Source organism: Sycon ciliatum, chromosome 11 (genome assembly GCF_964019385.1).
Source record: "Sycon ciliatum chromosome 11, ocSycCili1.1, whole genome shotgun sequence".
Lineage (NCBI taxonomy): Eukaryota > Metazoa > Porifera > Calcarea > Leucosolenida > Sycettidae > Sycon > Sycon ciliatum.
This window is the reverse complement of record NC_088653.1, coordinates 13650346-13722434: the sequence shown is the minus strand read 5'-3', so window position 1 is coordinate 13722434 and position 72089 is coordinate 13650346. Positions and strand designations below refer to the sequence as shown.

General features: G+C 44.6%; 2 protein-coding genes across 2 annotated transcripts; both read right to left on the bottom strand.

Moving 5' to 3' along the window:
- Positions 1 to 27434: 27434 nt before the first annotated feature.
- LOC135827110 (uncharacterized) lies at positions 27435 to 28892 on the bottom strand. Its single transcript, XM_065339634.1, has one exon. The coding sequence runs from the start codon at positions 28890 to 28892 to the stop codon at positions 27435 to 27437; it is 1458 nt and encodes a 485-aa protein (XP_065195706.1).
- Positions 28893 to 47684: 18792 nt separating this feature from the next.
- On the bottom strand, positions 47685 to 48284 carry LOC135827109 (uncharacterized). Its single transcript, XM_065339633.1, has one exon. The coding sequence runs from the start codon at positions 48282 to 48284 to the stop codon at positions 47685 to 47687; it is 600 nt and encodes a 199-aa protein (XP_065195705.1).
- Between the last annotated feature and the right edge of the window lie 23805 nt (positions 48285 to 72089).

Genomic DNA, 72089 nt, shown 5'->3' with positions numbered 1-72089 from the left:
CAGCAAAAATGAAGAAAGTCAAGTTCCATAACGTTTTCTTGTTTTTTTGGAAAGGATTGGGAGGATTTCAAATTCAAAGGATCAGTTTGGGAAGTGAACTGCATGAAAAGAGAATAAATCGCCAGACCCACCAGGACTCGAACCCGGGAGCTTGCTTGTCATGAGCAATGCTCTAACCACTGAGCTATGGGACCGGGCTGAACCTAGAAGGTGCTGACAAGTTTTTCACTCCAAAGGCACCTCACAACACGTGCCACACATGCTGATGGCACTTGGGTCTTTCTCCCTCCTCCAGGGGACCAGCTACGGTCAGTTTCTTGACCCTACCAGAAGTGAAAGATAGTGATAATTTTTTGAAAGGATTGGGAGAACTTCCAATTCAAAGGATCAGTTGGGGAAGTTACCTGCCTGAAAAGAGAAAACATCGCCAGACCCACCAGGAATCGAACCCGGAACCTTCCTTGTCATGAGCAATGCTCTAACCACTGAGTTATGGGACCGGGCTGAACCTAGAAAGCGCTGACAATTTTTTCACTCCAATGGCTCACAACCCGTGCCACACATTTAGAAAAGCGATCCTGTCAGCTTTTCTATTATTGTGTTCACATGGCAAGAAAAACGACATCGCTATGCTACGTAAGTTTCTACGTAAGGTGTTCGTATTTCACTTAGGCTACGTAAGTCTCTACGTAAGGTGCTCGGGATTAGATCTACCAACGGGTGGTAGCCGCGTGCTGTGCACGTGCACGGCAGACATTGTGATGCAGTGCAGTCCGTGTTCGGATGTGCATGCGCGAGGAACTTCCTCCTTTGGAACTGCTTCTCGTATGAGCTGTTTCGGATATTTTGTCTCCTGGCCTGGCTTGTTTCGTTTCGGCGCCGCTGAGACCTCCTTTCGCGGAATATTATTCAATGACAGGTGAGTTGACCAGTTCCCTTTGATTCTTTTGCTTGTGTTGACTCTTTCATTTACGAAAAGTGTGCTCATTTTGGGCGGAATGCAATATATAATGGAAAAGCTGACAAGATCTCTTTCTAAATTTAGCTTTTCCGCTGCCGAGGCCCCCTTTTACGGAATACTCGATGACAGGTGATCTCTGAGTTGACCGGTTTCCTTCGATTCATTTGCTTATGCTCACACTTTCACTTACGGAAACGTGTGCTGATTTTATTTGGATTTAGATCCATTTTTAACTCTTTGCCCTTGTCTACGGTGTGCGAAGAACGCGAGTTCACCTTCTTGACGGTAAGGCTTATGTTAGATGTGTTGTCGAAATACTCATATTCATTGTACATTGGTATGTTACAAGTAAGGCACTGGTCAGTGGCATACTATCGGTGGCAGTTCCCAATCTGGAGGGAAAGGTTCAAGGACCCATTGACCAAGTTTGCGAAATAAATTCGAATATCAGGGAAAATCTCCATTGTAGAGAGGTTCAGTAAACTTGTTTGCTTCATACGAAACAAGTCAAAGGGTGCAGTCTCGTCTCGTGAAGATCTCGTACTTGTATGATTGGATTTGTTTACTCGAGTCTGGGCTGTTTGATATATTGTGAGTTCCGCCGAGATTGCACTGCCCCAAATGCAGTTTCTTGCCGCCAAAGCAAGAATTACGATCTGCAATCTGTTTGTAGTACCTGCAAGAATGTGCTGTACATGTATCGTACTTTCTCTGTTGCTATTTCAGTTGCCGTCATGTTGCTAAAGAAACGTTCAGTAGAGAGGCTCTGCAAAACGAAAATTCGAACGAAGTTTTGCGACAGTCCTTGCGAAAGTGTGTACGAATTTTTGCACGAACTTTGTGTTCTGCACATTTTCGTAGTTTGCGCGGGCCAGTTGCACGTACGCCATGACCCGATCTCACGAAAATGTGTACGACTGTTCATTTCGCGTTCCCTGCAAGTTTCGCGTCCAAAGTGGCGAAAGTAACATTAGTTCGTGCGAAGTTTCGCGCTTCATGACGTGGAACGAAAGTTTGTACCCATTTTCGTTTTGCAGAACCTCTCTAGTGTTTCATACGAGACGAGTCAATGAGTAGGTGTGGCTTAGAATCTTTCACTGTAGAAGAAATCTATTCGTATGTCTATTGGAGAAACAATTGTATTCACTGATTGTAAAATAGGTTAAGACAGACTCACAGAATAAATACCATCGGTCTCTTGGTGTTCGTCCTAAAGAGGTTCGACTGGATATCATTCATACTCACCAAAAAGGTGTGTGAAGATTTTGTTATTATGGAGTGCCTTGTTTATCTCTCAGTACCGCCAACCATAGCCTTGCCCCTTTTATCCTCAGGATCAGTGTAGTTGTTGGAACGAGGTGTCGGACTCAGCAATGTATTTGTTTACATATTAATACATGTTTATTGTTCCTCCTTTGCTGTGTTGTTTTAGAAAATCGTGGACTCGCGGTCCACCACTACTTACATGTTTCCCTGCAGAAGAACATGTTAGTGCCATTTTCTGCAAGAAAAGGCTTGCACATCAATGCGTATAATACGGTATTGATATGATGTGAAGGCCATCATTTATTATTGTATTGATATACATGTAGGGCATTCCATTGATTGGTGACAGAAAAAAACTAAAGAAATTATAGCAATAAAAACTGCTTTATGGCAGTTTTCTAAAAAAAGTTCTTGTGTTCTAGTCCATGGACCCCGTCTAAAAAGTAAGAAATTAACGAAATGTGATAGCTGAAAATTAAAATTTCGCACAAAACCTCACAATAATCACACCCAGAATGAAAAGCTACATGTACTTGGTCCGCCCGGTTAAAATTGGCGCTTATCTCCTCACTTGGTGTTTTGGTGTTCTGCCTGTGCCACACGGCATGGAACCACCGATTCACCATCCGAACATAACCACTGACCATTGCATCCGACGACATGGCAGCACAAACCATCACAGAAGTTGCGATCGGTTCGTTTGAGTCTTTTTGACGGAGCTGCCGCCGACGAACACTTCCGTCAGCGCAAGAAAACACTGCGACCTCCGCTCGAGTCCGTAAAATAGGACAAGATGTGGCATTTTTTGAGCGATGGAGAATACAGTTTCTGTCTACTTCCAGCTGTCTGATGGCAAGGATTGTTTATCCCGGGGAGGTATAGAAAAGCTGAAAAAGCGCTTCGCCGGCTTGAATTTCAGTGCTTGCACAGTACAGCGCCTAGTGAAGGGCTATCACCAGCAAATCGCTGACGAAGAAACTGCAGCTCATGTCGATATCTCTAGTAAGTGAGACCAATCTGGCGGACACACTTTGAAGCTCACAGAGGACAGGGCAAAGGAGCTAATCAAAGAAAACTCCAAGTGCTGAGAGAAACACTCGTGCAAAGGACTTTCAGGAAAATAGCCGAAAAGCCTGGTGCACGGCGTTGTAGGTGCAGTACGCACAGGTGCTACATCAAGCGAAAGTATCACTGCGCTGCATGTAGATCTTCGCGAATGACTGTTGGGACATTCTTCCAAAACATGACGTCACAGAATTCGTAAAAAAGACAACTTTTGTCGCAAGCGGCTAGCCTGCCGCAAGCGCGAGACTCATCATGGGCGCGCTCGAGCTGCGAAGCGCGACACACGAGCGCGACCCAAACTGTGTCACGTGTGTATCGAATCTGACCGTCGACGCGTCATTATGATCTATGATCGCCTTTAGTCCGTGAGCCAAATCTTAGTATATTAGTATAAGAAGTTCATGAGAATAATTTTTCCACTGCATAAGAGTAAAAGCAAATCAATCACCTTAGATGAAAGCTCGGTTTTATTGTTCCAAAAATCTGTGATCATGGTTTGGGGGAAAGACATGTTGTACCATAGTTGGCAATCAGAGATTCTCGAAATTCTTCATCTGATGTCAAATACCACGTAAGAGAACAAACTACATCAATCAATAATCCGCATTCATTCGCATGGGAATGGCTCCAATTGCACAAAAGGTTAATCCTGTAGAACATGAAGTGTGGCATAAAGGATTGAAAGTCAGCTACTTCCTTCGTATACAAAAACTTCGTGACTTTTTTTTGAAGGCTGCGCACAGCTCTGGAATTGTTCCCTTTGACTTGGAATAACCCTCGTGGCATTGTCTAACCTGTTTACAAGCTATATACAAAGAAAAAAGCAACTCAGACGAATGAGATTGAGTGTATTCAGAGTCTTCGTCGCTCTTTTCATTGTCACCTGACGACGCTGACCCCGCCACCCCAACAGTCGCTGCATCCGCTCGCATTTCGTTCAGATTCTTTTCAGCTGCAGGGATGATCCGACGCGGGACTTTGGTTACGTCCTCTTCATCGCCAGAGCTGTGCACGAATCGGTGTCGACTATATTCAGTCGTTCCAACCCGCGACCTCCATTATGCAGTGAAACGAGTCGCTCAAACACATCCACACGTTTCGCATTTTCTCGGCAGGATAATCCTCCCAGCATTCTACAACGGCTTCGAGGAGGTCTCTGCGATTCCCCTAGACGACGACGAAGACGTCTGACTGGAGAGAGGCGAAGAAAGTCAGGTCGTCGACATTCCGACCGGAGTCAGCGCTGGTTGCACGACGACTGAAATGTTTCATCTTGCCGTGCGAGCGGAACTGATTTCTGTTCTCACGTTGCATATGGGGCCGCGCACCGCAAGTACGAGCCTGGCCAGTTTCATGGCAGCGAGTGCTGCGTGACTCCGTGTTCCAGCCTAGCCGCGAGCTCCACTTCGTCACGGTGTCAGTTTAGTGCAAGTAACTGTTAGTTTTTCTTCATCTGACTCGTGAGTTCCTGTCGGCAACGTCCTCACACGCATGGCTTCCGCGGAGAATCTGTTCGGGATCAACCAAACCTACCTCAACATGAATGTGGGTTGTCGATGAGAGCCTTTGGCGCGGTTCGTTGAGCAGGTTCTTGCTCAAAAACACCGTTGAAAAAAAGTCACGAAGTTTTTGTATACGGAGGAAGTATAATATTAAGGCAAAATACGCGTGCAGAAACCACTAATCTTGGGCATAGCTCACATCCAGCAATATATATCGTAAACTCTTTACACCAACCATTTCGCTTTTCCATAAGAAAGGCTATGACATAAACGACAAACTTTCTGACATTTTCAAATGGGAATCTCGAACTCGAGCCTGACAGTACGCAATCGTGTATGCACTTTATATTGAAACATGAAATAATGCTTGGGTAGCAGACTTCACTACTGAAGTATAATTCCTCACTGCACCACATAGAACCAACCCAGCTATAAGTGCACCTCCTAGCTTGATTTTCGGGGTATATTCTGTGAATACAATTCAGTAATGACTCCTGGTACAGATGACTGGGTGTGAGCGTCTCCAATGATGATCTGCTTTCTACTTCTACATGGACAATTTTCCTAGATCCTTTGACGTCATCTGGTGTTCGCCAGAAACAAAGCTTCTCGAAAACTTTAGCCGCCCAATGGCTAGGACAATCGATAACTTTTATACACAGATCTTCACGACAAGCCAAATGAAGAATACCCAGTGCACGCACGAAGTTCTCTTCAGCCACACCATCAAATGGCTGCGAAGCACTGTTGCAATCTCCAAGATTCATGACTATACACAGGCAACCGCATCGGTCGTGAGTGGTACAGCTCTCCAATAGTAAAGTGGGACCTAATTTCAAATTCAAAACCTGCTGAAACGGAACAGTCTCTTCACAATCATCATAAGAAGCGGGGTTGATGGCGGTAAAATATATTGCTATATTGACCATATTCTAGCTAATTGCTAGGCTAACACCAGCTTCATACAAACTTGTCAGGGGTTGTGATGGACTCAGTTTCTATGAATCCTTCGAACGTGACCGACCAGATTTCAGCTGCTCTGCTCTTTCAAATGAACCTGATGAACACTGCTTGCTACTCTCTAGAAACCAAGTACTTAAAGGTGAAAACAAAGGTGATGGATTATCTACAACTCAGTCTTAGCTCTTGTTTAGATTAGAGGTGATAGCTAAAACTTGTTATACACGAAATCAGGCAAGTGCGAGTAAGAATGAATACTTTCGGTGTGCAGGTTACGTTCGGTGTTCAGGTTGATTAATGCATAATGACTGTTCTGACAAATCTTGTAGGAAAGATTGTCGCAAAGTAACAAACTTGTGAGAAATGTAGCCATACGCTCTACACGTAAGATATCAAATCCAGCCGCACCAGTCGAAACCGTGAAAATTTCACGCCGTCTCTGCGGGGCAAGTGCTGCCGTGTGATTGCTTACAATTGTAGTGGGAAGAGAAACAACTCGTCCTAAGTCGATAAGGAGGTGATTGTGGAGTCGGAACGTGCATCATTTAGTACAATAAAATGGTACTGCTCAGTGGTGCTACGAATTTTCTCCGTAATAACAATTCAGTTGAAGCACGTGTATGCGCCGAAGATCGTGTTAAGGTGCAAACCGACTCCCACGTTGAATCTCTACAACCTCTTTGGCGATACAGCACCTCTAGAGAAAACGGTGTGATGGTCAGCGCTGCAGCCTGTCTCTTGCAGTGTGTTGAGTAACACCTTAAGGCTTTAGGGAGGGGACATGGGCGAGGGTTCGCGACAAACTCCAATTTAACCCTCATCCCATGTGGACTTTTCCTCCATTCCCAGTATAGTGGGATCCTTTTGCATTCCAGGAACGTTTTGGGTGGTAATCCTGCAAGCCCTCCGTTTTCGGTATTTTTTGCTGTTTTTCCTTCCCATACACCAATAAAAAATGCTGTGACCAAACTGTGACCAAACTGCATTTGTTGACAGCTTTTAAGATTGTCGGGATTATTTGCAAGTTTGGAAGAATACCACCGAAAACATTTCTGGGGTCCAAAAGTACCCAATAACACGGGGAACGTAAGAAAAAAAGTCAACGTGGAATGAGCGATTATGGCTGTAGAAGAACATTTTCTGGTAGGGCCTCATACTTCAGTGGATGTCATCCATGTATTCCGTGATTATTGAAATAAATACCAAAGCTATCGCAATTGTTGCACTTCCCTGTGTTCTATGTTGTTGCGAACCCTCTGGTTCTCTAAAGTATCAGGAACGAACGACCCCACACGGCACGAGGACAACTATTTATTCTCAACAGTATATTTCACTTCCATCGACTAATAACAATGAACAATGACTGAATGACTGAATGAACAACTGAACTAACTGAATGACTAACACTAAAACCACCAGGTAGTTATAGCGTGAAAATGACAGCGTATATGAGAAAAGCATACACATACAACATACAACTACAGCGCACTCAGCAAACCGCACATAGCGCATGTAGCGTATACTACGTCGTAAACATCAACGGTACGGCGGAGTCGGAATACAACTGCATTGGAACGAACACAATGTCACAAGCGAGAAGGCCTTTCACTCTGGAGAACTTGTGGTTTCACAACATTCTCCCCACCAAAGGGCTTCTCACCGCCGTACAACAACTCACAAGTCAAACGATTTGGGGCTTACAACGCGTCATCTTCTGCTGCGGTGGTGGCCATGGTAGAATATCACTAATGCCCACCGATTCAGAAAACTCGACATCGCGAAGCTTGCCGCTGTGGACTGTCGCACACGACACTGTCACCGATCCACTTCGACATGGGGCAGACGCTGGACCAGACAACACGCAACCGATAAAGTCATAAAGCTCGACGATGTGGGCTGTCACACACGACATGGTCACCGGTACACTGCTTCGAACCGGGGCGGGCGCGGAATCCGAGGACACACATCGGATCTCTGTGTTCCACACAGTCTCGCCGCTTACTTCTTCCGTGCTAACCAGTAGCATCGCCCTTCTCATTTTCCCGGCTTCTACGCCTTGCGTTTCTAACTCTTGCGCCTCTAACTCTTGCGCCTCTATCTCTTGCGCCTCTATCTCTTGCGCCTCCAATTCTTGCGCCTCTAACTCTTGCGCCTCTAACTCTTGCGCCTCTAACTCTTGCGCCTCTAACTCTTGCGCCTCTTGCGCCTCTACGTCGTTCGGCCGAGACTCCAGCTGCTTCTGAGCGTCTCCGACCGATGTCACCATGCACTGCACCGACCCAGTGGGCCTTGGATCTGATCCTCCCACTGGCTTCGAATACTCTTCTGACCGCTGCTTGTCTGTAAGCAAAGTCTTACACGCCTTGTCCGGCGTCCTTCCGGGCGAGGCAAGCAAATCTCGCTTTGCTTCCTCATAATATGTACCGACGGCGATGCGCTCGGCCATCTTCTTGAGCTTTTCGTTAAACTCTGTGCGGAGCGCACACTCTTGCCTTCTAGCACTGCGCTCTTCAAACTCCTCGCTCTGTCGGAGCCTCTTCTCCACGTATTCTCTCAACCTATCGCCTTCAAATCCATACCGAATTCCGTTGGCGATAAAACTGGCTTCGATGATCCATAGTTCCTGTGCCATGCTCGCTTCGTATCCTGGCGTGGTCGCCAAATGTTGTGAACCCTCTGGTTCTCTAAAGTATCAGGAACGAAGGACCCCACACGGCACGAGGACAACTATTTATTCTCAACAGTATATTTCACTTCCATCGACTAATAACAATGAACAATGACTGAATGACTGAATGAACAACTGAACTAACTGAATGACTAACACTAAAACCACCAGGTAGTTATAGCGTGAAAATGACAGCGTATATGAGAAAAGCATACACATACAACATACAACTACAGCGCACTCTCCAAAGTCTTCAGCTTCGTCGGATGGTGGCAGCCCTGTCATACTTGTTCAAGCTGCACTACATTCCAGGGCCTCCCCAGGTAAAGGCCATGCTGCCACCAACCAAACCCCCCTGCCGTAGCTAGCATGTGCACACGGCAAACACGTCAGACGCACCATGCCTTTCAGCTGAAGTGGACACCACCTCGCACAGCCCCTGACTACCTCCTGCGATCCTTCCCCTTCTTCGCCATCACACCCTGGAACAACCTGCCTGCGGACCTCCTGCTTCACGAGCCTCATTCAAGACGCCTCCAAACCTTCAAGGTCAACGTATGTAAGGATCTAATCCGAAAGAGATGGCTGTGGTCCACACAGTACCTGTGACGATGATATTGAGATTTGAGACCCATTTAGTATTTACCTCTCTACTACTACTTGCTTGTTATGATTACTGTCCTCTTTCTTCATTTTCCCTTCTGGTTTAGTCATTACACGTATTAATTTACATTATTTGGTGCAATACTAGCGCCCCTTTCTCGCACCAAATTATTATTTTTGCTACCTGACCATGCACCCCCCCTTTTTTCGATGCCAGGTTGCAACGCTAACGAGTTGGTGGACAAGCCGTTGATTATTCACTCTCATTGTAATATCAAAAAGTATTCTTTCTAGACCAAAGAGTGGTATATTTGATAACATTTAATAACGATAGAAATTTTTTTTTTAATGATACTTCTCCAGACGTTTCGTTGTTCTGAACAACATCGTCAGTGGATAAAGAATGGAGGGCTTTGGGTGGTGGCACGGGTTAATAGGGAGTGATGGTGGTGAGATGAGGTGAGGTCACATTCTGCTCCCGATGCTTGAGTCTCTCCACATTTGCCATCCATTCTGTTGCTTGTCCGCGAGTTGATCGGTCCAGTCCAAAGTCAAAGAGTTGGTGGACAAGCCGTTGATTATTCACTCTCATTGTAATATCAAAAAGTATTCTTTCTAGACCAAAGAGTGGTATATTTGATAACATTTAATAACGATAGAAATTTTTTTTTTAATGATACTTCTCCAGACGTTTCGTTGTTCTGAACAACATCGTCAGTGGATAAAGAATGGAGGGCTTTGGGTGGTGGCACGGGTTAATAGGGAGTGATGGTGGTGAGATGAGGTGAGGTCACATTCTGCTCCCGATGCTTGAGTCTCTCCACATTTGCCATCCATTCTGTTGCTTGTCCGCGAGTTGATCGGTCCAGTCCAAAGTCAAAGAGTTGGTGGACAAGCCGTTGATTATTCACTCTCATTGTAATATCAAAAAGTATTCTTTCTAGACCAAAGAGTGGTATATTTGATAACATTTAATAACGATAGAAATTTTTTTTTTAATGATACTTCTCCAGACGTTTCGTTGTTCTGAACAACATCGTCAGTGGATAAAGAATGGAGGGCTTTGGGTGGTGGCACGGGTTAATAGGGAGTGATGGTGGTGAGATGAGGTGAGGTCACATTCTGCTCCCGATGCTTGAGTCTCTCCACATTTGCCATCCATTCTGTTGCTTGTCCGCGAGTTGATCGGTCCAGTCCAAAGTCAAAGAGTTGGTGGACAAGCCGTTGATTATTCACTCTCATTGTATTATCAAAAAGTATTCTTTCTAGACCAAAGAGTGGTATATTTGATAACATTTAATAACGATAGAATTTTTTTTTTTAATGATACTTCTCCAGACGTTTCGTTGTTCTGAACAACATCGTTAGTGGATAAAGAATGGAGGGCTTTGGGTGGTGGCACGGGTTAATAGGGAGTGATGGTGGTGAGATGAGGTGAGGTCACATTCTGCTCCCGATGCTTGAGTCTCTCCACATTTGCCATCCATTCTGTTGCTTGTCCGCGAGTTGATCGGTCCAGTCCAAAGTCAAAGAGTTGGTGGACAAGCCGTTGATTATTCACTCTCATTGTAATATCAAAAAGTATTCTTTCTAGACCAAAGAGTGGTATATTTGATAACATTTAATAACGATAGAAATTTTTTTTTTTTAATGATACTTCTCCAGACGTTTCGTTGTTCTGAACAACATCGTCAGTGGATAAAGAATGGAGGGCTTTGGGTGGTGGCACGGGTTAATAGGGAGTGATGGTGGTGAGATGAGGTGAGGTCACATTCTGCTCCCGATGCTTGAGTCTCTCCACATTTGCCATCCATTCTGTTGCTTGTCCGCGAGTTGATCGGTCCAGTCCAAAGTCAAAGAGTTGGTGGACAAGCCGTTGATTATTCACTCTCATTGTAATATCAAAAAGTATTCTTTCTAGACCAAAGAGTGGTATATTTGATAACATTTAATAACGATAGAAATTTTTTTTTTTAATGATACTTCTCCAGACAATACTTTTTGATATTACAATGAGAGTGAATAATCAACGGCTTGTCCACCAACTCTTTGACTTTGGACTGGACCGATCAACTCGCGGACAAGCAACAGAATGGATGGCAAATGTGGAGAGACTCAAGCATCGGGAGCAGAATGTGACCTCACCTCATCTCACCACCATCACTCCCTATTAACCCGTGCCACCACCCAAAGCCCTCCATTCTTTATCCACTGACGATGTTGTTCAGAACAACGAAACGTCTGGAGAAGTATCATTAAAAAAAAAAAATTTCTATCGTTATTAAATGTTATCAAATATACCACTCTTTGGTCTAGAAAGAATACTTTTTGATATTACAATGAGAGTGAATAATCAACGGCTTGTCCACCAACTCTTTGACTTTGGACTGGACCGATCAACTCGCGGACAAGCAACAGAATGGATGGCAAATGTGGAGAGACTCAAGCATCGGGAGCAGAATGTGACCTCACCTCATCTCACCACCATCACTCCCTATTAACCCGTGCCACCACCCAAAGCCCTCCATTCTTTATCCACTGACGATGTTGTTCAGAACAACGAAACGTCTGGAGAAGTATCATTAAAAAAAAAAAATTTCTATCGTTATTAAATGTTATCAAATATACCACTCTTTGGTCTAGAAAGAATACTTTTTGATATTACAATGAGAGTGAATAATCAACGGCTTGTCCACCAACTCTTTGACTTTGGACTGGACCGATCAACTCGCGGACAAGCAACAGAATGGATGGCAAATGTGGAGAGACTCAAGCATCGGGAGCAGAATGTGACCTCACCTCATCTCACCACCATCACTCCCTATTAACCCGTGCCACCACCCAAAGCCCTCCATTCTTTATCCACTGACGATGTTGTTCAGAACAACGAAACGTCTGGAGAAGTATCATTAAAAAAAAAAATTTCTATCGTTATTAAATGTTATCAAATATACCACTCTTTGGTCTAGAAAGAATACTTTTTGATATTACAATGAGAGTGAATAATCAACGGCTTGTCCACCAACTCTTTGACTTTGGACTGGACCGATCAACTCGCGGACAAGCAACAGAATGGATGGCAAATGTGGAGAGACTCAAGCATCGGGAGCAGAATGTGACCTCACCTCATCTCACCACCATCACTCCCTATTAACCCGTGCCACCACCCAAAGCCCTCCATTCTTTATCCACTGACGATGTTGTTCAGAACAACGAAACGTCTGGAGAAGTATCATTAAAAAAAAAATTTCTATCGTTATTAAATGTTATCAAATATACCACTCTTTGGTCTAGAAAGAATACTTTTTGATATTGCAACGCTAACGCCGAGACCCCTGGTCGGTCGAGTTGCTCCCTGTACATCGGCACGTCGTCCCTACATCCCCTGTGTCTTGTCTTGTGTTTGTCTCCACATGTCTCTTTGTAGGGCTGTGTTCCCAATAAAAAAAATAAAATAAAAAAATAAAATAAACCGCACATAGCGCATGTAGCGTATACTACGTCGTAAACATCAACGGTACGGCGGAGTCGGAATACAACTGCATTGGAACGAACACAATGTCACAAGCGAGAAGGCCTTTCACTCTCGAGAACTTGTGGTTTCACAACATATGTGTTGGACTCAGTAGAGCGTCCAGCCCCTATATGATGTGCAACCCCTATATAGAGTCCATTGGTCCAAAATCCACTGTACAGAGTCCAAACTTGGAATCAACTGTGAGCTCAAGGTTTAGATGGACATCCCTGTATCGAGTCCAGCCAATTGGCTCCACCCCTATATAGAGTCCATTGGTCCAAAATCAACTGTAAAAGTCCAAACTTTGAAATCAACTATAAGGAGTCTTTATGTGGACAACACTCCCTGTATAAAGTCCAGCCATATAGCCATCCCCTATCCAGAGTTTGAAATTAGACATAGGATCTGCTGTAAGCTGTGAATATTAACCAGAAAACGGCCTCTCCCTTTAATCCTTTACATCATTCACTTCTCAAGATAAAAAATAAGTATTGAGGCGCCACTGCATCCACTTCCTTACATAAAAAACCCTACAAACACAGTCCTCAAATCAAGTGGTCTCTTCGCAGACCCTGCAAATTACAATATCTCAATCATGTAGTGTTGCCAAATTATTTCGCACGCGCACACACACATGCACACACACAAACAACGCCAAGAAAATACCTAGAAAAAAACAAGAATCGAAAGAGAATATAACGGAGAGACGAGGATTAATTATTTGTTTTCAAATTCTTGTGCGTGCGCGCACACACACACACAAACTTTTACAACGCCAAGAAAACACCAAGAAAAGAGTAGAGACACAATACACACGCAACTCCAACAGCCATGCAAACTTCCACCCATTTACACGTAAAGTCAAGACGGATAACAAATAATTATACGAAACGAATGCATAAGTGGGCGGATGCACGCACGTTTACATACATGTAGTAGTGTAAGAGAATAACATAGTGCAGTAGTCAGCATAATACTAGCACATGCTGAGAGTGCAATAGCAAGCTTCACCATTGCTCGTGGCGATGCAAATGTTCAGCAGCACTCAGTTCCGCAAGCTTCTGAAGATCAGCACACCTGCAACAAATAGATAGCACAAGGATACGCTTATTAGGGTGCGTTCAGACTGGCGTAAAAAACAAGCGGAATGTGAAAGTTGTCAAGGTGAATCGCTCACGTGACGTTCCTGCCAGCGTAAACACGGAAAAGGTTTCCCACCACTCTGCAGGCCAGTGGAATGCAGATTCCGGCGGCACGCGGAGCGCTTTTGATATCCTTGCACCACATGTTCCGTCTTTTCGTTTTATTTCAGCCTCTACTCTTGCAGTCTGACTGCATGCTTTTGAGTTTTGAGTTTTGACTTCTAGACTGCAAACTTCTCCCATCATGCTGATGCTCTGCAGGCAAAACGTTACTGCGAACGAGAAGCATACTCTGATCGCGGAGCGGATGAATGCCACCCAAGCACCAAACACTCCGGACATAGTATTCTTTCCGTCGACAAGCACACGCAAAAGCACAATGATCCAGTATCTCAACAGACTGAATTAGTTTATTTTGATATCCAACTGAAACTGAGTCAACTCAAATTTTTCAAATGTCGAAGCTTCACATGTACTGGCCATTCCAGCAGGATACACGTGCAGTGTGATTGCGATTCCCGCTGCAGCTTTCAGGCGGCTATTCACGCGATCACGCCAGTCTGAACGCGCCCTTACCGTTATGATGCATGAGAGCACACAACTACCAAGTTCTCAACGAATGTGATGCTCAATGAGAATCCATCCACACAAAGACCTGTGAACAGGTGACGGTGGGGACAATAATCTATTAGTACTACGAGGAATAAGATTGTTTGTGCACACTCAAGACGCACAGACACACCACCATACATGTAGTGTACACAGTGTTTCACTTCACTGCAACTAAATTGAAATGAGATGATTTAAACAATCTGTACAGCGTTGCAGTCAGTCTGTCCTCCCCAAGATGGAAATGCAATGATTTGTTGTCACGAGGCAGTTTCACTGACACAATGTCATGTTTGTGACATCAAAACGGTTACTTCATGGAATACGAGTACATATATTAGCTTTAAAAGCTTCCTCTTGTCACCGGCATACAAGAAATCCTCCTACTACTACTACTACGGTACACTGGCACTGCTTTTGTGGATCCCATTGTATTTGCCTCATACTAGAGCCTATTAGTCGAGGAAGAGTGTCGTGGAGTTCACATAATTATCACAGGGATAAAAATACTTTTCTCATGAAATAAAATAATAATTGATGATAGCTAGACGATCGTATACGATTGATGCAAAGTCCTTGCAGTCCTTGAGGACTATTACGAAGTGGTTGATTACTTTTATGGCATTCATTCAAGCAACAACAAACAAAAACGCGATACGATCCTTGAAAATGGAAAAAAAATTCAAGAATAGCGACAGAACAGCAGACCAATCGAAACGAGTAAAAGCTTCCTTACCTCAGTCATCGTCCTGCCATGTATTTGGAGAGCCTTTTGACACGGTGGTACAGGCAGCTCTTGTCCAGTCAAACAGGGTATCCTTGTTGCGTCGAACGAAAGAGAGTGTCAGTGTATCTGACTCGTCAGATTGGATCTGTGCTGAACTTTGCTCGTTCTGCGCTTTCCGCTTTCATCCCTCGCTCTGATGAAACCGTTCAAACGCCTTCCTGGCAGCAATGGCCAGCCAAACAGGGGATCCTTGTGGCGTCGAACGAAAGAGAGTGTCAGTGTACCTGACTCGTCAGATTTGAACTGTGCTGAACTTTTCTCGTTCTGCAATTTCTGCTTTCATCCTGCGCACGGATGAAACGTCTTCAGAGAATCACAAGACGCTTTCCAGATTTGATTTTGAACGTCTCCTTATCCTCCTTGGTTACCTCGAGACAGATTACTGTCAGCAACTGCACAGCAGAACTGGCAGCCATGGCTGAAGTGAATAATGGAATACGCTGCCACGAGGCAAGCAAAACTGAGAAGGTGTTTTCGCTTTCGGGCACAAAACACAGAGGACGGCGCGGCGTGACTGGATAAACTGAACTCCTGGACCGTGAATAGGGGACTTGTAGAAAAAGTGTACTCCTTATAGGGGATTGCGGGGCTGGATGAAGCTGATCAAAACTGAGTGGACTCCTGGATTCTGTTTAGTGGATTTTGGACCAATGGACTCTATATAGGGTGCTGGACAACATATAGTGCATGGACTCTATACTGAGTCCTACATAATCATGTCATAGCTTTTTTCGTGGGAAATCAAATTGATTGGTGGAAAGATTTCACGATTGATATTGCTGGCTGTGAGCTGTGCACAAGATTAGTGGTTTCTGCAAGCATTTTTTGCCTTAATTTCTAGCAGATTTTCAATCCTTAATGCCACACTATATGTTCAGTAGGATTAACCTTTTGTGGGATTGGGGCTGTGCCCGTGCGAATGAAAGCCGACTATCTATTGGTTTCGGCTGTAACCCTGCGATGAATTTGAAATCAAAAAAATGTTCGAGAATCTCTGATTGCAAAGGATGTTACAACAATTCTCTCCCCGAAACCATGAACGCAGCTTTTTGGAATAACCAAACCTAGGTTTCATGAAAACGTGCTTGATTTGCGTTTATTCTTTATGTAGTCAAATAATTGTTCTCACGAACTTCTTCCATTTGTAGTTCTCCAGTTGTGTTCCACGGCTTATGCGATTCATTGCAGTTTCTGATATTTGGCAGATACATACGCGTACACAGGACTATCGTAATTAAAATGGAGATTTCCTGAAACAGGACAATTTATCAGGCTGTGACACACGGCTAGCCCTTTCCAAAAGGTCCTCTGTTAATTCGCACTTAGTGCTTTTCGCGCTCCTCGTAATATGCTGAAAAAGTGCTCTTTATCAGTGAAAACAGGCCAAAAGTGCTCTTTTTTCAGTGAGAACAGGCAAAAAGTGCTCTTTTTTAGTGAAAACTGGCAAAAAATGCTCTTTTTTATTGAAAACGGGCAAAAAGTGCTCATTTTTCAGTGAAAACAGGCAAAAAGTGCTTATTTTTCAGTGAAAACAGCCAAAAAGTGCTCTTTTCCCAGTGAAAACAGGCAAAAGGTGCTTTTTTCAGTGAAAATAGCCAAAATGTGCTCTTTTGTCAGTGAAGCATAGCCATGATACATACTCAGATATGAACCCAAGCTGAGAAATGAATACGCGCTCTTCCAGTCATGGGTCATTGAAAGGCAAAACAGGAAGTAAAGTTCAAGAAACCCACTTTTTACAGCATTGTGTACACCGGTAACACAACTTGTTGCCCCCCAGAAAAGCGGCGTGCCAAGGACCATGGAGCACTCGGAAACCGTGATCGCGTGCATGAGCAAACAGATTTTAGCACTTTAACAGCTAAAACAGCTCAGAAAGGGCGATATTCAACAAAAAACGCAATAAAGGGTGAAAAAACGGGCTTTTCCCAAATGGCCCAAAAAAAGCGAAAAAAGGGTGAGCACCTTTGAGAAAGGGCTACACACGACACAAAGCACTTCGCATCGTTCGTCGTAACTTATAGCTTCTTGCCCATAGGCAATCATCAGACAACTGATACTGGTTGAACAGTTGGGCATGAAACTATTACTTGTAGTTACAACGAACGATGCTTGGTGCTCTGTGCAGTGCGTAAGATAGCTCTATTCGAGCCTTTCGGAACGAATATTGAGCACTCCACCGAGCCGGAGGACTCTCAATTGTTGTCATTATGCTGTGACGCAACTGATGTGCATCCACGCTCAAGCTCAGCACACACTGTCGAGTCATATGTAGTTTGGACTCAGTTGGGATTGTTGTTCTTCCCGTGACACAGTAGTCTGTGACTTTTAGGAACACAAGCTTCTTGCCTTGACACTCGATTGACTCACGACTGGCATCCGGAGCAAACGAGGAGTACTTCGCACATTCCAATCGGCAAACCTGCAAGAAAGCACCACTCCCTGCTTAATACTAAGTGTTTCGGGTTATTCATCCTCATGGATTTTGGATTGGATTGGATTTTTATTTATAGTGGTGACTATAACAGACAATTGCCTAATAACAATAGACCCACTCGAGAGAAAGATGCAAAAAAGATATGAATAATTTATATGAATAATTTTAATTATTCATATATTTTTTGCATCTTTCCCTCGAGTGGGTCTATTGTTATTAGGCAATTGTCTGTTATAGTCACCACTATAAATAAAAATCCAATCCAATCCAAAATCCATGAGGATAAAATATAATAGACTACCGGTATTGGATAGGTGATCATGTTCGCATTTTGCATAGCTGAAAGTCATAGTTACTAGCGTAAAAAAGCAAGGCAGTGGGGTAACAGTTTCTTAAACGGGCGGAGTTATCCACACAGCGAGCTAGAGGGTGCAAATCATTCCACAGCCTGGCATATTGGAAGGAAGCGCCATGACGGGCAAAGGCAGTTCTGAGCATGGGCAACTTAAGAGTGCGTGATTTAAGGCTGCGCGTTGCAAGACCATTATTTAAACGCTCGAACATTAGACTTAATGTGACACTACAGTGGCCTTCCAAACAGCGCCACGTCGGATACAGTAATTTCTTGCAATACATGGATGCTAAACGATCTAGACCAAGTCTCGCAAATAAAGGGCTTGATGGGCTACAAAAACCAGTATCGTACACTGAACGCAAAGCTCGCTTTAGCATTTGTTCAAGCCTACCTAACTGGGTTAAGGAAAGGCCAGCAGAAAAACAATTTGATGCATATAGAAAATTTGGCAACACTAGCCACTTTACAAAGGTTCCTCGCCAAGTCAGCGGAATATTGTGTCGATTTCGGAACAGAACACCAATTTTACTGGCTAGTTTGGAGACCATAAAATCAACTTGAGTCCTCCAAGAAAGATCCTGGTCCAAATGTATTCCAAGGTTCTTTGCACATGTCACTTGCTTGAGCTGCACTCCATGGCAGTAGACTGCAAATTGGTGGTCAGTAATATGTGGCGTAGACAGGAAGAGCACTTGTGTCTTCCGGGCATGTAGAATTAAATTGCGGTTTGACAGCCAGGTACTAATGGATGAGACAGCTGCAGACAGGGAGTTGCTAAGCGCACTCTTCTGCGTACCGCAAACATACAATAGAATATCGTCAGCAAATTGAATAACTTTCACACAAAACTCGAAAACAATGGACTGGATCGAACGAACATAGAGTACAAAAATCAGCGGACCAAGAACATATCCCTGGGGAACGCCACACATGCAGGGGAAAGGAGGGCTATAGTTCTCAGCAATGTGCACTATTTGGCGACGATTGGACAAATAGTCGGCAAACCAAACTAATGCTGAACCAGATATGCCAAGCTCAAACAAATCATTAATGAGCACTTGGTGCCTGACCTTTTCAAATGCTTTGGACATATCCACGAGCACAGCACCAGTAATTTGTCCTGCATCTCGAGCGCGAACAAACTTGTCCATGACGAAAACTAGAGCGTTTTCCGTTGAATGTTGACGTCTAAAGCCTAACTGCCAGGGAGGGTACAAATTCTCCTTTTCCAGAAATGAGGATAGCTGTCTATAGACAAGTCATTCTAACAGCTTCGACACAATTGGCAGGAGAGACACAGGGCGATAATTTCCCGGATCCTGAGGATTTTCAGCCTTGAATACAGGCGTGACATGTTCCAACTTCATGCCGTCCGGCACAGAACCAACAGCAAGAGATGCATTAAATATCAATGTTCAGGAGGGAGCTAGGAAATCAGCGCAGGACTTCAGAAGAAATGCGGGTATTCCATCACTGCCTGTCCTCCATCAATTGAACTTAAGTAGGCTGAGGAAGATTGTGCCTGAAAAGCACCACTGATTATACTGCTTTAGAAGCCAAACCATCAACATGGATACAAACTTGCAGAGACGCTTTGTTTCCAGCGGGACAAACACATAATGAAACCCACGAAATGTCTATGGGTTCTTTTCGCTGATTGTGGCTCATATTGTACTAAATGCGGCACGTTTCGCCTCCACAGTCACTGCCTTACAGATAGACTATATGCTGCTTCTTTTCCTGCTATTACTCTACTCGCTTGTCTGGCACGTGTGAGAATTTACTTAGAATTCCTTGGTACAACTGGATTTGATATCTTTCGTGTAGAGCAATGGTCGAAATTTATCATAAACATGTCACATTGACCTACGTGGAGATAATAACTTTAATATAGCTATGAATAGGATGAAGGCCGCAGACATCACGCAACTACGTTACTTGTTTGACATGTATTACTGTGTATTTTATAACAAAAATATTATTGAAAACCCAAAACCCATAATATTTTTGTTATAAAATACACAGTAATTCATGTCAAACAAGTAAAGTAGTTGCGTGATGTCTGCGGCCTTCATCCTATTCATAGCTATTATGTCACATTGAGACAATCTTTAGTCGCACTTGCCTGATTTCGTGTATAACAAGTTTCGGGTATCACCTGTAATCTACGCAAGGGCTATAAAGGATTTGTAGATAGTCATCTTTGTTTTCACTACTACGAACTTGGTTTCTAAAGAGTAGCAGTTAGTGATCATCAGATTCATTTGAAAGAGCAGTGCAGCTGGAATCTGGTCTGTAAGAGTGGATGGGTTCATAGATACTGAGTCCATCACAAATCCTGACAAGTTTGTGGGAAGCTGGTCTTATCCTAGCAATTAGCTAGAATATGGTCAATATAGAAATAGATTTTACTGTCGCAAAACACGCTTCTTATCATGATTATGACGAGAGTGTTCCGATTCTGCAGGTTTTGAATTTGAAATTAGGCGCCACTTTATTATTGGAGAGCTATACCACTCACGACAGATGCCGTTGCCCGAGTTTAGTCATCAATATCGGAGATTGCAGCAGTGCTTCGCAGCCATTTGATGATGTAGCTGAAGAGAACTTCGTGCGTACACTGGATAGTCTTCACTTAGCTTGTCGTAAAGATCTGCGGATAACAGTTATCGATTGTCCTAGCCATTGGGCGGCTTAAGTTGTCCAGAAGCTTTGTTTCTGGCGAACACAAAAGTACGTCAAAGTGTCTAGGGAAATTATCGATGTCAAAGTAGTAAGGGGATTATCATTGCAGACGCTCACACCCAGTCATCTGTACCAGGAGTCATTACTGAATTGTATTCACAGAATATACCCCGAAAATCAAGCTGGGAGGTCCAGGTATAGCTGGCTTGTTTCTGAATGGAACAGTGAGGAATTATACTTCAATAGTGAAGTCTGCTACACAAACATTAGTATTTTCATGTTTCATTATAAAGTGCATACAGGATTGCGTACTGTTAGGCTCAAGTTCGAGATTCCCAATTGAAAATGTCAGAAGGTTTGTCGTTTATGTCATAGCCTTTCTAATGGAAAAGCGAAATGGGTGGTGTAAAGAGTTTACGATAGAAATTGCTGGCTGTGAGCTTTGCACAAGATTAATGGTTTCTGCACGCGTATTTTGCCTTAATATTTTAGCTGACTTTCAATCCTTTATGCCACGCTATTTGTTCTAAAGGATTAACCTTTTGTGGGATTGGAGCCATTCCCATGGGAATGAATGCGGATTATCGATTGATGTAGTTTGTCCTCGTACTTGGTATTTGACATCAGATGAAGAATTTCGAAGATCTCTGATTGCAAACCATGGTACAACATGTCTTTCCCCCAAACATGATCAAAGATTTTTGGATCAATAAAACCGAGCTTTCATCTAAGTTGAGTGATTTGCTTTTACTCTTTATGCAGTAGAATAATTATTCTCATGAACTTCTTCCATTTATAAATATCTCCCGTTTTGTAATACAGCTTATGAGATTCGTTTCAGTTTCTGATATCTGGCATATGCCTAGGCGTACACAGGACTGTCGTATCCAAAAATGTTATTACCCGAAACAGGACAATAATAATCATTATGCTTTGATGCAACTGATGTGCTTCCACGCTCAACCTCCGCACGCAATGTCGAGTCATATGTGCAGTTTTGGACGCTGTTGATATTGTTGTACTTCACGTTACACAGTAGCCTGTGAATTTTTGTTTGGCTTATATTTCCTAATTTTTTCACTTTTCTAGCTCGTGACGACTAGCACCCTTCCTACGCTGCATTGCTCTGAATATCGACCGTCATCGCGTTGACGGTGTATTAGGTGTGAATGCATTTACCTGGGGCCTGAGATGACACTGTAGCCAGGAAAGCAGACAGGTTAAAAGTCGGACAAGACAAACTAAGATTAACAACATAGCACAAACCCAGTATTACCTGATACTAGGGCTGCCAGGAGAAATACAGACATATGTACAGTTTCGCTCCCTCAGATCCGACAGTGGGAGAAATACTTTACACAATGTATAGTTTTGCTGGGATGCAACTGATACGCATCCATGCTGAACTTCAGAATACACTGTAGAGTAATATACTATAATTATGGAGACTGTAGGTATTGTTCTACAGTCATGTACTTCCTTTGACAGTACATCACGTGATTATAAATTTTTGTGTTTGCCTTAGAGCTCACTTCTAGAACTCCTAAATACTAGTGCTAATGTTGCCCTGCATTCCTCTTGAATGCGTGCATTTAACGCATTCACCATTTGCATTATCATTACAGGGCTTGCGTAGTCGTTGTGCAGGGCGTGATAGTATCGACTTCAGGTCGAAGCCGACACGATAGCCAGGCAAGTGTTCAAAATTATGTACAGTTGCGCTCACTGAAATCCGACATGGGAATAAAAACGGGACTCATGGACTACTCTCGACCACGACCCTGTTCTTGTACATGTGCGCGTCCATCAGCACTGGTATCATTTCTAGGGCGTCAGGGTGGGCCACAACTCGAGTACGGACCTCGTAGCGGATTTCACTGAGCATATCTGTGCCTGTATTGGAATCTCCTGAGCCCGAGCAGGAGAATATAAACTTCAATTTTTTTGTGTTCTTCAATGCATTTAGTCCTGTACTTATCCAGATCAGTAAGAAGTCGCCCGCCAACTGTCTTACGTTGGCACTGAGTAATTCTGTCTAGGTTGCTCAAGTCAAACGCACGTCTCTTTCTACTGCCCATGACTGTTTTCTGCTTGCAAAAATCCCTTCGTATAGCAATTCATTTCACCACTGTACCACTGTACGGCTGTTATTTTGGTGGCTGGTTTAGATCGGGGACAGCACTTAAATTTTAGTTTGTTGCCAGCCTTCGCCCACGTCCCCCCTCGATAGGCATGCTGTGATACTGAACATACTGCAAGGGGCAGGCTGAGGCGTTGAGTATCAGACAGTTTCCGTAGAGGTCCTATACCAGCAAAAATGTTTGCAGAGATTCGACGTTAGAGTCGGTTTGCACCTTAGCACCATCGTCGGCCATTATATGCCCTTCAACTGAATTGTGAGTGCTGAGGAATTTCGTGGCACCAAGGGGCAGTAAGAAATATCACCCTGTAAAAGTCTCACAACCACTGACTGGCCCAAGTGCCGATAACGGTATCGTATTTTACCGGTTGTTAGTCGACTCCGGTTATAAGTCGACCCCCTATCTGGAGGTCTCAATTCTGCGTGTTAAAGTTTTCACCCAAAGAAGCACTACTAACCACCTCCTGCTACTAACAAATCAACAAATCATGTAAACATTCCTTATTGGAGGATATAACGTCCCAATCCTTGAAAAATGCCAATAAACTGGCAAAAATGTATAAACATGGTGCACTCGTGCCCGGTTATAAGTCGAATTCCGGTTGTAAGTCGACCCCCACCCTTTCTCCTTCTATTTTAAGTCGTAAAAGGTCGACTTACAACCGGAAAAATACGGTATTAGCCGAATCCATGTACCCCTTGTGCCTGGGCACAATTTCCCAGTTGACTGTGGGTTGCAGCACGGCTGGCAGCACTATAATATAAAACTTCCCCTTGGTGCACATATTGCACTAAATGCTGCCCATTACGACTCCACAGTCACCGATTTACCGACTGACTGCATGTTCCATCTGTTATCACTATTATCAAGAGTAGATAAACAAGAGTGTGCAACTCCGTGTCTCTCCTGCACAATCTCCTGATACCCCCTTCCCCTGCCCACGGCAGAACTTTTGTTGAAGTCACCTTTTTTCCAGACAAAACGGGCTTCTTGCCGCAGAGCAGTGTGAAAGCACGTGCTGGGCACCGACATTGTAATGTAAGCGCGGCCAAGTGCACGAGGCAAAACTTTCCAAAAGACTAGCAGCGCGTGGGTGGTCGAAAAGATTACGTTAACAAAATATTCCGCCATGGGCCAACCCATCCGCGCGGATCCGGGAGTTGCACACTCTTGTTTATCTACTCTTGCTATTATTCTAAGAACTCGCCTGGCAGATCTCCCCCACCAGAAGCCTCGTGTGAGACTATACGTGGAATTCCTAGGTCTCGATTGGCACGGCTTGATTTGATACGTAATATGAAGAGCGCTGGTCTAAATGTCTCACAAATGTGTCACATCGTACAATATTATTATCAACAGTCAATGGATGTTAAGCAACCTGGACAACGAAAGTAACCTAACCACCGACACCTAACACATTCCTACTCACACTTTCCCGATTGTGTGTAGAAACATTATCGACTATCACCTATCATCTATGCAAACGCTAACACAGAGTTGCAGACGATCACCTTTGTTTTCACCTTTAAGTACTTGATTTCTAGAGAGAAGAAGGCAGTGTTCATCAGGTTCATTTGAAAGAGGAGAGCAGCTTTAATCTGGTCAGTCACCGTCGACGGTTTCATAGGGACTGAGTACTTCATAACTCGTCACAAGTTTGTATTAAGCTGGTCTTATCCTAGCAATTAGCTAGAATATGGTCAAGATAGAAGTTGCTTTTCGGCCTTTGGTATATGGTTATCGTGAGCCCCGTCACGATTACGTTGCGATGAATCAGGTTGTGCATTTGGCATTTCGTCCTAATTTACTATTGCTGAGCTACACCACCCTCGACCTATCCCGATGCGAAAAGTTAATCTTACATCTCGGACGTTGCAGTAGTGCGTTGAGGAAATTTGGTCGTATCGCTGAAGAGAACTTCGTGAATGCATTGCGTAGACTTCGATTAGATTCCCGTGCTCATTTGTCGGTGATAGTTATCAATTGCCCTAGCCATTGGACAACTGAAGTTGTCAATACGCTTCTAAACTGGCGATGTACGCTGTCTTGCAAAAGAACTATGGATAGCGTACAAGTGGATATGGTAACTGGATCACCATGGCAGTCACTCACATCCAGTTATCTCTACCAAACATCATTGCTCAACTGTTTGGAACGTTTTTCGCCTAAACACGGCAGAATTGAAGTTCGCTGGTCTGAATTTAGCTTGTATGGCGCGGAGACGAGGACCGAGAGGTTAGGACTCGTAATTGGACCGTCCAGGAACAAACAACGCCTTAACCCTTTGAGTTATTATTTTAACTTCAAGTGCTTACACCATGACATAGAGCCACATTGTGATGTACGTCTTCAGTACTTCAGAAAGGTCTTCGCTTTTGCACTAGCTTTTCTGATTCAGACAAGGCAGTGCTCTAAAAAGTTCCAGACGGTTATCGAAGGCTGTGAGCTATGCACAAGTTTGGTGGTTTCCGCTCGCAAATATTTTCTCAATATTCTTGCTGACTTTCAATCCATTACGCTTCAACATGTTTTACAAAAAGGTGGCCGCTTTTCATTTTTTGGTCCTAGCGAATCAAGTTGGAACAAAGCAGTAATGGGTTTATATTTTCGTGGATTGTTTTCTGAGGCAAAGGAAGAATCTGACGAATCTGTGGTGGCAAACAATGTTCCAACATTATATTATGCTTCATTTTTGAACGCAAACGTGGTTACAACAGTTTTATCACCGAAACCATGAACGCCTGTATATCCGCCAATCGCTTGTATCGCCGCCGATCTTTACATGAGTAAAACACCTTTCTTCCATTCCAATCAGGTTATACCTGAGGTGATTGATCTAATTCTTTTTTTAGCCCGCAGAATGTTTTCTCAAATCAACGCTTACTATTAATTAATTTTGTTTTTCACTATCCTTCGTTGCGTTATAATAATAGCTTTTGAAATTCGTTGCAGTTTCTGATATTTGGCATCCTTTATAGAGGTTATGCGAAAGGATCACGTGCAGGCGGCTTGTAGGCGGCCAAAGCGGCCGCGCTCCGCAGGGGTGGCAAAAGAGATGAAAAGTTCAAAAGAAGTACATGTGCCTGGAATAATTTCACGAAGGAAATTTCCTGTATCGCTGTTACGTTCCTCTTCTGTTCTTTACAAAGGACTATTGTACGAACGCTGAATCAGTGGCCATGACTTCTCCCAAGTTTTCAAAAGTGTATGACGAGTTAGATGACTCCAGCAAATGCCGGTACCGTGAAAAGCTCGAGCGCGTTGCACCAGACTCGAGTGATCCTTACCTGCCCAGAAGTATTTTTTTAGAGGAAGATAAATTTCCACTTGTGGACATCAGCCTCGGAACCACTTGGAGCTACCAGTACAACATCTACTGCGGATCAAGAACGCCCTCCGGAGTTTTGCTACTGCAAGTCTGTGAAGGCTGGCGAGGTACTGCGATGTTCCAACAACGATTGCAGTATTCGTTTGTTCCACATGGCTTGTTTGCAGCTGAAGAGTAAGCCAAAGCGCAAGAACTGGACCTGCCCGGAGTGTCGCAAGATTAAATCTGCCACTAAATAATGATATGCATGTACAATTACAGTGGTAGCGACTTCGGCGACAAGTTTATAGGAATGTTGGTCGCTAAGCACAACGTTCGTCAGCCTACTCAAGCTCAACTGCATGAGGGGTGAATTCCCCGAAACACTGTGTATTGAGCAGGGAGTGGTGCTTTCTTGCAGGTTTGCCGGAAGGAGGGCTCGAGGGACTTCTTCTCTGCTCTAGATGGCAGTTGTGAGTCAGTCAAGTGTCTGGATGGAAGTCGTGAGTTTGTCAAGTTTCTGAATGGCAGTCGTGAGTCAGTCAAATGTCCAGTCAAGGCGGCAGAAAAGCTCGGCCTCTAGTATGGGGTGCAACCAACTTTCCTTGTACATAGTCATTTTTGTCGTAGCATTTGTAAATCCAAGTCTCAAGCATTTGAGAAGTGATTATATTCATGGAGCCTGCTATTCTGGTATTTCTAGAGTTGCATTTTCAACTTGTTCTGCTGTGCCTTCCACGGTACTTGCTGTTGCACTTGCCACGTGTGTGCATACAATCGGTGGCTGGGCTTTCACAACGATTTCCGTTACCTTTCTTGTATTTCTTTGCTTGCATGTATCTCTGAAGGACCATAATGCTGATTCGTATTTGTGGGTCCCAGGACATGCGTGAAGACCACTCACTGCTTATGCATGTGAACAGAGGAACTCCATCATTACACATCAAACACTTCGCTCTTTACGTCTCTTCCGGGTGATGTTGGCATAAGTTGAGTTGTTCTTTGGTGCTGGGCATACTACATCTGATGGTACATCGCGCACTACCCAGCACCCTAAGTTGGGTTTCAGGGCTATTCATAATTATTATATTGTGTTGTCCCTATTTGGACCACGAGTCATTATATTGATGCAACAAGAAACGGAGGCATGTCGTGAGTGATGATAGAAGCCATTATTATTACTATTATTATAAGTCTGTTGGCGTTGCCATGACCAAGCAAGCTTGGCTAGCCAGACAAAAGAAACTAGAAACAAGCGAGGTCAATGAGGTGCACACATGCGCATGCAACTGCAGAATAGGTAAAACAGAAATATAATTGCCGGTATATCCAGACAGTCCAAAAAGCACAAAGGGTTAATAATACATTTGAATAATAATATAATAATAATATAGCAATCATTACAGCTGACAAAGCGGCATGATGTAATTTACTCGAAAGGTACGACGGACTCACAACAGTTGCACAGAGCACAGCAGACGGTGACAACCTTGTCAATGAATGCACATGATGTAGCTTTATCGTCATGCATGAGGAAAGCAATGGGCAAAGTGCCAGAGAGGATCGTGTATTTCTGGCGAAGCATTCCAATCACTCGCTCCACATGGATACGGACGCGTGACACTTGTCGAGCACTGTCCAATTTCAGCCTGGAGAGTTGCTTCTTCCCCTTCGTAAATGGGGGCATCACCAACTCTGCGCAGAACATGCCAACGCTGTCTTCAACAGTGAAACCACGGTCAGCCAGCACCTGGTCACCCGGATTTAGGTGACTAAGCAGACCGCAGTGCTCTGTGATGAACTTGTCTGAGGCTCTCCCGCCCCATGCATGCGAAATAAATGTAATGACACCTTGTGGCGCTACGCCAATCAAAAACTTTGCAGTGTTATGGCTTTTATAGTGAGAGTACGTTTGAGCTCTTGCCATCAGATCAGAAGGTCGTTCACAAAAAACTTCAAAGCAGTCAATAATGACAGCACAGCCCGGGAAATGCTTACGAAATTCAAGTGGCAGAGTTTTGCGTAGTTCGTCCCTTTCCGGCCATTTGACAAGTGGTCCCAGCATCACATGCATCACCCGGATCCAGCGCTGGAAAATCCGGCACACGGTCGACTGGTGAATGCCGAATCTGTACGCCAAGTCTTGGTCCCGACAATTCAGCCGAAGCTTCATGAGAACAATCAAGAACTGCTGGAAGAGAGAGAGCGTGTGGCGGTGGTGCTGTGGAACTCTCTTCCTCACGTGTTCAAATATGCCCATCATGGTCCCAAAAGACTGCAAACCAGTGTAGAAGAGCACCTTCGCGTTGTCTTTCTCAAACGACTCGATTGACAAGGTGTCACCTTGTCCTGGAGCGTGTGGCATCCGTTTGCTTTCCAGGACCAAACAGTTGTTTGTCTCCTCCAGCCGCGTCAAGTGCTCCATATCCATGTCAGTCTGCGATGAGACACTGGAGACTGCTACAGGATCAGACTCTACCTCTGCACCATAGGCACCAGGCAAATCTGCCATTGCCTCTGTGAAGTCATTCCCGGAGGCGTCCACTTTCACTGGTGTCTGCGTCTTGCTCTCCTCGAACGTCAGCTTCCGCTTCGCTCGGCGTTCATATGCCACCAAATCCCTCTCTGCTTTACGCTTTACAGGAGTCCTGACATGTTCAAAAAGTTTCGGAACGTAAGCGGGAGATAGTGGATCGTTGCTCTTCTCTGCGCCTACGAAATGGTCTGAACAGATCCTGCTACTGTCAGTTGGCTTCCAATTCTCTCGTCTCATAGCCGCAACCCATAGTTTGCGCCGCTCGTCCGCTACAGGAAACTTGTAAAACTTCACAGCCGTTCCAGGATCGGCACGATTGCTACATCCGACGGCTGCACAACTCTTCGGCATGTTGAAGGCTAAAAACTTCAGCAAGCGAGACACCAGCGGAAATCAAAATAAAAGTGAGGAACGATATGTCGACAACCAACAACAAATTTTACTTTTCCTCTCAAAGACTAGTAAAAAATAGTTCAAGCAGAAACGACTTCATTTTGCCACCCCTGCCACTCGCAGCCGCCTTGGCGCTCCTCGTGACGTCATTCGCATAACCTCTATTCATGCACTGGTCTATCCTATCCAAAAAAGAGTTTGCAATACCGAGGACGCTGTGAATAAAATGATGCGTATCGTGGCTCTAGATCAACATGCACTGTCTTGTCATTATGTATTTTGGACGCCGTCTGGTTTGTTGCACTTCCAGTGACAGAGCAGTCTGTTTGCCTTAGATCTCAGACCTAGATGGGGTGACGACTAGCATTACTAAATAGTAGTCATTACTCTGAATGTTGTCAGTCAATGCATTCACTAGATGCTAAGTCAATGCAAGGCTTGTATCGACTATGTGCTGTCCATTATGGTATTGATCTTCCGTCCATGATGGCAATACAGCCAGACAAACAGACTGGTTCACCGTCACACAAGTAAAACTAAGAATAGAAACACAACACAATAGCAGAAGCGCCTATTACTAGGGCTGCCAGGAGAGATCCGGCAAGTGATAATATGTTCTGTGGTTGCCGGAAGAAGACAGAATTCGTCATTGCAATATACATGGCAACCACAACAATACGCAGCAGAATCATAATTTCAGATGATAAATTAAGAGTGCTACCACAAAGAGTTTCTTCATGTTTACATGTGTATCAGTAATTGTCAAATACAGTACTGCATTTTGACGACTCCCTGGTGTGCAATTCTCAGGACAATGTTTCTTTGTTTTCAGCTCCAGATAGCTATATTTTTCATTGTAAAACATTCACGAATTGTTGTGTTTGTTGTTCAAGCAAAGGTGAGGGCAGAGTACAGATGAGCCTTGTACGAGTTTTGCGTTGCACAGGAAGACCACACACAGGCAGTGACTTTGCGAGGATCTGAGAACACACGATCATCATCATCATCATCATCTGCGTTGTCGAAAAAATTATAAAAGTAAAATAAATAAATTTTTCAAAGGATTGGGAAAATTTCAAATTCAAAGGATCAGTTTGGGAAGTGAACTTCATGAAAAGAGAAAAAATCCCCAGACTCCAAAGGCAGCTCACAAAACATCCCACACATACTAATGGCACTTGGGTCTTTCTCCCTCCCCCAGGAGACCACCTATGGTCAGTTTCTTGACCCTACCAGAAGTGAAAGAGAGTGATAAAGTTTTGAAAGGATTGGGAGAACTTCAAATTCAAAGAATCAGTTGGGGAAGTGAACTGTCTGAAAAGAGAAAAAAAACATCGAGTGCACCAGTGCACAAAACGATATTGTCAGCAAAGGAAATCTTCGGACGACCACGCTTTCTCTTACCATCCACGAACCCAAACATCATGTCAGGTTCAAGCTCCAAGCCAGACGGGCGGCAGGTTTGCCCGAAATAGGTCCGTTTGGGTATCGAGATCCTGGCTTGCAGCTGTTTCTGTACTCCCAACTTCACCAGGATACTTTCATTCGGGTGCTTCTCCAACTAGAATACTCCGAGCAGACGTTGGTAGCACCTCATTTCTGCTGGCTGTATTCGTCGTTCATCTGTCTTCCGGAGAGTCCAACTCTCAGCTCCATACAGCAGGACAGACCACACAAGAGCATGCATTATCCGGATTCTCAGCTGTCTGGAGGTGTTGTGGTCTTTCCAACTGGAGCATACGCTCTTTCGCCATGGCAATTCTTGATCGAATATCGAGGCTGCAATCACCGTTAGTTGTCTTCCAGGATCCGAGATAATTGAAACTGCTCACCTCTGCAATTCGTTCTCCATCGACCACAAGTGGCGTTGGAGCAGTATCGTTTGCACCAGCAGTTCAGGTTCCGATATGCATGATCTTGGTTTTGGACAGATTCAGTGACAGGCCCTTCTCTCTTCCAGTGTCAATAACAGCATTGGTGAGGGTGAACACTTCTGATGGATATGCACACAATCCTGTGTCATCTGCATATCGTAGGTTCAGCAAAAGCACGATGATGAGTTGAAGTTGTGCTATTCCAAATAATTGTTTGTGATCACAGTACCGCATCGAGCAGAACTGAATCTTTATCCAAAAGCTTATCGAAGGGAACGCTGCAAGACATTACTGAACAAATGATCCCTGTAAGGGCCACATGGCAGACGTCCGAGCCCTTGTCCATTTCCCGGACGTCCATCTCCAAAAGGAATTCCATCTTCGTCTCAATGCTACAGTGCGACTTGGCATAAAGTCGTACATAAAGTCTAGAGAGTCGTCGTACTTACGCGATCACTGAAATAAAATATTTTTTGCGGGCAATGTCGCCGTTTATTGCCCGCGGCGCGAAAGGTGCTGATTCCCTGGAGTATGGCCAACGATCACTGGCCATGTGATAATCCCAAATGCTTCATGATCAGAAACCATTGTAGCCCCTTAACAAACTGCAAATTGATTCTCCTCCGATGTCGTCGATTTCAATCTCAGATGTTCACACAATGACAATGATTGAAAGGGGAATTACCACTTCAACACATCGAAAAAGAGTTTCGTTTATGTTATAGTGTTGCTCTTCCAGAAAATTTCTCAAATACGCCGACCTCAGCATGCAATGTGGAGTCATAGTTATGAAAAGTAATGTTTGTACTTCCAGTGACAGTGTAGATTGTGACTTTGTGTTTGCTTCCGATCTCACTGCTAGAGCTTTACCCATTACTACCACTGCTAGTAAGCTAGTAAGCCCGTTAATGAATGACTGCATGTTGCTTCCCCTCCCATTATTATTGTAAGTACTCGCCCAGCAGAAGCAGCGTGGAATGTCTCGGTCTCCAAGGGTACGGCCGGATTTGATATCTTCTGTGTAGAGCGCTGGTCTAAATTTCTCACAAACGTGTCACATTGCGTACTTTCTTGGAATATTAGTCACAACAGTGCATGGACGTTTTTCAAACTGGACACTGAATGTCATCTGCACACCGAAATTCAGCACATTCTTTCTCACACTTTCCTGATTTCGAAAATAGCGAGGAAGAGTCACACTGTCCCTATGCTGTTGGTGATCACGTGATGTTGCAGCGCCCAGATCGCCATCAGAAGCGCCTTGCACCCTATGAGCGTGGCTGGAAAGTGAAAGCAATCGTAAGTCCAACGACTGTGGTGATTGAAAAGCCAAGTCCGGACAACCGCCGAGTGTCCAAGAAGGTTATCAACATTGCCTTGTTGACGAAGGATCTTCCCGATGCAGCTGCCACAGAGGCTAGCCTGAATAGTGACGAGCAAGATGACAATGGTATTGGTGTCTCCATTGATGTTGCTCCAACTGGCGGATATGCGCTACGACCTCGTGTCAAGCTCCAGGCGCCAGCACGTTACCGTGGGTGAGTATGACTATGGTATCAGGGGGAGAGGTGAAGTAGAATAGTTCGCCTCTCACCCCTCTACACAAGTATTTGATACCATACTGCACGTTTATTTATTGCTTCAAGTTATAGATTTTGAATTTGTACGTCGTGTTCTTCGTTTTGAGACTTTGCTTACCGTTCTGTTCTGTTATCCATACTCTGCATTCTCCGCGCCTGCTCTGTTCATTTCTTCTCTTTCTATTCTCATGTTTCCTTCCTTCGCTGACTCACACTGACTGTCAATTTGTCTAGTTTCAAATTGTTTCATCGTCTGCCAGATCGCAGAGATCGTTTCCTGCATCGTAGCTCACGGTTACTTTTCGAACACATTTTTGCGTAGGCATTTTCACGAGTTATGTTGACGTCATGCGCTTTCAGCTACGCGTCTTTATTGCGAGCATGCGCATTGCTTTTGCCTTCTGCCTTATCTGCATGCTGCGCTTGCTGCAAAGGTTAGCGTCCCCACGCTTGCTGGCCGAAGCCCCATTGACCGCGCCGCGTGCGTACTCGCACACGTCAGCCGGGCTTCTCCAAGTCGCCTTGCCCCGCCCCCGCCGGTTCCGTGGAGTTCCGGTTTTATTTCTCCTGGTTGATTAGCTCTCCCAAGATTGTGTTGTTGTTTTCTATATCCTTACCTAACTAATTCATTTCCAAGTATCAGTCCTTTTATTTACACCACTGTCGGAGTCCGCCGTTGTGAGTGCTCTGTGCATGTGCGGAGTACTAGTAGTGGTGAATAATTGTTGTGCTTGCGTTACACAACACCATAGGTCTATTGGTTTCATAACCCGGTTATATACCGCACAGCTCTAATTGGGGCCTGTCTCCAATCTACCACCCCCCCCCCGCGCGTGCCCAGGCCAACCATGCTGTTTTCTTATATAACAAATAGGCAAGGATAGGTTGGAGCGCTGCTGATCGGACAGAAGCACCAAAAAATGTTGTAAATGTTCAACGTGAGTGTGCTCCTTTCAGACGGTGACTTGGCCATCAATTGAATTTTGATCACATGAAGAGTTCGAACCAAGAATTACAAGGAGATATATTGTTCTAAACTCTGCACTTTCCGGATCCATTTTCAACTCCTTATCGACGACAGGATTTTTCACTTCAAAAGTCTATTTCAAAACTAGACACTTACCCAACAGAAGCCGCGTGTCAGAATTTACTTGTTTTGTTCTCCATTGGCACCGCTAGAATAAACCTCTCATTATCATTATTATTATTCTCAATTCATGGATGGCATGGTGTCAACCAAATTATGAATGAGGGCTTCCAGCCATGGAATAAAAGAACAAGAAGGCACAAATGCACACGCAAAATATGACAAGTTAAATGAAAATGAAAATGAAATAAAAGATTCTGTGTAGAGATTCTATAGTGCTAACATACATGTTACATTGCAACCAGCCTTCCTGCTCTAGTAGTCATCAGAGGCATTGGACATGAATTACCCGGTCATACTTAACCGATTGCGTGTCTATCACGTCTTGACTATCTATCACCTATTATCTACGCAGGAGCTGACACAGAGTAGTAGACAATCATCACCTTTGTTGTTTTCACCTATAAGTACTTGGTTTCTAGAGAGAAGCAGTCAGTGTTCACCAGGTTCACTTGAAAGAGCAGAGCTACTGAAATCTGGTCGGTCACCGTCGACGGTTTCAAAGAGTCCTTCACAATTCCTGGGTAGTTTGCATGAAGCTTGTCTTATCTTAGCAATTCCGGAGAATTATGGTCAATCTAGAACTACAATTTAAAGTCACAAGATCCAGTTTATCCCATAACCTTCACGAGTCTCTGCAGTTTCATCGTATTTGATTTTGAAACAAAACCTGTGGAGGGCGATACAAATCATGTGCTTAGTCTGCTGAGGTCTCACGTAATGCTGGAGAATGGTGGGCACGAATCAGAGTAGCCCTTGACTAGAAGTCTCATTGCTAAATGTCCAATCATCAGACAAAAAATTGAACTGCAGTAGCACAATACGTCCTAATCGGAAGCGTGTTTTGATAGACCCCATAACAATTTTATGGGGTCTAATCCAACCCAATCATAATTTAATTATGATAAAAAGAAAGAAAAGTAATTGCAAAAGATCTACCTACTACTTCCTGATCTGATAAAGGTTTGCTACTGTGCGCGATGTGCAAATTTGCTCATGTGATCATCGGTCCGCGGTTTACGGTCTCTCTCGAACCAGCCACGAACAGAGATTGAAACTTTTGAGGGGGTGCTTTGGCACCGAAAAACATCCCTCCCCCGCCTATGCCCATAGGTAGGAAGTCGGCAGCCGACTGCCTTGCATTGGCACTGATAAATTCCGTCTCAGACGGTCCGGTCAACGAGCGTCTCTGTCTGCTGGCCCTAACTGGTTTCTGTTTCTGGACATCCCTAATATTTTAGCAAGTCACTTTACCACCGTACGCTGTTATTTTGTGGCTGGTTGAGATCGGGCACAGCGCTCAATTTCGAGTTTGTCGCCAACCCTCCCTCACGTCCCCTCGATACAACCATGTGGTGCCACTCACCACACTGCAAGGAACAGGCTGAAGCGCTGACGATCACATTATTTTCTATAGCCGTGCTGTACCACCAAAGAGGTTTGTAGAGATTCAACGCGGGAGTCGGTTTGCACCTTAGCACCATCTTTGGCGAATACACGCGCTTCAACTGAATTGTTATTCCCGAGAAATTTCATGGCACCGAGGGGCAGTGCTACAGGTGGAATCCTGATAATTCGAATATGGTTTAATTCGAACATACCGCTTAAATAGAAGTTTTTCCAGGGCCGATTTCTGTAAATACGATACCCAGATAATTTTTTTCTGATAATTCGAACCTCGAACTGGACATGATCGGTTAATTAGAAGTCCCACAGATTCCACTTACATAGGAAATGTGTGAGATTTGTGTTAGGAAAGTGTAATTCGAAGTTCACTGTACACTGTACTGGCCAGTTCAGTTTACATGAGCAGGCTGTGCCGGTTAGTTCAGTGTCCGTCAAATTTGTGTCTGAGGTCCGTAGCGCAACTCTGCGTGACCATCAGAGCATTTTGACATACATATTGAGTTGTGGGTTCATGTTTGTATAATCATAATGTCTGGATAATTAGAAGTTTTTTGCTGGCATTTTGAGGTTCGAATTATCAGCATTTCACCTGTATTATGTACTAAATGCTGCACATTCCGACTCCACAGTCACCCACTTACCGACTGATTACATGTAGCTTCTATTTCTACTACTATTCTAAGCCCTCGCCTGGCAGTTCTCGCCCACCAGAAGCCGCGTATGAGGTTTTACTTGGAATACCTCTGTCGCGATTAGTACGGCTGGATTTCATATCTACAGTGTACAGCGCAGGTCTAAATTTCTCAGAAAAATGTCACATTGCGACACCCTTCCTGCATTCAGTAGTCAACGCTGTCAACGCACGTTTATTTACCCGCACGCCTAGAGTAACCTGCAAGCCTAGAGTAACCTGCACACCGAATGTGAGGACATTCTTACTCATACTTGCCTGATTGCGTGTACAACAAGTTTTAGCCGTCACCTATCTTCTACGCAAAAGCTAACACAGAATTGTAGATAATCAATCACCTTTGTTTTCACCTATAAGTACTTGGTTTCTAGAGAGTAGAAGTCAGTGTTAATCAGGTTCATTTGAAAGAGCAGAGCAGCTACAATCTGGTCTTTCGACATCGACGGTTTCATACAGACTGTGTCCTTCACAACACCTTGCAAGTTTGTTTGAAGCTGGCTTTATCCTAGCAATTAGGTCGAATATGGTCAATATAGAATTAATGTTTCGGGTCAAAATACACGGTTATTATGAGGACTTTGACGAAGCTATTCCGATGCAAAAGGTTTTGAATTTGAAATTTGTTCCCCTTTACTATTGGAGAGCTAGACCACCCACGACCTATGCAGATGCCCCAGTATAATCTTCAATCTCGGAGGTTGCAGTAATGTGTCGAAGCCATTTGATGATGTAGCTGAAGAGAACTTCGTTCATGCACTGGATAGACTTCACTTGGGTTGTCGTAAAGATCTGCGGATAACAGTTATCGATTGTCCTAGCCATTGGGCTGCAAATGTTGTCAAAAAGCTTTATTTCTGGCGAAATCCAGTGTACTTTCAAGGAGATCAGGAAGATTTAGTTATAAAAGTAGAAAGCGGATCATCATGGGAGACGCTCACGCCCACTAAGCTGTGCCAAGAATCAATACTCAACTGTATCCAATTTATATACCCCGGGTATACAAATTTGTGGTCCAGTTACCGTTTGTTTGGCAGTGAGGCGTGGACCGATGAATTAAACATCTTATATGGAGTCGTACACCCCTCACCTTTCCCCCACATTCGTTTATGTTTCTACATAATATGCATACACGATTGCTTACAGATGGGTTCAATACCCGTATTTCCGCTTGAAAATGTCAGAAAGTTGGTCATTTATGTCATAGCTTTTTTGGTGGGAAATCAAATTGATTGGTGGAAGGATTTGACGATTGATATTGCTGGCTGTGAGCTGTGCACAAGATTAGTGGATTCTGCAAGCATTTTTTCCCTTAATATTCTAGCTGATTTTCAATCCTTTATGCCACACTCTATGTTAAGTAGGATTAAACTTTTGTATGATTGGGGCAGTGCCCGTAAGAATGAAAGCCGACTATCGATTGGTTTCGGCTGTAACACTGCAATGAATTTGAAATCAAAAGAAAATGTTCGAGAATCTCTGATTCCAAAGGATGTTACAACAATACTCTCCCCGAAACCATGAACGCATCTTTTTGGAATAATAAAACCTAGGTTTCATGCAAAAGTGCTTGATTTGCGTTTATTCTTTTAATATGTAGTCAAATAATTGTTCTCACGAACTTCTTCCATAATTTTGTAATTCTCCCGTTGTGTTCTACGGCTTATGCGATTCGTTGCAGTTTCTGATATTTGGCAGATACATACGTGTACACAGGACTATCATAATTAAAATGGAGATTTCCTGAAACAGGACAATTTATCATCAGGCTGTGAGACACGGCTAGCCCTTTCCCAAAGGTCCTCTGTTAATTCGCACTTCGTGCTTTTCGCGCCCCTCGTAATATGCTGAAAAGTGCTCTTTTTCAGTGAAAACAGGCAAAAAGTGCTCTTTTTTCAGTGAAAACAGGCAAAAAGTGCTCTTTTTCAGTGAAAACTGGCAACAGGTGCTCCTTTTTTTACTGAAACCAGGCAAAAATGCTCTTTTTTCAGTTAAAACAGGCAAAAGTGCTCTTTTTTCAGTGAAAACAGGCAAAAAGTGCTATTTTTTCAGCGAAAAAAGGCCAAAGGTGCTCTTTTTCAGTGAAAATAGGCAAAACCTCTTTTTTCAGTGAAGCATAGCAATGATGCATACTCAGATATGAACACAAGCTGAGAAATGAATACGCGCTCTTCCAGTCATGGGTCCTCGAAAGGCAAAACAGAAAGTAAAGTTCAAGAAATCCACTTTTTACAGCATTGTGTACACCGGGTACACTACTTGTTGCCCCCCCCCCCCCCAGAAAAGCGGCGTGCCAAGGACCATGGAGCACTCGGAAACAGTGATCGCATGCATGAGCAAACAGATTTTAGCACTTTTTCAGGTAAAAAAGCACAGAAAGGGCGATATTCACCAAAAAAACGCAATAAAGGGTGAAAGAAACGGGCTTTTCCCAAAAGGGCCAAAAAAGCGCAAAAAATGGCCAGCACCTTTGAGAAAGGGCTACACACGACACAAAGCACTTCGCATCGTTCGTTGTAACTAATAGTTTCTTGCCCATAGGCAATCATCAGACAATTGATACTGGTTTAACAGTTGGGCATGAAACTTTTACTTGTAGTTACAACGAACGATGCTTGGTGCTCTGTGCAGTGCGTAAGATAAATCTATTCGAGCCTTTCGGAACGAATATTGAGCACTATACCGAGCCGGAGGACTCTCATTTGTTGTCATTATGCTGTGACACAACTGATGTGCATCCACTCTCACACTCAGCACACACTGTCGAGTCATATGTAGTTTGGACGCTATTGGGATTGTTGTTCTTCCCGTGACACAGTAGCCTATGACTTTGAGGAACACAAGCTTCTTGCCTTGACACTCGACTGACTCACGACTGGCATCCGGAGCACACGAGGAGTACTTCGCACATTCCAATCGGCAAACCTGCAAGAAAGCACCACTCCCTGCTATTACTCTAATCGCTTGTCTGGCATGTGTGAGAATTTACTTAGAATTCCTTGGTACAACTGGATTTGATATCTTTCGTGTAGAGCAATGGTCGAGATTTATCACAAACATGTCACATTGACCTACGTGGAGATAATAATTTTAATATAGCTATGAATAGGATGAAGGCCGCAGACATCACGCAAATACGTTACTTGTTTGACATGTATTACTGTGTATTTTATAACAAAAATATTATTGAAAACCCAAAACCCATAATATGTTTGTTATAAAATACACAGTAATTCATGTCAAACAAGTAACGTAGTTGCGTGATGTCTGCGGCCTTCATCCTATTCAGAGCTATATGTCACATTGAGACAATATTTAGTCGCACTTGCCTGATTTCGTGTATAACAAGTTTCGAGTATCACCTGTAATCTACGCAAGGGCTATAAAGGATTTGTAGATAGTCATCTTTGTTTTCACTTATACGACCTTGGTTTCTAAAGATTAGCAGTCAGTGATCATCAGATTCATTTGAAAGAGCGGTGCAGCTGGAATCTGGTCTGTTAGAGTGGATGGGTTCATAGATACTGAGTCCATCACAAATCCTGACAAGTTTGTGGGAAGCTGGTCTCATCCTAGCAATTAGCTAGAATATGGTCAATATAGAAATAGATTTTACTGTCGCAAAACACGCTTCTTATCATGATTATGACGAGAGTGTTCCGATTCTGCAGGTTTTGAATTTGAACTTAGGTGCCACTTTATTATTGGAGAGCTATACCACTCACGACCGATGCCGTTGCCCGAGTTTAGTCATCAATATCGGAGATTGCAGCAGTGCTTCGCACCCATTTGATGGTGTAGCTGAAGAGAACTTCGTGCGTGCACTGGATAGTCTTCATTTAGCTTGTCGTGAAGATCTGTGGATAAAAGTTATCGATTGTCCTAGCCATTGGGCGGCTTAAGTTGTCCAGAAGCTTTGTTTCTGGCGAACACAAGAGTACGTCAAAGGATCTAGGGAAATTATCGATGTCAAAGTAGTAAGCGGATCATCATTGGAGACGATCACACCCAGTCATCTGTACCAGGAGTCATTACTGAATTGTATTCACAGAATATACCCCAAAATCAAGCTGGGAGGTGCAGGTATAGCTGGCTTGTTTCTGAATGGAGCAGTGAGGAATTATACTTCAGTAGTGAAGTCTGCTACACAAACATTAGTATTTTCATGTTTCATTATAAAGTGCATACAGGATTGCGTACTGTTAGGCTCAAGTTCGAGATTCCCAATTGAAAATGTCAGAAGGTTTGTCGTTTATGTCATAGCCTTTCTAATGGAAAAGCGAAATGGGTGGTGTAAAGAGTTTACGATAGAAATTGCTGGCTGTGAGCTTTGCACAAGATTAGTGGTTTCTGCACGCGTATTTTGCCTTAATATTTTAGCTGACTTTCAATCCTTTATGCCACGCTATTTGTTCTAAAGGATTAACCTTTTGTGGGATTGGAGCCATTCCCATGCGAATGAATGCGGATTATCGATTGATGTAGTTTGTCCTCGTACTTGGTATTTGACATCAAATGAAGAATTTCGAAAATCTCTGATTGCAAACTATGGTACAACATGTCTTTCCCCCAAACCATGATTACAGATTTTTGGATCAATAAAACCGAGCTTTCATCTAAGTTGAGTGATTTGCTTTTACTCTTTATGCAGTAGAATAATTATTCTCACGAACTTCTTCCATTTATAATTATGTCCTTTTTTGTAATACAGCTTATGAGATTCGTTTCAGTTTCTGATATCTGACATATACCTATGTGTACACAGGACTGTCGTATCCAAAAATGTTATTACCCGAAACAGGACAATAATAAGCATTATGCTTTCATGCAACTGATGTGCTTCCACGCTCAACCTCCGCACGCAATGTCGAGTCATATGTGCAGTTTGGACGCTGTTGCTATTGTTGTACTTCACGTTCCGCAGTAGCCTGTGACTTTTGTTTGGCTTATATTTCCTAATTTTTTCACTCTTCTAGCTCGTGACGACTAGCACCCTTCCTACGCTGCATTGCTCTGAATATCGACCGTCATCGCGTTGACGGTGTATTAGGTGTGAATGCATTGACCTGGGGTCTAAGATGACACTGTAGCCAGGAAAGCAGACAGGTTAAAAGTCGGACAAGACAAACTAAGAGTAACAACATAGCACAATCCCATTATTGCCTGATACTAGGGTTGCCAGGAGAAATACAGACACATGTACAATTTCGCTCCCTCAGATCCGACAGTAGGAGAAATACTTTACACAATGTATAGTTTTGCTGAGATGCAACTGATACGCATCCATGCTGAACTTCAGAATACACTGTAGAGTTATATACTATAATTATGGAGACTGTAGGTATTGTTCTACAGTCATGTACTTTCTTTGACAGTACATCACGTGATTATTAAATTTTTGTGTTTGCCTTAGAGCTCACTTCTAGAACTCCTAAATACTAGTGCTAATGTTGCCCTGCATTCCTCTTGAATGCGTGCATTTAACGCATTCACTATTTGCATTATCATTACAGGGCTTGCGTAGTCGTTGTGCAGGGCGTGATAGTATCGACTTCAGGTCGAAGCCGACACGATAGCCAGGCAAGTGGTCAAAATTATGTACAGTTGCGCTCACTGAAATCCGACATGGGAATAAAGACGGGACTCATGGACTACTCTCGACCACGACCCTGTTCTTGTACATGTGCACGTCCATCAGCACTGGTATCATTTCTAGTGCGTCAGGGTGGGCCACAACTCGAGTGCGGACCTCGTGGCAGATTTCACTGAGCATATCTGTGCCTGTATTGGAATCTCCTGTGCCCGACCAGGAGATTATAAACTTCAATTTTTATGTCATCTTCAGTGCATTCTGTCCTGTACTTATCCAGATCAGTAAGAAGTCGGCCGCCAACTGTCTTGCGTTGGCACTGATAAATTCTGTCTAGGTTGTTCCAGTCAAACGCACGTCTCTTTCTGCTACCCATGACTGTTTTTTGCTTGCAAACATCCCTTAGTATAGCAATTCATTTCACCACTGTACCACTGTACGGCTGTTATTTTGGTGGCTGGTTTAGATCGGGAACAGTGCTTAAATTTTAGTTTGTTGCCAAGCTTCGCCCACGTCCCCCTCGATAGGCATGCTGTCTTACTAAACATACTGAAGGGGACAGGCTGAGGCGTTGAGTATCAGACAGTTTCCGTAGAGGTCCTATACTGCCAATTTTTTTTGCAGAGATTCGACGTTAGAGTCGGTTTGCACCTTAGCACCATCCTCGGCGATTATATGCTCTTCAACTGAATTGTTAGTTCTGAACAATTTCGTAGCACCAAGGGGCAGTACTATAATAAATAATTGCCCCTTGGTGCACATATTTTACTAAATGCTGCACATTCTGTCTCAACAGTCACCGCCTTACCGACCGACTACATGTTAAATCTCTTACCACTATTATTCTAAGCACTCCCCTGGCAGTTCTCGCCCAACCAGAATCCACGTGTGATAATTTATTTGGAAATCCTTGGTCGCGATTCGTACGGCTTGATTTGATATGTATTATTTAGAGCGTTGGTCTATATTTCTCACAAACATGTCACATTGCGACAGGCTTTGGTACAATATTATTCTCAACAGTCAATGGACATTGAGCAACCTGGACAACGAAAGTAACCTAACCACCGACACCACATTCATACTCACACTTGCCCGATTGTGTGTATAACAATTATCGATTATCACCTATCATCTAAGCAAGCGCTAAAACTGAGTTGTAGACAATCACCTTTGTTTTCACCTTTAAGTACTTGATTTCTAGAGAGTAGCAGGCAGTGGTAATCAGGTTCATTTGAAAGAGCAGAGCAGCTTTAATCTGGTCAGTCACCGTTGACGGTTTCATAGAGACTGAATCCTTCATAACTCCTGACAAGTTTGTATTAAGCTGGTCTTATCCTAGCAATTAGCTAGAATATGGTCAATATCGAAGTAACTATTCGGGCCTTTGGACATGGTTATCGTGAGCCTCATAACGAGGTTGTGAATTTGGAATTTCGTCCTAATTTACTATTGCTGAGCTACACTACCCTCGACCTATCCCGATGCGAAAAATTAATCTTACAACTCGGACGTTGCAGTAGTGCATCGCGGAGATTTAATGGTGTCGCTGAAGAGAACTTCGTGAATGCCTTGCGTAGACTTCGATTAGCTTTCCATGATGATTTGTCGATAACAGTTATCGATTGTCCTAGCCATTGGACCACTAAAGTTGTCGATACGCTTATAAACTGGCGATGTTCGCTGTGCTGCAAAGGACGTGAGGATAGCCTAAAAGTGGATATAGTAACTGGATCACCATGGCAGTCAATCACACCCAGTTATCTCTACCAAACATCATTACTGAACTTCATGGAATGTGTGTCGTCTAAATACAGCAACTCTGAAATTCCCTGGTCTCAATTTAGCTTGTATGTGACGGAGACCAGGACCGAGAGGTTATCATTCGTATTTGCACCGTCCTGGCCCCACCAAAGCCTCAACCCGTTGACGCTTCATTTTAGATCCTACTGCTTACACCATGAAATAGGGTCAGATTTTGATATACCACTTCAGTACGTCAGAAAGGTGTTCCCTTTTGTCCTAGCTTTCCTGATTCAAACAACTCAGTACTCTAAAGAGTTCAGGATGGTTATCGAAGGCTGTGGGCTATGCGCAAGTTTGGTGTTTTCCGCTCGCAAATATGTTCTCAATATTCTCGCTGACTTTCAACCCTTTACGCTTCAATTATTTTTCACAAATGAAGGCCGCTTTTCATCTTTTGATCGTAGCCAGCCAAATTTGAACCCGGTAGTGCTAAGGCGTGTGAGCGGAAGACAAGACCCATTGTTTATATTTTGTAGGTCGGATGAAGTATCTGAAGAATCTGTGATGACAAACGTTGTTACAACATTTCTATCACCAAAACCATGAACGCCTGTAGGAGTAAAACACATTCCTTTCATTCCAATTAGCTTATAATTGACGTGATTGATTTTCTTTTCTTTTCTTAGCCAGCAAAATCCTTTCTCAAATCATCGTTTACCATTATTTAATTTTGCCTTTCACTATCCTCCGTTGCGTTATAATCATAGCTATTTGGAATTCGTTGCAGTTTCTGATATTTGCCAATCAATAATCATGCACTGGGCTATCATAACCAACTAAAAGATGGCCAAACCCAGGACGCTGTGAAACAAATGATGCGCATCCTGGCTCAACCTCAACATGCACTGTCTTGTCATTTTACATTTTGGACGGCGTCTGGTTTCCTATACTGCCAGTGACAGAGCAGTCTGTTAACCTAAGATCTCAGACCTAGAGGGGAAGACGACTAACATAACTACATTGAAGTCATTACTCTGAATATTGTCAGTCAATGCATTCACTAGGTGCTAAGTCAATGCAGGGCTTGTGTTTACTATGTTCTGGCCAGTATGGTATTGATCTGCCGTCCATGATGTCAATACAGCCTGACAAACAGACTGGTTCAACGTCACACAAGCATAACTAAGAATAGAAAAACAACACAACCCCAGAGAAGTGCCTGACACTAGGGCTGCCAGTAGAGATCCATCTTCATGTATAGTTGAGCTCACTGAAATCCAACAAAAGGAGCACAACTGGCATCATGAACAATTTCTGCCTCCATAGTTTCGCACCAACCTTTACGTCCTGTTTCAGCACACTAACACGTCCAGCCGCACTAGTACCACTTCCACTGAGGCAAGGGCAATGTACGTTTAGGACGACAAGTATGCACGCCTGGGGCTGGGTTCAACGAGCACAACTTCGGATCTTTCCAAGTTGTACATTGTACTGTTGAGATACCGAATTCAAATAAATCAATACCTACCTACCTACTTCTGTTTGCGCATGTACGTTAATGCTTGTTGGTACCTAGCTAACACGGGTAACGGACACAGACTGATCTAACAGAGACTATCATGAACGGATTGGGCATTGTGTGGAGATTGTCAAGTTCAATTTTCATTTTCTAAAGAACATTTTGTAATACGCAATTGGTTTGCATTTATATTTAGTTGTTGTGTCACGCCAGTGATGTGGGGGAATTTTGCCAGACTGTAGCACTGTCTTTGGGATTCGCGCCGAGCTGAGTTTTCAATTATTTTGTTCCTCGTTTCAAGACCTCTCGAGGAAGCTGAAGATCGGGGAATTTGTCCAAGGGAAGGTAAAGGTATCGATCCTTCAACAGGTAGTACTTTCATGGGAAAAATTCGACTTTCACAAGTGTTGACGTGAGGAGACATCCAGGTAGCATCTTGCTGAAAGGGCTATTGTCCTGTGCCTAAGCAGCATAACCGTGTCTGAAGGAAAAGGGCCATCATTAGTTCATAGGTCAATGCCGGGTCAATGTCATTCCAGTCAAACTCCTGTATGTCTACAGCGTATGAATGGTTTCTGTTCGAGATTATCCTCAGATCTTACTTTCGCAGCAGGTGACGTCAGTGCCGTATCACCAATATATCTATTGTTTTCGTGCTTCGTTTACATCGGGTGCAGCGCTACATTGGCGTTTGTCCCCCCCCCCCCACCCCTCCCGACCAATAATACTGTATTATTATACAACAAAGAAGCGGAGGATATTTTCGACCACTGATGATCAGACAGATTTCTGCAGAGGGCATGTAGCGCCAAAGGGGATACTACGGCATCAACGGCAGTGTAGGTTTTCAGCTTAGCACCATCATAGACTTTCACATAGGTTTCAACCGACATTATATTCGCAACAAGAACGATTGGTCAGTACAAATTGCTAAACCAAATGCTGCTCGTTCCGACTTCATTATAACCTCTTTACGAACTGCAGAATTCTTCTAATCCGATGTCTCGGATTTCAAAATCAGATGCTTATACCATGATATCGATTCAAAAGAGGAATTACCCCTTCAATACCTCAGAGGGTTTCTGATCCAGACACTATATTTTTAAACATTTATCATTTTTTCGAAGGCTGTGAGCTGCACAAGATTGGTGGTTTCTGCCCGAGAATCGAGCCTTAATAATATCGCTGACTTTCAAGCCTGTACGCCAGCATATTTGATCGAAAGGGATGGCCTTTGTTTATCTTCCTGGTGTAGTCATGGAAATGATAAGTTATCATAATATTTTGTGTCTGTATGTTCTCCTGGATTGTCGTCTTAGTGTTGTGAGTGCGATGAAGAATGTGAAGAATCTCTGCTGGCAAACGATTTGCAAACATTTCTTTCACATGGATCTTGAAAGCAGATTCATGAACAAAAACACCACCTTCAAATCCAAATTTCCTTTCATCTAAGGCGATTGATTGGCTGACGAGTATACATTTCTGCCAGTAGAATAGTCCTTCACCTAAATGTTTTTAATTTGTTATTCAATCTGCACGGGGCCATCGTGTCCATCCAAAGGATTGCCAGACACAGGAAAATGTGTGGTTTCGCTCTGATCCAACTGATGTGCATCCACGCTAAACTCAGCATGCACTGTGGAGTCATATGAAATTTTAGAACCTGGAGGGATTGTGGTATTTCCAGTGCCTGTGCAGCCTGTGACTTTGTGTTTGTCTTAGAGCTCACACTTGGAGATCGTAACGACAAGCAGCACCAGTGCTACTCTGAATTTCTTCACTCGATACATTCAGTACATGGTTTGAGTTGACTCTGTGATGGGGATAAGGGCATAGAAGTGTGGTCTGATTTGACAATGAAGATATGCGGTAATAATAATTAGCGCCTGCACCCGAATGCATCAGAGCAGTGTATAGGAAATGGGAGAGCCAAGTGACTACATGCAATAGAAAGTCACAGAGCAAAACTGCATGCATACCCTCGTATTCTCACAACACCGAACAAGGATGATTGGGGTACACCAGTGTGCTGGTTTTGATCAACTGGTGAAGCAATTGGCGGTGCAAACAGCCAAAGTGATCGCTCACGACTGAGCCGCAGCATTACCCGCGACCGGGTGCAAAGTTCCCTGATCGACGTTGCAAACAGTCAACCAGGGTGAAGCAATTGGCGTTGCAAACGGCCAAAGCAATCGCTCATGCTTGAGCGGCGATAGTACCCGCGATCGGGTGCCATGACTACTGATTGGCGTCGCAAACAGCCGACCAATAGTATGCAATTTTAACCAGAGATAGTAGCAGCAAAGCAACCAGTTGAAGGAAGCTGTTTCCACCTAGATAATGTGGGAATGGGAGGGTGGGTGGCAAACAAATTCCGGTTGCTGCTCAGTGACACTGCAAAGGAAAGCGCAAGCCAAAGTCAGCACAGCAAGAGCTACCCAAGGCGATTTGGGCGCGCATGCGCAGCAGTTGACTGCACGTGTTAAGCCAGCTCAGTCGCAGCTAGCACGAGATAGAGAGCAGCGCATCGGTCTTATCGCTAACTAGGGTTAGCCCCAAAGCTAACCCAACATTTAGCGCTTGCACCCAAATGCATCAGAGCAGTGTATAGGAAATGGGAGAGCCAAGTGACTACATGCAATGGAAAGTCACAGAGCAAAGCTGCATGAATACCCTCGTATTCTCACAACGCCGCACAAGGATGATTGGGGTACACCAGTGTGCTGGTTTCGATCAACTGGTGAAGCGATTGGCGTTGCAAACAGCCAAAGTGATCGCTCACGACTGAGCCGAAGCAGTACCCGCGACCGGGTGCAAAGTTCCCTGATCGACGTTGCAAACAGCCAACCAGGGTGAAGCAATTGGCGTTGCAAACGGCCAAAGCAATCGCTCATGCTTGAGCGGCAATAGTACCCGCAACCGGGTGCAATGACTACTGATTGGCGTCGCAAACAGCGACGAATAGTATGCAGTTTTAAGCAGAGATAGTAGCAGCAAAGCAACCAGTTGAAGGAAGCTGTTCCCAGAAAACCAGCACACGGCACCCCAGCAAGCGTTCACCACCAATGCACGAGAGCTAAGAACAAGTGATTAAGGCACGAGATGGATAAAGGTAGGCATGCAGATGGATGAAATCCTCCGCAGGTTCTCAATACGGCAATTTAGCAATGACAATCGGTACCTGTATGTCAAGGCTATATTACTTCGGCTGGAATGGCAGCACTGCTCGGTCTGGTTGTGCTTGAGCAGCTGGGGCGAGACGCCGGAATTCCTCCATGCGGAAACGAGACAGCGAATAGGAAATGCAGTTCGACTGGCCAGCAATGTGAGCAGCAGCGACGGTGAAATTGAAGCGGGCGCACACAAAGAACAGCTCCCTGATCAGGGTCATCACTGGCGGTGACTTGGATGTGCCGGAGCGGATGCAATCTACCACCGCCTTGTTGTCACAGTGCACTGTGATACGAAGCTGGCGCCATTCCTTGTCCCACGTGCAGCACGCTGTGACTAACGTGTATAGCTCCTTCCACTCAATGCTGTGAGCGAGTTTCTCAGGCGACCAGGTCCCTTGAAGCCCGCGGCCGCTGTTGAATGCGCCCCAGCCCAGGGTGCCAATGGCATCAGTGAACAGCTCCCAGTCTGGAGATGGTGTCCAATCTGGGAACAGGAAGAATGATTTTCCGTTCCATTGTTCCAGGATCCGTAGCCACCATTGGATATCTTCCTGGCACTCGGTAGTCAGACTGATGCGGTAGTGAGGCTGCTGGTAGCGACTGCAAATAGACCACAGGCGCCGCATAAATGTCCGGCCGGGTACGATGACTCTTGCAGCGAAGTATAGAGTTTCCCCAGAAGAGATTCGAGTTCGTGTTTAGACATGGTGGGGTTGATGCTCGCTGCAGTCAACAGGCACTTGATGTCAGCCAATTTGTCATCAGGGAGCCGGGCTTCCATCTTCTCACAATCCAGGATAATGCCCAGGAATGTCAGGGTACGAGACGGGCCTTCCACCTTCGCAGGCGCGAGCGGGACTCCGAGGTATGAGAATGCACGGAGAAGAATGGCCAGCTGCCGATTCGCCACTGCCTGGCCCACGCTCACGCACAAGTAGTCGTCCAGGAAATGCAGCAAATTAGGGCAAATGGCAAGACACGGTCGTAGTAGTACTTCCCCTGCCACAGGATGCCGAGAAGATGCCAATCCTGTGGGCTGACGAAAAGCGCTCTTCACATCGAATTTAGAGAGATAGACAGGAGACGGGGAGGACATAATGATGTTAATGGCTTCATCAATGCTGATGTACTGCAAAGAGAAAGGCTCGGCAGGGATCCCGTCGTTAACGCTGGAGCCGGCAGGGCTGGACAGGTGGTGTATCAAGCGTAGCTTGCCATTCTTTTTCGGAACGGCGCCAATGCCAGAGCAGTACATGAATGGGAATGGGGGCGAATCAAATGGGCCAGCCGTGTAGCCGGCGTTGCAGGAAGCGGTGAGCTGTGCAGACACAAATGCAGAGTGCTGGAATGTTGATGAGAGGTTGGACGAGTGCTGGTTAGTTATGCGGTTGCCGGTAAAGCCAATGTCAAAGCCGCAGTGGAGGCCGTTAATAACATACGAAGCCAATGAACTGTCAGGGTGGTTACGGAGCAGTGATTCGAAGCGAGAAACAGAGAGGGGTGTGTGGGCAGCAGGACATGCGCTTGTGAAATCAGTAGAACGTGAAGTGCAGGGAGAAATATGTACAATCGCGGGAGCTGCAGCCAAAGCAGCAGAGTTGTTATTGTTATTCTTTATTTCCACGATGGCCCATGGCCAATAAGGAAGATAATATGATTCAAATCAGTCCAGAATCATATAAAATCAGTCTAGCAAGTAAGGAAACCAACACATTGCAGGGGGATGGGGTCACGATGGGGTACAGTGTGAGCTACTACAGGAGCATATGGATGATAGAATGAGGCTAGACGCCATTGATTTAAACGCATGCTTGCTATTTGTTTCACGCAGGTCGGGGGGTAGTTGGTTGAAATTGTGAAGGGATATGTTGATGGGTTCATGGATGCAGCTAATGGGATTTCGGTCTTTGACCACTTGGTGGTGGGTCTGATCTACTCACCTCCCACCGTTTAGGCGCTGCATCTGCGCCTTTGATCCTAGAGGGTGGTGGCGTTCCCACGGCGGATGCGGAAAACTCGGCTTCAAGCCGAGTCTCACGCGAACCGTGAAATTTATTTTATTTTTTTTATTTTTTATGTTGATGGGTGAGTTGGTGTGTCGGTATGTGTGTGATGTTCTCAATGTGTATGTTCTCATGTGTCGTAGTGCATATGGCTGCTCTGTGATTGGTCGTGCAAGGTGAGGCTGTTGCAGGTGAAGGGGAGCGCGGATGGACTTGATGTTGTGGGCAAGAGTAACCTGTCGTAAGAGTAGCCGGGAGACTAATGTGGGGAGTTGGAGATGATGAAGAAGTGAGCTGTGATGGACTGGTGCAAAAAGGGGGATCCGCAGGCAGATACGGGCTGCTCGTCTCTGAAGGCGTTCTAATTGGTCCTTCTGTGTGCGGGTGGTGTTGGATAACACGAGATTGCCGTACTCTATAACCGGGCGAATGTAGGCGGTGTAGATTGCGAGCAGACTGGGGGTGTTAAGTTGGCCTCGTGTTTTACGAAGTTGGTGAAGGAGTTTTTTGGATTTGTTTATTATGTGCGTGACATGTGAGTTCCATTCGAGGTTGTTTTGTAGTATGATTCCAAGGTGACGGTGTTCTTTGACTTGCTTTAGGGGTGTGCCATTAAGAGTGATGTTGAGTTGGTTGTTTGGTGTGAACGACAAGGTAACGGTATTTGAGGCATTAACGAGGAGGTGCCATCTGCGCAGCCAGGTTGAGGCAGCTGAAACGGCTGACTGCAGGGACAACTCCGATGTCAAACGGCTCTGGTGTGTTGCGATGAGCGCCGTGTCATCTGCAAATTGGCTGCACTTTGTGTTCGAGTTGGTGCAGGCAGAGGGCAGGTCAATGGTGTAGATCAAGAACAGCAGGGGGCCTAGAACGGATCCTTGGGGCACCCATGCTGGTATGGCTTGCCATTCACTGAAGGCGTCGCCGACACGAACACGTTGACGGCGATGGGTGAGGTAGCTGACCATCCATTGCAGGGCGGTATCTTTCAGGCCGAGGTGTTGCAGTTTCTTGAGGAGACCGGCGTGCCAGACTCTGTCGAAAGCCTTCGAGAGATCAAAAAAGCAAGCTGTGACGGAAAGACCTTTATCTCGGCTCTCGGAAACCTCGTGCACGAGTCTGGCGAGCTGGAGTTCGGTGATATCATTGGCACGAAAACCGGATTGATCCACTGGGAGGAAGGGTGTGACGTGCTTGTAGAGTCGCTTGTGGACGATCCTCTCCTGCACTTTACTGATAACGCTGAGAAGTGATATAGGTAGTTTGTTACCAATGACCGTTCGGCTTTCATGTATAGTGGGCTCACAGTGGCATCACGCCAGTCCTGTGGTTGTTCACCTCTCCGAAATGACTCATTGAAAAGTCGGGAGAGTGACGGCGACAGCTCACGCGCCGTGGTCTTGAGGAGTGTTGTTGGGATGTCGTCAAACCCAGGGGCTTTGCAAGGATTATGGGCTCCTAGGAGCTGTTCTACCTCGGCGGGTGTGGTGGTGATTTGGGCAAGCTCTCTCTCGCCGGATGTTGGTAGAAGGATGTCGGGGACTGGCTCGTTGTCAACTGAGACGGACTTCTTGCTTTCTGAAATGAAGAAGCTGTTGAATGCTTCTGCCTGCTCTAAGTTCGATGTGAGCTTCCTGCCATCATGGTTCAAAGCTGGCATTTCCTTTCTTGGTGAAATTCGAAGGGTCTTCATAAGTTTGTAGAGGTTTGGGCGGTTGGTATGGGTTTGGTCACAGTGGTTGTCGGCATTGGCTGATTTATGAACGAATTTGGACTTGGCGCTGCGGAGAAGAGTTGTTGTCTTGTTTCGCTGAGTTGTGAACTGGTCCCAGTCTTCAGCCGTCCGTGTCCGGAGGTATTTCCTGTATAACCTGTGCTTTGTACGGATATTATTTAGCAGATCAGGCGTCATCCATGGGCGTTTTTGAGACACTGCAGATGATCTAGTCAACCGGAGTTGAGTTCAGAACTGGTGTGCGGTGCGAAGCAGAGTGTCACCGCAGAGCGACCACAGTTCGGTCAGCGAATATGACGGCAAGTCAATGTCGGGTGGCAAGAGTTGAGTATACGCTAGCGCTTCTCTCAGGGCGCCAACGTTCTCTGAATTCCAGTTCCAGGTCCAAAGTGGCAGGTTACGTCTGCCACGCTCATCTGCTGGTGGCTGCATGGAGATAGTTCCCTGGATTGCTACGTGATCTGAACACCCAAGCGGTGCTCTGGAAGAAAGTGTGACCTCCTCCGGAGGGAGATTGGAGATGACTAGATCGAGGCACGAATTTAGATAGCCTCGGCAGATGTGGGTGGCAAAGTTTACATGCTGATGGAAACCATATGCATCGATAAGATAGCTAAGTGCGTCACCAGCTCTGTCTGTGACATCAAAATGCAACCAAGAGCTGTTCTTGGAATTTAGGTCGCCGAGGAGGATGAATGGCGCTGTGGTGTTACATTTCCCGAGACACAATTCAAGTTCGCGGCAGAATAAATTCGGATCAGAGTTTGGTGGTCGATACGTGCATCCCACGGTGACTGTACGATCTGAGAGTGTAAGCTCTACCCACAGTGACTGAAAGCTTGGCATGACGACTGTTGTTAGGCGTTTGTGGCAGGTAGGGGCATGTATGTATAAAGCAACACCTCCACCCATCGTTTCTGTTCTGTCCTGTCTGTAGAGTGTGTAATCTGGAATGTCATAGAATGAGTCTGGCTCCATAGCGCTGCACATCACATCCGAACCAGTTCCGTTATTTTTACAACGTTTCGGCACGTGGCCATCGTCAGGTAATAACAATGAATACCGTGGAAGCCACACAAGAGCAGTATATACGCAGAGTGTAGCGCCAAAAAAGATGCGAATTATGTCACCTAGTATGCAGAAGGGGGGACAGAGAGAAAGAAAAGGCGCAACTAGCACATCACGAAGGAGAAGCAGCAGAAGGTAGCGCGCATTGTGCTCTGTGAATGGCGTTACGCAGAGTGTAGCGCCAAAAAAAAATGATGCGAGCTATGTCACCTCTATACAGAGAGGGGGGGGGGAGAGAGAAGGTGCAACTGTGCACATCACGGAGAAGAAGAGCGCGCCGTTGTGCTCTACGAAGTGAGGGCACATGCCAAATAATTATGGTGTTAATTCTAGCACAGCAGGGGAGCACGGAGCCCCATGAGTCAATGCACTATGAGGTTAAACTTCCATGCCAAACTGTTACCACCAGGGACGCGACGAGGCATCATGAACAGAATGGATTTGAGTGACCCGCCTCATATTATAATTATTCAGTGATATTGAAGTAGCAGCAGGGGAAGCTGAGAGAATTCACAACAAATCCCATCCGGTGCTTATATTCACATGGGGCTTGGCATCACGAATCTCAATCGCCTCGCGCAATTTGCGACGGGCTCGATCAGGCTCTCTTCCTATTACTTCAACTGCAGAGAATGTACTTTGCCCATAGTTAAGTTTACATCCAGGGTGAGTGGTACGAAAATGTTGGCCCCATGGCTTGCCGAGTTCCTGGCGTCTTTCCTCACCATTATGTTCTTCCAGGCGAGTTTCCAGAAAGCGGCCAGTCTCACCAACATATTGTTCCGGACATTCTTTGCACTTCAGCTGATATACAACATTCTTCTGCATCCTGTGCCCCGGATATACACGAGATACACGGCCCCTTTGGGCGACCTCTCTTTTTCGGTTGTAGCGGATTTGCAGCCTTGACACATAGAGTAGGAACGAGGGCGGAGCGACACAATGTGCGCCTCAGGCTACCAGTGTGCTCATATACGACTCTAACCGGGATTTTATACTTTCTGATTGCTTTATTCACTGCTTGATGTACTTTATCGATTGAGGCGCGAGGCGAGAGCACAATGCGCTACCTTCTGCTGCTTCTCCTTGGTGATGTGCTAGTTGCGCCTTTTCTCTCTCTCTGTCCCCCCTTCTGCATACTAGGTGACATAATTCGCATCTTTTTTGGCGCTACACTCTGCGAATATACTGCTCTTGTGTGGCTTCCACGGTATTCATTGTTATTACCTGACGATGGCCAAGTGCCGAAACGTTGTAAAAATAACGGAACTGGTTCGGATGTGATGTGCAGCGCTATGGGAATGGGTGTGTCCACCCGAATTCTTTTCACATGGGAAGGGAACAAAGCAAAAAATACCGAAAACGGAGAGCTTGCAGGAATACCACCCAAAACGTTCCTGGAGTGCAAAAGGATCCCACTATACTGGGAATGGAGGAAAAGTCAACATGGAATGAGGGTTAAATTGGAGTTTGTCGCGAACCCTCGCCCATGTTCCCTCGCTAAAACCTTAAGGTGTTACTCACCACACTGCAAAGGACAGGCTGCAGCGCTGACCATCACACCGTTTTCTCTAGAGGTGCTGTATCGCCAAAAAGGTTTGTAGAGATTCAACGTGGGAGTCGGTTTGCACCTTAGCAACATCTTCGGCGAATACACGCGCTTCAACTGAATTGTTATTCCCGAGCAAGTAAAGGGAGCTTTGGCACCCAAAACACTCCCACCCCGCCTATGCTCCTAGGTAGGGAGTCGGCAGCCGACTGCCTTGCATTGGCACTGATAAATTCCGTCTCAGACGTTCCAGTCAACGCGCGTCTCTGTCTGCTGGCCATAACTGGTTTCTGTTTCTGTTTCTGGACATCACTTATATTTTAGCAAGTCACTTTACCACTCTACCACCGTACGCTGTTATTTTGTGGCTGGTTGAGATCGGGCACAGCGCTTAATTTCGAGTTTGTCGCCAACACTCACTCACGTCCCCTCGATACAACCACGTTTTGCCACTCACCACACTGCAAGGAACAGGCTGAAGCGCTGACGATCACATCATTTTCTCTAGACGTGCTCTAGACGTGCTGTACCGCCAAAGAGGTTTGTAGAGATTCAACGTGGGAGTCGGTTTGCACCTTTGCACCATCTTCGGCGAATACACGCGCTTCAACTGAATTTTTATTCCCGAGAAAATTCGTAGCACCACTGAGCAGTACTAGATGATACTAAATGATGCACGTTCCGACTCCACAACCACCTCCTTATCGACTAACGACGAGTTGTTTCTCTTCCCATTACAATTGTAAGCAATCATCCCCCAGCACTCGCCCCGCAGAGACGGCGTGAAATTTTCACGGTTTCGACTGGTGCGGCTGGATTTGATATCTTCGGTGTAGAGCGTATGGCTAAATTTCTCACAAGTTTGTTACTTTGCGACAATCTTTCCTACAAGATTTGTCACAACAGGCATTGAACATTAATCAACCTGAACACCGAACGTAACCTGGACACCGAAAGTAAGCATTTTTACTCGCACTTGCCTGATTTCGCGTATAACAAGTTTTAGCTATCACATTTAATCTAAACAAGAGCTAAGACAGAGTTGTAGATAATCAATCATCTTTGTTTTCACCGATAAGTACTTGGTTTCTAAAGAGTAGCAGTCAGTGTTCATCAGGTTCATTTTAAAGAGCAGAGCAGCTGAAATCTGGTCGGTCACGTTCGAAGGATTCATAGAAACTGAGTCCATCACAACCCCTGACAAGTTTTTATGAAGCTGGTGTTATCCTAGCAATTAGCGAGAATATGATCAATATAGAAATAGATTTTACTGTCGAAAAACACGCTTCTTATCATGATTATGACGAGAATGTTCCGATTCAGCAAGTTTTGAATTTGAAATTAGGTCCCACTTTACTATTGGAGAGCTATACCACTCACGACCGATGCCGTTGCCCGTGTATAGTCATCAATATCGGAGATTGCAGCAGTGCTTCGCAGCCATTTGATGGTGTAGCTGAAGAGAACTTCGTGCGTGCACTGGATAGTCTTCATTTAGCTTGTCATGAAGATCTCTGGATAACAGTTATCGATTGTCCTAGCCATTGGGCGGCTAAAGTTGTCGAGAAGCTTTGTTTCTGGCGAACACCAGATGTCAAAGGATCTAGAGAGATTATTGATGTCAAAGTAGTAAGCGGATCATCATTGGAGACGATCACACCCAGTCATCTGTACCAGGAGTCATTACTGAATTGTATTCACAGAATATACCCCGAAAATCAAGCTAGGAGGTGCACTTATAGCTGGGTTGGTTCTGGATGGAGCAGTGAGGAATTATACTTCAGTAGTGAAGTCTGCTACCCAAGCATTATTTCATGTTTCAATATAAAGTGCATACACGATTGCGTAATGTTAGGCTCGAGTTCGAGATTCCCAATTGAAAATGTCAGAAAGTTTGTCGTTTATGTCATAGCCTTTCTGATAGAAAAGCGAAATGGTTGGTGTAAAGAGTTTACGATAGATATTGCTGGATGTGAGCTATGCACAAGATTAGTGGTTTCTGCACGCGTATTTTGCCTTAATATTATAGCTGACTTTCAATCCTTTATGCCACACTTCATGTTCTACAGGATTAACCTTTTGTGGAATTGGAGCCATTCCCATGCGAATGGAAGCGGATTATCGATTGATGTAGTTTGTCCTCCTACTTGGTATTTGACATCAGATGAAGAATTTCGAGAATCTCTGATTGCCAACTATGGTACAACATGTCTTTCCCCCAAACCATGATCACAGATTTTTGGAACAATAAAACCGAGCTTTCATCTAAGGTGATTGATTTGCTTTTACTCTTATGCAGTAGAAAAATTATTCTCATGAACTTCTTTCATTTTTAAATATCTCCCGTTGTGTTATAAACCTTTTGAGAATCGTTGCAGTTTCTGATATCTAGCAGATAAATATGCGTACACAGGATTATCGCGTCCAAAAAAGAGGTTGCCCGAAACTGGACAATTTATCATTATGGTGTGATGCAACTGATGTGCATGCACGTTCAACCTCAGCACACACTGTCGAGTCATATGCAGTTAGGGCACTGTTGAGGTTGTTGTAAATCCCTTGATACATTAGCCTGTGACTTTTTTGCCTTATCTTTCACTCTTGGAGCTCGTGACGACTAGCATCACTCCTACGCTGCATTGGTCTGAATATCTTCCGTCAATGCATTCACTATATACGTAGTCAATATAGGGTTTGCGTTGACGGTGTGTTAGATGTGAATGCATTAACCTGTAGTGAGTTGGCACTAAAGCCAGGCAGGCAGAGAGGTTAAATGACGGCTTTGAGCAGCAAAGCCAAGTTAGCCCACGCATGCACGTGTTTTGTCACGGGTTCATCACCCGGTACTTGAATAAACAATATTTTTTCCAAAAATGGTGGATGAAAAAATAAATCTTGCGTGGCCGCTTTGCCCTGCCTCGTGTCAGCATAGCAACTTCCTTGTCAACAATTTCTGTCATCGAGTTAGTCAAAGTGACCCAAGGTTGTGTTCCTTCAGTTATAAGCCTTGACATGGCGAGTGGCGTTGACGCCAACTCAGAAATGGCTGTGATTACCTGTCAAAATACCTAGCCAAAGAAGTAGACAAGGAGCAGAGGCATTTACATGGACAACGTACGATGGTGGTTTGTAACATGCTACTACTGGTGGAGCGACGTTGAGTGCGGGGACGATCGTTGATCATCTACGTATCAGGTGTGGTTGTGAAACGCTTGTGGCTTTTGATGTGGATATGAAGATTTTATGCTCACTGTGCGTTCGTTATGCACCACATCTGCTGTGCACGTGGCATTACCCTATCTCAGTGAGAAATCATCAACCCAGTCATTCTGGGTAAAACTATTCCTGATAGCTGTGCAGGCCAGCACAAGAACCAGTATGCTGCACTAAACAAGGTGCTTATGTTCGTGTGCTTGAGAGTCAATGGAATGAGTTCAACTGAAAGCAACGGTTCGGCAGGTCTTCGACAACCTCAGCAAGGTGGTCGGCCCAGCAACAATGGTGACGGTACTTGGCATAAAAGTCGACAGCGTGGAGCAGGTGATGCGGCTACCTGACCAGAAGTTATTTGCCTTTCTAGCGGCTTTGAGGGAGTAGTCCACCCGCACTAGCTACACAACGCGGGAACTGCTGTTGCTGATCGGAACCTTGTCCTTGCCGCAAAGGTGGTTCCTCCTGGCAGGACCTTCATCCGTCAGCTCCTGTATCTTAGCTGGACAACTCTGTCTCTTCATCCAGTAGTCCACATCGACACTTGGACATCGAATGGTCACGCTCCTTTGCCGCAAACTGGAATGGTCAATCCTTCTTCTACGATGTCGAGTGTTCAAAGTCCCCTGACCTTGAGCTATTCACGAATGCCTCTGATGTTGGCTTCTTCGGTTTCTATCAAGGACAATCGTTTTTGGGGCAATGGGCCACTGAGATGCAGCATGAACCTATTGTGATTACTCGCTTCCGAGAACTGGCTTCCACAGCCAACCAATGCCTGGTGCCAACTCCTCCTCTGAACTCCCCGCTCTGATTGCTGCCAGCAATGATCTCATGAGTGACTCCGACCTCTAAGCTTGGTATTTATTATTATTATTATACGCATTCCCGCGTTGAAGCTTCGCTTATGCAGAATGGCTTGGGTGAGAGGAGAGGGGAGAGAAAGCAACAAGGCAACCAACATCTATGAAATTGGTCACAATAACATGAAGAGAACCAACCTACATATGCATGATTGCACAAGAATGGAGCTTGGTATTTGCGCACACATAATTTGATGTACCCAGTTTCGGCTATTGCCGAGTTCCCGTCCCTGACTGCTACTGCCGGCAGCTCACGGCCAGTGTTTGTGTTCTTCGACGGCAGCTACTTCTCCCGAGTTTGCTAGACTAAGATCCTCAACTGCAACCAGGTGAGCTCCCATTCTGTGCGCATTGGCGGGGCCACACTCATGGCTCACCAGAGTACAAGTGTGTATGAAGCAGCCATATGCCGTGCAGGCTGCTGGCGAAGTGCAGCATCCAATCACTATGTCAGGCGTGCAGCCGGCATGCCCTCTGTGCAATGGCTAGCAGCAAAGACTGGAACAGCCCACGCCCATGTGGTGTTGAGAACAGAAGTGAGGTACATTTGTAGTGTTGTACAGTGTCGTGCCATCCGCTTGTTGTTCAGTCCTTGTGCCGGTGTGGCTCTGTGGGTATCACTTAGGGGTTTGCCATGGTTACTTGTAGGAAGTTATGCTAATGAGCGATGCCGTGAGAAATGCTTGGTCGTGAACACTGTTTTTTGGGAGGGTCAAATACATTTGCCTCTCAGTGTTGTGCTGTACTGTCTCAGTGTTGTGACACCTGTATGTTGTTGTGTGGTTGACCCGCCGGTTTGAGACATGGGTGGTCAGCTGTGTATGTTGTATCGGTTTGTTCCCGTTTCAAGTTGCCGGGCCACCATTTGGTTGACCCGCCGGTTTGAGGCATGGGTGGTCAACCTACGCATTTATTTGCCTACTTGTGAAGAGATATCTCTTCTGGTTTATTGCATAATTCTTGGCTCAATATTATCCACAGTGATGCAAAATCTCGAAAATATTTATCAGACAAAATTGAAAGAAAAAAAACTATGGCAAACCCCACTTCCTTTTATTCTATCTGCTTGGTGTACATGTGTCCACGGTTGGTACGTTTGGCACACACATGGGTGTGTGTGTGTGCGTGAGAGCGTGTCTGGATAAATGTGCATATTCATGTTTTGTTTGTTTTAAGTGTTATTGTGTGTATGCATGCAAGCATGTGGGTTTAAAGTCAGATAAGACAAACTAAAAGTACTGAAGTAGGAACATGGCACAATCACAGTATTGTCTGACGCTAGGACTGCCAGGAGAAATACAGGCATATGTACAGTTGCAATCACTGAGATCCGACAATGGGAGAAAAAAACAATGTTTCGTGATGCTGAGGCGCAACTGAGCGGCTTTCATGCTGAAATCCAGCATGTACTTCAGAGTTGTATGCACTATGGAGACTGTATGTATTGTTGTACATGTACCTCCAGTGACAGTTCATCACGTGATTATTTTGTGTTTGCCTTAGAGCTCATAACTTTGGTTTGTCGGGTTGAGCTCCCGGCAGCTCTCGATCTTGCGAGTGACTTTTGTTCCTTGACAATGTTTCCAGACAGATGAGTTGCTACTAGATGAGTTGCTTGAATAAGCCGAAGGCAACTATATTTACGGAGCACAGTAAGAATGACTCGTCCCTCAGAGCAAGAACGTTCAACGCTCGTTCCTTGAAAAGCAACATCAAGAAAATTACAATAATACAAGATTTCGAACAATACTGGCTTGACATCCTTGGACTGACGGAGACCTGGCTGAACGGAGCATTTGTAGACACGTACGACAACGGACATGTTCTGTATCGTTCGGGTGGGTCGTCGTCCAGAGCTTGAGTTGGCCTTCTAATCAACAAGAAACTAATATATAATGTGGAGTCGTACAAATTGATCTCCGAACGGATGATATCAGTTCGTCTCCGAAATGGTCCTCGACCTGACAGCAACTCCCTCACGGTGGTCTGCTGCTACGCTCCGACGCTGCAACGCTCGACATCACATCCTCAGGAAACAGATGACTTCTACTCCGCACTAAGAGGTATTGCCCGGGAGGTCAGTAGAAGAGATGATTTTATGATATTGGGAGACCTGAATGCAAAAGTAGGGAGCGCCCGACCTGCTTCAGGAGGTGCAGTGGGATGTTTCTCCAAGCACGTATCAAGCAACGCGAACGGTGAGAGACTGATTGAGCTGTGTGAGGAGCAAAATCTGATTTTATGCAACACAATGTTCAAACATCGTATGCAGCATCGTTCCACATGGTTCTCGGATGGGCTCGTACACAGGGATGGCCAACCTGTTCGAAACATGATTGATTTTGTGATAATGCGAAGATCAAACACAGTGCGCGTTCTGAATGCCAGATCATACAGTGGATTCACAACAAGCTCCGATCACCATCCGGTTATTGCAGATTTTCGACTAATATTCTGGTGGTGTACAACATCTAAAGCAACCAACGACAGCTGTTTCATCAAGTACAACGAACCCACACAAGACTCTGCTGAAAGTTTCAAAAATGCCATAGCAAGCACGTTGCCAGACATAAACACCCTGCCTGAAGATATTTCCACGCTAGACCAAACCTAAGAGAGATTTGTGTCATCTACCCATGCAGCAGCAGAAAAGGCATTTGGAAGAAAGAAACAACAGAAGAGGATTGCTAGAAGTACGAGCCCTGCTGTTATTGAGCTATCAACTCAACAAAAAGAAATCCACAGCCGGATACATATGGAAAAAGATCCTAACAAGCGGAAAGAACTAACACAAAGTAGAAACAAGATCCTTCATCGTATCCGAGCATTACTCAGAAACGAAGGTGACTTATATTGGCAGCACAAAGCGGAGGCAGTGGACGATTTACGCCCGGATGCAAGATCGTACTTCAATGCCATCAAACAGCTAAAAGCACTTCGAAATCCTGACAAACCTTTCCCAGTACGACTCGCAAATGATAGTGGTACAAATGTCACAAATGTAAATTGGAATTTGGAGGAATTCAGCAAGTATTTCGCATCAGTGTTTTACCGGAGCGACCAGCCAACGCTTTCCCCGGCACAAACTAACAGTAAGGCAGAAGACAAACCATTTACCTCTGAAGAGATTAGGAAGGCCATCATGCACCAGAAAATCGGAGGCGCTGTTGGATGTGATGGGATCCGTGCGGCACTGCTACGTAAGGCTTCGACTGTCATTACTCCATGGCTGACTACCCTATTCAACTCCATTAAGGAACTCCACTATTGCCCACCTGACCTTAGATGTGGCCTTCTGGTGCCAGTATACAAACGAGGAAAACCTATGGCCTAGTATGGGTGCACCGAAAAGTTACAGACCGGTCATGCTGCTATCAGTTGTTCGCAAGGTGCTGACCCGCATCATCACCATGCGTTCACAACAATCTACCACCTCATGTGTACGTGAAAGTCAGGCAGGCTTTACACCTGGACGCTCCACGGCTGACGGAGTTTTCTATACGCGTGTCATGTGCGAACGTGCACTACTCGGTGACTGGAAATACTCTGCCGCACTATTAGACTTCAGCGGAGCATTTGATATCATTGTCCGTGAGAAGGCGTTGGCGCGATTTTCAGACTCTGGAGCTGCCACTGATGTCGTTGCCACTCTGATCTCGGACACGACGGTGAGAGTGAAACTCAGTTCTCATTTAGGCAAAGCGTGTGCTACAAATATCGGAGTAGTGCAGGGGGATCCGCTCTCTCCCATCATTTACAATGTGTATGCTGAGGGAGCCATGCGCCACCTTGATCCTATACTATTGCACTTATATTTACCAGCACCAACCACCCAATATGCAGAGGACACAACAATCCATGACACGGAGAGGCGAGCAGTCGAGGAGATTGTGGAGAAATCAAGTGAAAATTCAAAGAAGATAACCTAATGTTAAATATTCAGAAAACACAATAATGTATTACGGTAACCGACTTAAAAAAAAGCCGACTCCTCTTGGCGATCTGTCAAGCTGCTTGGCTCTTTGTTAGGGTCCGCAGAGGATATTCAGGCAAGAATAGGTGCTGCGAATAGAGCGTTTGGCTCCATTTCGTGGAAGCGTCATAAACTGAGCTCCAGACTTTGTATTTTCTCTGCCCTCATTTTGCCTATCCTGTTGTATAGCTGCGGACTGTGGGCCCTGACACAGCAACACTCAGCGCATTCAGCCATGTACATATCCAGATCAGTAGGAAGTCGGCCGCCAACTGTCTTGCGTTGGCACTGATAAATTCTGTCTAGGTCGTTCCAGTCAAACGCACGTCTCTGCCTGCTGCCCATGACTGTTGTTTGCTTGCAAACATCCCTTAGTATAGCAATTCATTTCACCACTGTGCCACTGTACGGCTGTTATTTTGGTGGCTGGTTTAGATCGGGGACAGCGCTTAAATTTTAGTTTGTTGCCAACCTTCGCCCACGTCCCCCCTCGATAGGCATGCTGTCTTACTAAACATACTGCAGGGTACAGGCTGAGGCGTTGAGTATCAGACAGTTTCCGTAGAGGTCCTATACTGCGAAAAATGTTTGAAGAGATTCGACGTTAGAGTCGGTTTGCACCTTAGCGCCATCCTCGGCGATTGTATGCACTTCAACTGAATTGTCAGTGCTGAGCAATTTCGTGGCACCAAGGGGCAGTAAGAAATTATCGTGTCCGGTCCCGAAGGGAACTCACGACGGCCGCTATCACCCTGAAAAAGTCTCAATACCACAGTCACAAGTGCCGATAACGGTATTAGCCTCATCCATGTACCCCTTGTGCCTGGCCACAATTTCCCAGTTGACTGTGGGTTGCAGCACGGCTGGCAGTACTATAATATAAAAATGCTCCCTGGTGCACATATTGCACTAAATGCTGCACATTCGGAGTTCACAATCACCGCTTTACCGACTGACTGCATGTTCCATCTGTTATCACTATTATCAAGAGTAGATAAATAAGAGTGTGCAACTCCGGGTCTCTCTGGCACAATCTCCTGATACCCCCTTCCCCTGCCCACGGCGGAATTTTTTGTTGACGTCACCTATTTTCAGAAAAAACAGGTTTCTTGCCGCAAAGCAGTGTGAGAGCACGTGCTGGGCACCGACATTGTAATGTAAGCGCGGCCAAGTGCACGAGGCAAAACTTTCCAAAAGACTAGCAGCACGTGGGTGGTCGAAAAGATTACGTTATCAAAAAATTCCGCCATGGGCCAACCCATCTGCGCGGATCCGGGAGTTGCACACTCTTGTTTATCTACTCTTGCTATTATTCTAAGAACTCGCCTGGCAGATCTCCCCCACCAGAAGCCTCGTGTGAGAATTTACGTGGAATTCCTCGGTTTCGATTGGTACGGCTTGATTTGATACGTAATATGAAGAGCGCTGGTCTAAATGTCTCACAAATGTGTCACATCGTACAATATTATTATCAACAGTCAATGGATGTTGAGCAACCTGGACAACAAAAGTAACCTAACCACCGACACTTAACACATTCCTACTCACACTTTCCCGATTGTGTGTAGAAACATTATCGACTATCACCTATCATCTAAGCAAACGCTAACACAGAGTTGCAGACAATCACCTTTGTTTTCACCTTTAAGTACTTGATTTCTAGAGAGTAGCAGGCAGTGTTCATCAGGTTCATTTGAAAGAGGAGAGCAGCTTTAATCTGGTCAGTCACCGTCGACGGTTTCATAGAGACTGAGTCCTTCATAACTCCTCACAAGTTTGTATTAAGCTGGTCTTATCCTAGAAATTAGCCAGAATATGGTCAATATAGAAGTAGATTTTGCGGCCTTAACATAATGGTGATCATGAGCCTCGTAACGATTCCTTTGAGATGAATCAGGTTGTGCATTTGGAATTTCGTCCTAATTTACTATTGCTGAGCTACACCACCCTCGACCTATCCGGATGCGAAAAGTTAATCTTAATTTTCGGACGTCGCAGTAGTGCGTTGGGCAAATTTGGTCGTTTTGCTGAAGAGAACTTCTTGAATGCCTTGCGTAGACTTCGACTAGCTTTCCATGATCATTTGTCGGTGATAGTTATCAATTGCCCTATCCATTGGACAACTGAAGTTGTCATGACGTTTATACGCTGGCGATGGGCTCTGTATTACAAAGGAAGAAGGGATAACGTACAAGTGGATATGGTAACTGGATCACCATGGCAGTCACTCACATCCAGTTATCTATACCAAACATCATTAGTGAGCTGTTTGGAACGTTTTTTGTCTAAATACGACAGAATTGAAGTTCGCTGGCCTGATTTTAGCTTATATGGCGCGGAGACGAGGACCGAGAGGTTAGAATTCGAATTTGGAAAGTCCTGGCCCCAACAACGCCTTAACCCCTTCAGGTATAATTTTAAGTTGAACTGCTTACACCATGCCATAGAGCCACATTGTGATGTACGTCTTCAGTACTTCAGAAATGTGTTCACTTTTGTGCTAGCTTTCCTGATTCGGAAAAGGCAGTACCCTAAACAATTCAGCATATTTATCGAAGGCTGTGAGCTTTGCACAAGTTTGGCGGTTTCCGCTCGCAAATATTTTCTCAATATTCTTGCTGACTTTCGATCCATTACGCTTCAATATGTTTTAAAAGAAGTTGGCGTCTGTTCGCTTTTTGATTCTAGCGATGCAGAATCGCACAGAGAAGTAATGGGTTTATATTTTCCTGGATTGTATTCTGGGGCAGAGGAAGAATCTGACGAATTTGACGAATCTGTGGTGGCAAACAATGTTCCAACATTATATTATGCTTCATCTTTGAAGACAAACGTGGTTACAGCAGTTCTATCACCGAAACCATGAACGCCTGTATATCCGCCAATCGCTTGTATCGCCGCGGATCTTTACACGAGTAAAACACCTTTCTTCCATTCCAATCAGCTTATACCTGAGGTGATTGATCTAATTCTTTTTTTAGCCCGCATAAATTTTATCTCAAATCAACGCCTACCATTAGTTAATTTTGCTTTTCACTATCCTTCGTTGCGTTATAATAATAGATTTTGAAATTCGTTGCAGTTTCTGATATTTGGCATCCTATATTCATGCACTGGTCTATCCTATCCAAAAAAGAGATTGCCATTCCAAGGACGCTGTGTATAAAATGATGCGCATCTTGCCTCTAGATCAACATGCACTGTCTTAGCATTATGTATTTTGGACGCCGTCTGGTTTGTTGCACTTACAGTGACTGAGCAGTCTGTTTGCCTTAAATCTCAGACCTAGAGGGGGTGACGACTAGCATTACTAAATTGTAGTCATTACTCTGAATGTTGTCAGTCAATGCATTCACTAGATGCTAAGTCAATGCAAGGCTTGTGTTGACTATGTGCTGTCCATTATGGTATTGATCTGCCGTCCATGATGGCAATACAGCCAGACAAACAGACTGGTTCAACGTCACACAAGTCAAACTAAGATAAGAAACACAACACAATAGCAGAAGCGCCCGTTACTAGGCCTGCCAGGAGAGATCCGGCAAGTGATAATATGTTCTGTGGTTGCCGGAAGAAGACAGAAATCGTCATAGCAATAGACATGGCAACCACAACAAAGCACAACAGAATCATAATTTCAGATGATAAATTAAGAGTACTACCACAAAGTGTTTCTTCATGTTTACATGTGTATCAGTAATTGTCAAATACAGTACTGTATTTTTACGACTCCCTGGTGTGCAATTCTCAGGACTATGTTTCTTTTTTTTCAGCTCCAGATAGCTATATTTTTCATTGTAAAACATTCCTGAATTGTTGTGTTTGTTGTTCAAGCAAAGGTGAAGGCAGAGTACAGATGAGCCTTGTACGAGTTTTGCGTGGCACAGGAAGACCACACACAGGCAGTGACTTTGCGAGGATCTGAGAACACACGATCATCATCATCATCATCATGAGAAAAGCCTCTTTTACGGGCAAAGCAAATGTATATCATTATATCATCATCATCATCATCATCTGCGTTGTCGAAAAAGATAATAAAAGTAAAATAGTTTCGTAATACGTATTCGCATGCAACGAATCTATTTTTTTCAGTGCCGAGAATGTGAAGATCGGTACGTAGGTAGAACCCTTCAACACCTGGGCGCACGCATCCGTCAACATGTGCCGTTAGGTCTTGTCCCTGTTGACGCTCGTGGTACTCGTCCTCGTCGTGGCCGTCCTCCAAAATGTGCTGTGCAGTCCGATACTGGAACGCCTTTGTCTGCGTCCAGTGTAGATGTACGCATGCGCGCCTCCGCCTCGACGGGCGGGGAGCTTGGAGACCGTCTCGAAAACCACCCAATGTGACACTGGAGCTCATAGACACCGGAAGAGTTACCAGAAGCAAGGTGAAGAGACGGAGTACTGGGGATCTGAATACGTCGATAATGGAAGTGACAACAACGATCAACAAGAGGAAACGAGGAAGACCAAGAAGTGACACGAAAACGGCCATGAAATCAACAAAAACGGACATGAAATCAACGGACGTTGGAGGTGTGGACCGGAGCAACCAACCAAACAAGCCTAACGGAAGAGAACAACTGCAGGTGTCGTAGGTGACAGAGCTAAGTGATCGGACATCGTCCATCAAGCGTCATTTGTCGGGCAGTGCTAGTTGTCGTAAGTTGTATAGTGATGATATCTTTTCGATTTTGACTCGTGGAAGGTCTAAGTTACATCTTGCTGTGTTAGAAGCTCTGTATATTCGTAAACTAGATCCAGAACTATGTGTACAGAAGGAGAATGTGTTATCGTTGCAGTTGTTTGGTGTCACACCTCGTGAAAGTGTGACAAGTGTTCCCTGATGTGTTCAACGTGTTTGTCTACAACTTGCAGCTGTTTGTTTTTGAGTTTTTAACACTTTAATCATGTTTAACACCTATGTTGAAGTGTTGACTTTTTCTTTCTTTCATTCTCTATATAGTTATGTGTTTTTCTAATTTCCAACATTCCCTGTACTATCCTGAAGAGAAGGGAAAGAAAACGTTTGATAGAAAAAGTGTCTACTGAATTGTGTGGATTTGCGTCGTTGCATGCGAATACGTATTACGAAACTGTTTTCCCCACCGCCTCCAAACTACTGTTTGAAAAGTAAAATAAAATAAAATTTTCAAAGGATTTGGAGAATTTCAAATTCAAAGGATCAGTTTGGGAAGTGAACTGCATGAAAAGAGAATAAATCGCCAGATCCACCAGGACTCGAACCCGGGACCTTGCTTAACCGCCTACGGTCAGTTTCTTGACCCTACCAGAAGGGAAAGGGAGTGATAATTTTTTTGAAATGATTTTGAGAACTTCCAATTCAGAGGATCCGTTGGGGAAGTGACCTGCCTGAGTGAAAAGAGATAAAATCGCCAGACCCACCAGGACTCGAACCCGGGACCTTGCTTGTCATGAGCAATGCTCTAACCACTGAGCTATGGGACCGGGCTGAACCTAGAAGGCGCTGACAAGTGTTTCACTCCAAAGGCAGCTCACAACACGTGCCACACATACTGATGGCACTTGGGTCTTTCTCCCTCCCCCAGGGGACCACTTACGGTCAGTTTCTTGACCCTACCAGAGATGAAAGAGAGTGATACATTTTCTAAAGGATTAGGAGAACTTCAAATTCAAAGAATCAGTTGGGGAAGTGAACTGCCTGAAAAGAGAAAAAAATCGAGTGCACCAGTGCACAAAACGATATTGTCAGCAAAGGAAATCTTCGGACGACCACGCATTCTCTTACCATCCACGACACCAAACATCACGTCAGGTTCAAGCTCGCAGCCAGACGGGCGGCAGGTTTGCCCGAAATAGGTCAGTTTGCGGATCTAGATCCTGGCTAGCAGCTGTCGCTGTACTCCAAACTTCACCAGGATACTTTCATTCGGGCGCTTCTCCATCTAGGATACGTCGGTAGCACCTCATTTTTGCTGCCTGTATTCGTCGTTCATCTGGCTTCCGGAGAGTCCAACTCTCAGCTCCATACAGCACAACAGACCGCACAAGAGCATGCACTATCCGGATTCTCAGCTGTCTGGAGATGTTGTGGTCTTTCCAACTGGAGCATACGCTCTTTCGCCATGGCTATTCTTGATCGAATATCGAGGCTGCAACCACCGTTTGTTGTCTTCCAGGATCCGAGATAATTGCATCTCCTCACCTCTGCAATTCTTTCTCCATCGACCGCAAGTGGCGTTGGAGCAGTATCGTTTGCACCAGCAGTTCAGGTTCCGATATGCATGATCTTGGTTTTGGACAGATTCAGTGACAGGCCCTTCTCTCTTCCAGCGTCATTAACAGCATTGGTGAGGGTGGAAACTTCTGATGGATGTGCACACAATCCGGTGTCATCTGCATATCGTAGGTTCGGCAAACGCTCGATGATGAGTTGGATTTGTGCTATTCCAAATAATTGTTTGTGATCACAGTACCGCATCGAGCAGAACTGAGTCTTTATCCAAAAGCTTACCGAAGGGGACGCTGCAAAACATTACTGAACAAATGATCCCTGTAAGCGCCACATGGCAGACGTCCGAGCCCTTGTCCATTGCCTGGACGTCCATCTCCAAAAGGAATTCCATCTTCGTCTCAATGCTACAGTGCGACTTGGCATAAAGTCGTACATAAAGTCTAGAGAGTCGTCGTACTTACGCGATAGATAACTGAAATAAAATATTTTTTGCAGGCAATGTCGCCTTTTATTGCCCACCGCGTGAAAGGTGCTGATTCCCTGGAGTATGGGCAACAATCACGTGCCATGTGATAATCCCAAATGCTTCACGTTCTGAAACCATTGTAGCCCCTTAACAAACTGCAGATTGATTCTCCTCCGATGTCGTCGATTTCAATCTCAGATTTTCACGCATTGACAATGATTTAAAAGGGAATTACCACTTCAACTTATCGATAAAGAGTTCGTTTATGTTAAAGTGTTGCTCTTCCAGAAAAATTCTCAAATACGCTGACCTCAGCATGCAATGTCGAGTCATAGTTATGAAAAGTAATGTTTGTACTTCCAGTGACCGTGTAGATTGTGACTTTGTGTTTGCTTCCGATCTCACTGCTGAAGCTTCACCCATTGCTACCACTGCTAGTAAGCTAGTAAGCCCGTTAATGAATGACTGCATGTTGCTTCCCTTCCCATTATTATTGTAAGTACTCGCCCAGCAGAAGCCGCGTGGAATTTCTCGGTCTCGATAGGTACGGCCGGATTTGATATCTTCTGTGTAGAGCGCTGGTCTAATTTTCTCACAAACGTGTCACATTGCGTAAAACTTTCTTGAAATATTAGTCACAACAGGGAACGGACGTTTTTCAAACTGGGCCCTGAACGTAATCTGCACACTGAAAGTAAGCACATTCTTTCTCACACTTACCTGATTTCGAAAATAGCGAGTCTTAACTCTCACCGATCAGCAGCGCAAGAACTAAAAAAGAGTTGAAGACACACTCCTTTGTTTTCACCTATAGGGACTAAGTTTCTATAGAGTAGCAGTCAGTGTTCATCAGGTTCATTTGAAAGATCAGGGCAGATCTGGCCGGTCACCGTCGACGGCTTCATAAAGACTGAGTCCTTCACAATTCCTGACAAGTTTGCGTGAACCTGATCTTAGCCTAGCAATCAGCTAGAATATGGTCAATATGGAATTTGTTTTTCAAGACCGAAACATCATTATAATGCTGACTGTGACGAGGCTGTTCCGATTCTGAAGGTTTTGGATTTGAAATTTGGTCCCACTTTACTATTGGAGAACTACCGCACCCTCGACCTCTACCGATGCAAAAGGTTAGTCATCAATCTTCGAGATTGCAGCAGTGTGTAGCAATCTTTTGACGGTTTAGTTGAAGAGAACTTCGTGAATGCACTGGGTCGACTGCATTTGGCTTGTCGTGAAGATCTACGGATAGCCGTTATCGATTGTGCTAGCCATTGGGCAGCTTATGTTGTCGAGATGGTTTGTAACTGGCGAACACCAGAGTGCTTTGAAGGAGATAACGAAGATTTAGATGCAACAGCAGTGAGCGGATCATCATGTTAGACGCTCACACCCAGTCATATCTACCGAAAGTCATGGCTGAATTCTATCGGATTTATAATCCCCGGATGTCTGGCCCTGTGGTCCAGTTATCATTTGTTAGGCACGGAGCAGTTGATCGAGGAATTAAAGTTCCGTTATGGAGGCTTATACCCTTCAGATGTTCCCAAAATCCGTTCATTATTCAATATAAAATTCATACACGCTTGCGTTTCGTTAGGTTCAATACCGGAATTCCCAATTGAAAATGTCAGAAAGTAGGAAGTAGTAGTAGTAGATTCTATTATTTTACTAGGCGAGTCCCAACAGGCGTTGCCTTTTAACTGGGAACCCAAGGTCTTTTATGTCGTAGCTTTTTTGGTGGGAGGGCGAAATGAATGGAGGAACGATTTCACGATTTATACTTCTGGCTGAGAGCGATGCACAAGAACAGTGGTTTCTGCACGCATATTTTGCCTTAATATTCTAGCTGATTTTTAATTCTTTATGCCACGCTATGTGTTCCATAGGATTAACCTTTTGTGCGATTGGTGCCGTGCTCATGCGAATGATAGCGGAGTATCGATTGCTTCAGATTGTACTCCTGCATTGGATTCGAAATCACGTGACGAACTTCCAAAATCTCTGTTTGCAAACGATGTAACAACACTTCTTTCCCCAACATAATGAACGCAGCTTTTTGGAGAAATAAAACCGAGCTTTCATCTAACATGTTTGATTTGCTTTTGTTCTTTATGCAGTAGAATAATTATTCTTATGAATCTCTTCCTTTTGAAATTATCTCCCATTGTGTTTTACACCTTATGAGAATCGTTGCAGTTTCTGATATCTGGCAGATAAATATGCGTACACAGGACTATCGTATCCCAAAATATCGATTGTCCTTAACAGGAAAAATCCTCATTATGCTGTGATGCAACTGCATTCACGCCCAACCTCACCACACACTGTCGTTTCATATTCAGTTTGGATTCTGTTGATATTGTTGTACCTCCCGTAACACAGTAGCCTGTGGCTTTTTGTTTGCCTGATCTTTCACTATTGGAGCTCGTGACGACTAGCACCACTCCTACACTGCATGGGTCTGAATATCTTCCGTCACTGCAATCACTACACAATTATTCAATAGAGGGTTTGCGTTAAAGATGTGTTAGGTGTGAATGCAGTGACTGAAGATATTCAGCAGAATGCAGTGTAGGAGGGACGCTAGTCGTCAAGACCTCCAAAAGTGAATTATAAGACAAACAGAAGTCAAAGGCTACTGTGTCTGGGATGACACTGTAACCAGGAAAGCAGACAGGTTAAAAGTCGGACAAGACAAAACTAAGAGTAACAACATAGCACAATCGCAGTATTGCCTGATACTAGGGCTGCCAGGAGAAATAAACACATATGTACAATTGTGCTCACTCAGATCCGACAGTTGGAGAAAACCTATATACAATGTATCGTTATGCCGAGATGCAACTGATGCGCATCCACGCTGAACTTCATCATGCACTGTAGAGTTATATGCATTATGGAGACTGTAGGTATTGTTGCACTTCCAGTGACAGTGTAGCCTGTGACTTAGTGTTTGCCTTAGAGCTCACTTATACAATTCCGAAGCACTAGTACTAATGTTGCCGTGCATTCCTCTTGAATGCCTTCATTCATTGCATACACTATGTGCATTATCAATACATGGGTTGCTTTTTCTTTGTACAGGGCGTGATGGCATCGACTTCAGGTTAGAGCTGAAACGATAGCCAGGCAAGTGTCGTGGACAATTTGAAAGTCTGACAAGATGAACTATTAGAATAGAAACATGGGACAAATCCAGTATGGCCTGACAAATGAGCTGCCAGGATAGATACAGACATTATGACAGTTGCACTCACTGAAACCGGACATGGCAATAGAAACTGGAGCCATGGACTACTCTCGACTACGACCCTGTTCTTTTACATGTGCAAATCTATCAG

What these genes read in the sequence shown, in the direction of transcription:
- LOC135827109 (XM_065339633.1), bottom strand. Translation starts at nt 48,284, where the DNA reads ATGCGGCGCCTGTGGTCTATTTGCAGTCGCTACCAGCAGCCTCACTAC.
- LOC135827110 (XM_065339634.1), bottom strand. Translation starts at nt 28,892, where the DNA reads ATGCCGAAGAGTTGTGCAGCCGTCGGATGTAGCAATCGTGCCGATCCT.